The following is a 72089-nucleotide window of genomic DNA, read 5'->3' on the forward strand; positions in this document are numbered from 1 at the left end:
GTCCATTCTTTCGTCGGGGAAGTAGACAATGGAGTTCTCCGGGTCAGCGGGCTCTCGGCCCCCGGCTTGCCGAGGGCGATCTTTTTTCGGAGCGCTGGAGGTCACGCTTTTTCCTTCCTCACCCCGATATTCTCGGAGCGTGTTGGAGTAGACTTCCTCTTTGACGGATCGGCGATGCGGTGTAGAGTTCCCTCTTCATCTGCTATGGACGAGATCGTTCCAAAGCAGAATACGGATTCGGGTCGGAGGGCGATCTTGCTGTAGAAGGTGACGGCCATTGAGCTAGCTTGGATCGGCGACACACCCCCTACCTGGCGCGCCAGCTGTCGGTGTTTTGGGTCCAACCTCACACACGGGGTTGCCCCTCAAGGTGTTTTAGGAGTAGGACGGTGTCGCCGACTGTAGCTAAATGGTTCGTGCCTGATGCACGAGGAACAATGGACAATGTTTACAGGTTCGGGCCGCTTGGAAATGCGTAATACCCTACGTCCTGGTGAGTATGCTTTGCGTATGGAAAACAAGGTTGCTCTCTAAAGCGTAGAGATTTGAGGTGGATGGCTGAATAGTAATGGGGTCGATCGTTCTGAAGGGGTGCCCCCTAGGCCTTATATATCCGACCGTGAGGCAATACATGTGGATATGCACCTAAAAGATAGTGAACCGTTTTTGTCTATCTTCCTATGATTCTGCCGACTTATCCTCGCCTGGTTACGTCGTTCAGGGCTCCAGCGCGGGAAAGTTGGATCTTCCGTTGTGGTCGCTTGCTCAATGCTGTGGGGCCGTCCGGGTTTGCGCCCACCCGGCCTTATGTCGATCTGCTTCACTAGTCATTTCTCCCAGGCCCATGAAGGAGTGACCTCACGATTTATTGGGCTCTTGGGCCTTTCGTGAGGTCTTTTATCCTTCTAGTGGACCCGGGGGATATCTGTCCCCCACAGTAGTATTTAAAGAAGAGCCATGCATGTAATTTCTTTTGTTTGAATAATATTTTCAACTTAAATTCCTTTTTTGCATGTGTGACATTTATTCTCCGTAATATTTTTCCATGTATCTGACTTATAAGTCATTTTCATAAACTAATGCCAAAGATGAATCCATGTTTCTTACTTGGAAACCCTGAACAAACACCACTAGCACGAGGCGCTCGCATTGGCGTCGCTCATCGACGACGAGAAGAAACTTGGCGACTGCCAGTTCGACCTCTAGAAGCAGTCCTACGTGGCCCATGCGCCGCTATGTATGGCAAGCTCCGACGCAGCCACCGCTTGGACGCGGTCCAGAGCGGCTGCACCGCGCTGTCGATCGCTAAACACGGGGACCTCATGGTCGTTGCCAATGTCGACGACTCTCGGGTTGTTCTGGGCACCCAACCGACGACGGCGCCATCACGCCGTCCAGCTCATCATCCACCTGAAGCCCAACCTGCCACGTAAGTCGCTACTGACCAGCCATGAATTCTTGTGCGCTAGGATGATGGCCACTGTTGCTGTTGTGTGAGTGTTCTCGAACAAGATGTATGTAGAGGAGTAGCACATCAGGTGGTGCAACGACCAGGTGTACTACCTCGCTGATGAGCCTAGGGTGCACTTCATTTGGTAGCCCAACCAAGAGTCATCGGTACACACCATGTCGCGCGCGTTCGACGACAACTATATCAAGGATTGTGGCGTCATCTCGGCGCCGTAGGTGAGCAGAGGAGGACCGACAACAATGACAACTCGCCATCGTCGGGGTAGCTTTTGTGCTGGTCTGCCTTTAATTCTCTTCGCAAACACACACTTGCATTTTTTGTTTAAGCAAGCGTGTATGGTGATGCGTGCCTGATGACTAATGATGTACGATGGAACTTCTACCGGCAGGTGTTGCTCGTGTTCTTCAATGATGAGACCATGCAAATCATGATATATATCGAAGTCTGCATGACACTGATGGTTGCAATACAGTAGTGAAACAACTAAATTAAAATAACAAAATTTATGTATGGCTAGGATCACAAATAGATTATGAAATATTTTTTTATAACAATATAAGACACATTTTGTATAAAAATTATCATGGTATTATACGTTCCCGTTGCAACGCACGGGTACTCACCTAGTTATGTAATATGTGTCTATAATTTATATAGTCTATTTGTGTTGGTAAATTCCTAAAACCTATTATTTTAATAATGATAAAACAACAAATTTATCTGTGTGAGCTCGGATCGCGGACCGTCGGGCTGACCTGACCTGCGGGTCGTCGGGTCAAGCCACAAGCGGCTTGTACTGAGGTTTTGTTTATGTCTAAATATAGAAATGGGTACCCATTATTTGATATCTAATGGATATTTATTTTACTAGAGTACGTATATGTGTTAAATATTTTATTTATGGGTCTTTTGTTAGGCAAAAACTTTTACTCATGGATAAATGGATATTAGAACGTTCGATGCTCATTTATACCTTTGAACCCGTAGGTATAAAATAACTGACATAAATTTAGTCTAAAAGTATGAACTTAGTCTTCAATCATCTATTTTTTTAACTATTTAACAACCTTTTGAGCGATAATGTAATAGAAGGTTTAACAACTACTATTTAATAACCATTTATGAAACTTTTAATGTCTTATGTGATGTTATCTTAATGTTGCTACTTTATTCAATTATCTATAGTATTCTTAATAAATGGTTGAATGATGCTAGAAATTTTGTACAGTAACTAGATGAATAAATTCATATCCATAAGTGAATATATGTGATCCAGAAAAACTTTTTTTTTATCATTTCAACGGAGCGGCGGATTGAACAGGTTTACAGGCGCGCTCCCGCACGCATGCCCCAACCCTTTTTTGACAAGCTCAGCGTCCACCACTAAACGTAAGATGGCGGCGGAGACCAAACCGGCTGCGGCCATCGGGGTTGCCGGCGAGATGGAGGTGGAGGCATACCGCCGCCTATTCCCGGTGGCCTTCCTGGAGCGCCACCTGGGTGAGTCCGTCCGCATCGATGCCCGCCGCCTGAGAGAGGCCCGCACCACCACCGTCGCCCTCGGCGCCGTGTCCTCCGCGCATGGTTCCGCTCTCGTCCGCGTTGGCGACACCGTAATACGCCATCTTTCCTCCGCCGCTTTGCCCGTCTTGCTTGTCTCGCGTTCTTCAACTGTTCGACGAATTGTCTTTGCAGGCCATGCTCGCGTCGGTCAAGCTCGAGGTGATGTCGCCCTCGGCCGAGTACCCAGACGAAGGATCCGTCTGTTCGTGTTCCCCTTACCCTGCTGCTTTCTATTGCATTTGTTTTTTTCTCTTATTGATTTACGTATGTGTGTTTTGCGTAGCTGTTGAGTTCCACATGCCGCCCATCTGCTCCCCGCTGGTTAGGCCAGGCCGATCTGCGGAGGTGGCACCAGTCATCTCCAAGGCCCTTGAAGACGTTTTGATGAGGTTTTTGTCTCTCCGTTGACTCCAGTTCTTTAGTTGAATGAACAGATAAATGAATGCATAATCGAATCTCTTCCATAGAAGAGGGGAGAGTTCATCAGGATCAAATTTAATCTATCTCTACCGAAGTCCTGACTGTTCATTGTCACTATGGGCTAGACGACTATTTATACTTAGGACCTGTTTTGGTACACATGGCTAGTTATTAGTTGGGGCTAAAAACTAGCCCAAATAAACTATGGTTGGCAAACAACTAATTAAATAATTGGCTAAGAAATTAGCCCACCTATTAGCTCTCCTGTTTTGGATGCACTAGAAGTAATTTGAGCTAAAAATTAGCTAGCTAACAATTAGCCATGGTGCCCAGACATTGTTAGCCCGAAGACCCGGCGCTGTACGCCGTCATGGTCCGGCAAATGAGATCGCGCTTGGAACTACTTGCAAAACGCACACGATCACGATTGGACAGAGAGTGGAGAACTATTTTTGGTTCTGCACAAAAACCTGCAACTTCTCTGTTCTTCCTTTTATACTTACTGAAGAGGTAATTGATTGTTACAATAATCCAGCCGCTAAGCACGCAATTGACGCGTCCATCCCCATGTCCACGCTAAGTAGCTGGCTCACTAATCTACCACTACTACATGCATGGCTCACTTGAACAACCGGATTGGCAACCAGGTGACGCGACTGAAAATGCAGGCTGACAGGAACATAGACTGAAAGTTTTGAAACAAATACAACAACATGATGAAGAGCTGCAGTGCAAAGCTTTAAGTAACAACTCTCCTCCTAAACCTTGCGCAGAAGCTTGAGATTGACGAGGCCGATTCTTGTGCGGAGGTCACAGAAATGTTCCCGCGGCAGGGCTTTCGTCAAGATGTCTGGCAACTGTCCAGTTGTGCTGATCGGAACCACACGGTTCCTCCCTTCTTCGATGCATTCATGTATGAAATGAAATCTAGTGTCTATATGTTTACTGCGATTGTGGAAGACATGATTCTTACTGAGCTAGATGGCAGATTGGTTGCCCACGTTGATCTTCACAGCGTCTTCCTTCCCTCCTCTCAGTTCTGCTAGCAGACGCGAGATCCGCATTCCTTGGCAAGCATCCGTTGTTGCAGCAATATACTCTGCCTCACATGAAGGCAAAGAAATAACCTTCTGCTTTTGATATTGCCAGTTGATGCCATTGTTGTTGAGGAAGTAGATTACGCCTGTGGTGCTCTTGCGGGTGTCGATGTCCCCTGCAAGATCGCTGTCACTGAACCCAACAACATGTGCGTTCAGCTTCTTCCTCGAGTAAAAACAGCCGTAGTCTAGTGTCCTTGCAATATACTGGAGCACTCTTTTCACGGCCGCCAGATGCTCAGTCGTTGGCTTCTCCATGAACTGTATGACTATGACATACCCCATAGAGTAAGCTAAATCGGGCTTGGAGTTTACCAAATAATAAAGAGAGCCGACAATACTCCGGTATGCCGTTTCGTTGACTGCTGGTGCAGAGCTCATCTTGTTTAATTTCAGACGTGGCTCCATGGGAATGCAACTGACATTGCATCCCTCCAGACCGACGTTTTGAAGGATCTTCGTTGCATAGCACTTCGGCCAAGACAGATCCCATCGGCCATTTGAGTCACCTCCAATCCGAGGTAGTAGTGTAGCTAGTCCAAGATCGCTCGTGTGAAACATGCTCTTCATTTGCATCTTGAACTCGTTGATGTGGGCTGAATCCCCTCCACTGATCACTAGGTCATCCACATAAACGCCCACAAGCAGACGTTGCTTGTCTTCTCCATGCATGTACACGGCATGCTCAGAGTCATTGTGCCGGAAGCCAAGACGCAACAAGGAGTTGTCAAGCTTGGCATACCAGGCACATGGTGCTTGTCGAAGCTCGTACAGTGCCTTGATCAAGTGTTGCAATTTGCTTTCGTGCCCCTTAAGAATAAACCCGGGGGTTACTTGACGAAGACCCGTTCTTGCAGCTCGTCGTTGAGGAAGGCCAATTTAACATCCATGTGATGAACAAACCAGCCTTCGTTTGCAACATATGCGAGTAGAAGCCACACTGATTCTAGGCATGCCGCCATCGCGAAGACTTCGTCGAAATCGATGCCTTGATGTTGAACGTAGCCTTTCGTGACTAGACGGGCCTTGTGCTTGACGATGAAACCGACTGCATCCTTCTTCATATTGAAGACCCATTTGAGCCCAATGGCTCGAGTCCTCGGTGGGGGGTCGATCAGCTCCCATGCCGCGTTTGCCTCGATTGCTGTCATTTTGTCGAGCATGGCGTGGTGCCAACACTCATGTTGCTGTGCCTCAACAAATGTGGATGGCTCTACGCCTGTCGGCGTTTCGAACCCGGGGGGTCCCTGGACCGACGAGTAAATTATCGCCGCGTGCCCCAGCCCAGATGGGTCGGCACGAGACAGAGCACGAAGGGGGGAAGAAGCCGGAGGGAGACGGGCGTGAGAGGTGAAATCCCGCGGCCTTCGTGTTTGTCCCGCGCCCAGGTCGGGTGCGCTTGCAGTAGGGGGTTACAAGCGTCCACGCGGGAGGGAGCGAGCGGCCTCACGCGAGCGCCGTCCCGTCCTTCCCCGCGCGGCCAACCCTCGTAAGAGGGCCCTGGATCTTACTTTTATAGGCGTAAGGAAAGGATCCAGGTGTACAATGGGGGTGTAGCAGTGTGCTAACGTGTCTAGCGGAGGAGAGCTAGCGCCCTAAGTACATGCCATCGTGGCAGGCGGAGAGGTTTTGGCACCCGGTTCGTGTGATGTCGTGGCCGTCGGAGGAGCGCCGGAGCCTGGCGGAAGGACAACTGTCGGGGCTGTCCAGTCCTTGCTGACGTCCTCTTGCTTCCGTAAGGGGGCTGAGAGCCGCCGTCGTCATAGAGTGCGGGGCGCCATCATTACTCGTATAGTGGAGCGAGCCATATGGGACGCCGGTCTTGTTCCTCGTAGCCTGAGTCAGCTTGGGGCAGGGTAATGATGGCGCCTCCTGTTGACGTGGTCGGTCTGTGCCCTGGGTTGGGCGAGGTGGAGGCTCCTACGAGGTCGAGGTCGAGTCTGTCTTCCAAGGCCGAGGTCGAGTCCGAGCCCCTGGGTCGGGCGAGGCGGAGACCGTCGGCTGATGCCAGGCTGAGTCCGAGCCCTGGGGTCGAGCGAAGCGGAGTTCGTCGTCTTCCGGGGCTGAGCCCGAGTCCGAGCCCTGGGGTCGGGCGAAGCGGAGTTCGTCGTCTTCCGGGGCTGAGCCCGAGTCCGAGCCCTGGGGTCGGGCGAAGCGGAGTTTCCCATGGCGCCTGGGGCCGGGCCTGGCTGCCGTCAGCCTCACTCTGTCGTGTGGCACAATAGTCGGAGCGGCGCAGGCGGCGCTGTCCTCTTGTCAGACTGGTCAGTGGAGCGGCGAAGTGACTACGGTCACTTCGGCTCTGTCAACTGGAGGACGCGCGTCAGGATAAAGGTGTCAGGCCACCTTTGCATTAAATGCTCCTGTGATTTGGTCGGTTGGCGTGGCGATTTGGCCAAGGTTGCTTCTTGGTGAAGACTAGGCCTCGGGCGAGCCGAAGGTGCGTTCGTCGCCGTAGGGGGTCCTCGGGCGAGACGTAAACCCTTCGGGGTCGGCTGCCCTTGCCCGAGGCTGGGCTCGGGCGAGGCGCGATCGCGTCCCTTGAATGGACCGATCCTTGACTTAATCGCACCCATCAGGCCTTTGCAGCTTCGTGCTGATGGGGGTTACCAGCTGAGATTTAGGAGCCTTGAGGGTACCCCTAATTATGGTCCCCGACAGTAGCCCCCGAGCCTCGAAGGAGTGTTAATACTCGCTTGGAGGCTTTTGTCGCACTTTTTTGCAAGGGGACCAGCCTTTCCTGGTTGCGTTTTGTTCCAGTGGGTGCGCGCGAGCGCACCCGCCGGGTGTAGCCCCCGAGGCCTCGGAGGAGTGGTTTGACTCCTTCGAGGTCTTAGTGCGTTTCGCAACACTCCGGCTGGTCTGGTTGTTCCCTCATGCGAGCTGGCCGTAGCCCGGGTGCACGGTCGGGTCCCAAGTTCTCGAGCTGGTATGTTGACGCTGTCAACGGTTTGGCCGGAGCCGGGTTTGCGAGAGCAGCCCCCGAGCCTCTGCACAGGGCGAGAGGACGGTCAAGGACAGACTCAACTTTTTTACATACGCCCCTGCGTCGCCTTTCCGCAAGGAGGAGGGGGGGAAAGCGCCATGTTGCCCTTGGAGGGCGCCGAACATGGTGTCTCCAGCGAGCTGCTGACGGGTAATCCGAGTGGACGCTCGTGCCCCATTTGTTAGGGGTCGGCTAGAGGCCCGGAGGCGCGCTCCAAAAGTATCTGCGGGTGATCTGCCGGACCCGGTCCCCTTTTGACGGGGTCCGAGGGCTCGATGCCTCCCTCTGATGGGATTCCGTTACAAGATCGTTCCCGCTGGTCTCGGAAATGTCCTAGGGTACCTCGGGAGCGTAGCCCGAGCATTGGTTATGTATCGAACGTACCCAGGGTCATCCCTCGCTCTGTGTCTGAGGCGGCTGTGAACCCTTCGAGGGCCAGCCTACGAACCCCTGATCAGTAGTGGGCGCGGAGCCCGAGTGGCCTGAGGCGGCCGTTGAACCCTTCCGAGGGGCCGGCCTTCGAACCTCTGACCAGTAGTGGGCGTGGAGCCCAAGCGCTCTGAGGCGGCTGTTAAACCCCTCCGAGGGGCCAGCCTTTGAACCTCTGATCAGTAGGGAGGCTCGGGGCCTGTTTCCTTCACGGAGAAGGATCCTTTTCGGGGTATCCCCCTTTCCCGGTCCCTGTTGTAAGAGAGAGAAAGAGGAAAAGGAAAATGATACGAAATCGAATGACGTGACGTACCTTTTTTGACGCGGTCATTATGGCGAAGGCGAAGCGTCGCTCGCTTCTCCTGCCAGAGGCGCCGCCTGTCCCGCCGCGGAGTTAATGCGACGGGGCAAGTGGTTCGCGGGGCAGCCGTTGCGCGTGCGCGGGCCGTTCGAGGAACGGAACACGGGCGCGTCGTCTTCACGCCGTGAGAGAGGGTTCTCTCGCTGTCCCACGAGGTGACGTGAGCTTGGCTGACGACGTGACCGCTGCTTCTGCCCGCCTGCCACCGCCGTTACTGCCGGCCCATTTATGGCCGCATCGACCGTCGCGCCTTCTCCCGCGGCTGACTGGCCCGTGATCGATGCGCCTGGCTGGCACTGTTGGGTCATACGCAGGGTTGCCTCGAGTCGCGGTACTGGTTCCGCAGTCGAGGAGGCGCAGTAGTGGTGCGAGTGGCAGTTGCTCGCACGTAGCAACTGGCGCGCCGGTTGCGTGACGTGTGGGCCTGGGCCTCCATGCTGGGCGCGTTGGAGTCGAAGGGGTGCGCCCACTTGGCGCGGTTGCATGCCGACTGCATGGCTGTCCGCCCTTTCACCCGCCGGTCTGGGCGAAAGTGGAGGAATGCTCGTAACCGCTGGGCAGTTGCATGCACCGCGCGCGACGGTTTGGCTTCTTCTGCTCTGGGCCAGCCTGCATGACGCGTGGGACCCAGCCCCCGTGCCGTAGGGGGAGGACCTTGGAGCGTGTTGGAGAAGACTCAGCCCGCGACGGCTGGGGACGCAAGTAGGGAGAGTTGCCTTTAAAAGGAGGGTGACCCCCTTGAAAGGCGACCATGTCTTCGCGCTCCCTTATGCATCGTGTCTTTCCACCTTCCGAGCCCCCGGATGGGGAACACCAGCAATCCTTCCGCCTTGTTGTTGGAGGAACGCAACTTCGTGGAAGTTGGTACCTTTCAGCCATCGTTCGGGGAGGGGAGTGCGCCGAGTTGGGGTCGGTCCCTGCGCGGGCGGCGGCCCGCTCCTTCCCTCAGTGATCGGGGGGAAGGGCGTTCGCCGTTCGTGACGCTGGCAGTTGCCACGTGCCCGGCTCTCCGACCCGAGTGGCTTCGGAGCCGCTTCCGGCGCCGCCTTCCGCCACGGCAGCCGGAAGAGGTTTCTCCGCCGACGAGATAGCCGGCCCCGCCCACGGACTGACCTCCAACTCTACGGCCTTCTGCCCGTCCTTGCCTCTCGAGTGAGGGCATGGGCGAGGGCCTTATGGCAGCAGCATCCGCCCTGAGGTCATCGCTGCTGCTGTTCGGCCCCCCGGAGCAGAAGTCGTCGTCGTCGCCGCTGCTGGAGCGGGCGACGGCGAGCCGTCCGTCGGCCTTCTGTTGCTCCGCAGCCCCCCCTATCGTGTGGGGTTGTTCGTACCTGCGGAGACGGAACCGGAGTTCCGTTTGTAATGGCACCTTGAATGCCGGTGTTTTGTTCATTGCGGCTGTCGGGGCCTGAACATGTATGTATTTTTGGCGCAGAGCCGTGGTTTTTTCCTCATTTCGAGCACTAAGACTCGCCTGTCGGCTATCTGAACCACTTCACCAAGCGTGAGTTGCCTCGTGCAAAGGTGACGAGTGAGGTATCCGTATCCCGGAGGCGTAGGAGTCCCTCGACTCGGTCGGCCTTGCTGTCCGAGGCTTCTCTTGCTTAGTCAAATGAACCCTCGGCTGCTCTTCGATGAGCCGAAGCCGAAGGTAGCGGTGTGAGCACGGACAGAGGCTGAGTTGGCTCGAAAAGAAGACTTGGTCGGCCGGAGCCTGGCCGGGTCGTCCACTGGCGAGACCGACGCCGAAGTTGAATTGCCGAGGCCACAAACCGAGCCGATGTCCTCGGGGGACAGCTGGCTGAGGCTTCGGGGTGACCGGCCGAGCCGTCTGCTCGAGCCGGATTCCTGGAGAAGACCCTGGCGGCGATGGCCCGGGCGTGGTGCTGATGCCGTCCTTCGGGGTGGAGATCCTCCGACCGCGTCGCCGTCCGAGGCTAGGTCGGACCTCACCGAAGGTGTAGTTGACGCCGAGGGTGATGCTGCTCCCTTCAATTGTCAAGATCCGAGCCTGCAGGATCGGATTATCTTGTAGTGTGTGTTTTCTGTGGCCGCCGAGGCCCAAACACACCATCGTCGTGTTGTAAAGCTGCATTTCTTTTCCCTTTGTTTCGAGTATCTGGACTTATTTGTCGGTAACAGAATTGTTTGTGCGAGCGAGAGTTACTTTTCACGGAAGGTGATGAGTGAGGTATCCGTATCCCGGAGGCGTAGGAATCCCTCGGCTCGGTCGGCCTTGCCGCTTACGCGCACTCTTACTCGTCCATAGGGTTCTGTCACCGACACAGTCGAGAAGGCCCGAAAAATCGTTTCGGCAGAGGAGCTTTCGAGCGTGAAGACTTGTTCGGTCCGCGGAATCACCTATCCGAGCGCGAGTTACTTATCGCAGAAGGTGATGAGTGAGGTATCCATATCCCGGAGGCGTAGGAATCCCTCGGCTCGGTCAGCCTTGGCTGCTTACGTGTACTCCGTTGTTTTCAGGATCCACTTTCGAAGTAGTCGAAAAGCACGAAAGACACTCTGGCAGAAAAGAAATTTTTCCGAGGAAAATTTTGACGCAGAGGGGGTTCCCCCCTTTTAGCCCCCGAGGGAGGGTCGGGCTTTGCCGAGGCAAGGCTGACCCTTCCTTGATAACTAAACTTTGCGTGGGAACGAGACATACGAACAACTTGAAAGCATCTTAAGGGTAGAAGCGACGTAGCTGTTGGATGTTCCAAGCGTTGCTGTAGACCTCGCCTTGACTGTTGGCCAGCTTGTATGTTCCGGGCTTCAGAACCTTGGCGACGACGAACGGCCCTTCCCAGGGAGGCGTGAGCTTGTGCCGCCCTCGGGCGTCTTGTCGCAGCCGAAGCACCAGGTCGCCCACGTGGAGGTCTCGGGACCGAACCCCTCGGGCGTGGTAGCGTCGCAGGGACTGCTGGTACCGCGCCGAGTGTAGTAAGGCCATGTCCCGAGCCTCTTCCAGTTGGTCCAGTGAGTCTTCTTGATTAGCTTGATTGCTTTGGTCGGCGTAGGCCCTCGTCCTCGGGGAACCGTATTCTAAGTCTGTGGGCAAGATGGCCTCGGCCCCATAGACTAGAAAGAACGGTGTGAAGCCCGTGGCTCGGCTCGGCGTTGTCCTCAGACTCCAGACCACCGAGGGGAGTTCCTTCATCCACCGCTTGCCGAATTTGTTGAGGTCGTTGTAGATCCGAGGCTTGAGTCCTTGTAGAATCATGCCGTTGGCACGTTCTACCTGCCCATTCGTCATGGGGTGGGCCACGGCGGCCCAGTCCACCTGGATGTGGTGATCCTCGCAGAAGTCCAGGAACTTTTTGCCGGTGAACTGGGTGCCGTTGTCGGTGATGATGGAGTTCGGGACCCCACAACGATGGATGATGTTGGTGAAGAACGCCACCGCCTGTTCGGACCTGATGCTGTTTAGGGGTCGGACCTCGATCCACTTGGAGAATTTGTCGATGGCGACCAACAGGTGCGTGTAGCCCCCGGGTGCTTTCTGCAAGGGGCCGACTAGGTCCAGACCCCACACAGCAAACGGCCAGGTGATGGGTATGGTCTGCAGGGCCTGAGCAGGCAGGTGGGTCTGCCTTGCGTAGAACTGACACCCTTCGCAGGTGCGGACAATTCTAGTGGCGTCGGCCACCGCCGTCGGCCAGTAGAAACCTTGTCGGAAGGCGTTTCCAACAAGGGCTCGAGGTGCTGCGTGATGGCCGCAAGCCCCCGAGTGTATCTCTTGTAGGAGCTCCTGGCCTTCGGTGATGGAAATGCATCGCTAGAGGATGCCTGAGGGGTTGCGGTGGTAGAGCTCCTTCCCGTCTCCCAGCAAGACAAACGACTTGGCGCGCCGCGCCAACCGCCGAGCTTCGGCTCGGTCGAGGGGTAGCTCTCCTCGGTGGAGATATTGCAGGTACGGAGTCTGCCAGTTTCGATTAGGCGTGACCCCGCTCCGCTCCCCCTCGATGCGCAATGCCTCACCCTCGGGGGCCGAGGGTGTCTCGGGCCGAGCCGAGGGTGCCTCGGCGCCTCAGGCCGAGCCGAGGGTGCCTCGGGCTCGGGCATGTCGTCGGTCTTGACGGAGGGTTGGTGCAGGTCTCGGGAGAAGACGTCCGGGGGAACCGTTGTTCGCCCCGAGGCTATTTTAGCCAGCTCGTCCGCAGTCTCGTTGTAGCGTCGGGCGATGTGGTTGAGCTTGAGCCCGTAGAACTTGTCTTCCAGGCGCCGAACCTCATCGCAGTAGGCTTCCATCTTCGGGTCGCGGCAGTGGGAGTTCTTCATGACTTGGTCGATGACGAGCTGCGAGTCACCGCGAGCGTCGAGGCGTCGGACCCCTAGCTCGATGGCGATGCGCAACCCGTTGACCAGAGCCTCGTACTCAGCCACATTGTTGGACGCCGGGAAATGGAGGCGTAACACATAGCGTAGGTGCTTCCCGAGAGGTGAGATGAAGAGCAGGCCTGCGCCTGCTCCTGTCTTCATCAGCGACCCGTCGAAGAACATGGTCCAGAGTTCCGGTTGGATCGGAGCTGTTGGGAGCTGGGTGTCGACCCATTCAGCCACGAAGTCCGCCAAGACCTGGGACTTGATGGCCTTCCGAGGGGCGAACGAGATCGTTTCGCCCATGATTTCCCCACTTTGCAATTCTACCCGAGGCCTCTCGGCACTGGATGATCTCCCCTAGGGGGAAGGATGATACCACAGTTACCGGATGAGACTCGAAGTAGTGTCGCAACTTCCGCCGCGTCAGGATCACCGCGTACAACAGCTTCTGAATTTGTGGGTAGCAGATCTTGGTCTCGGACAGTACCTCACTGATGAAGTAGACTGGCCTTTGGACGGGCAATGCATGCCCCTCTTCTCGTCTCTCGACCACAATCGCGGCGCTAACCACCTGAGTGGTCGCGGCGACGTAGATCAAGAGGGCTTCTCCGGCAGCGGGGGCACCAAGATGGGCGCGTTCGTGAGGAGCGCCTTCAGGTTCCCGAGGGCTTCCTCGGCCTCAGGGGTCCAAGTGAAGCACTCGGCCTTCCTTAAGAGGCGGTACAGAGGCAGGCCTCTTTCGCCGAGGCGCGAGATGAAACGCCTCAGAGCCGCGAGACATCCCGTGACTCTCTGTACGCCTTTCAAGTCCTTGATGGGCCCCATGCTGGTGATGGCCGCGATCTTCTCCGGGTTGACCTCGATGCCCCGCTCGGAGACGATGAACCCCAAGAGCATGCCTCGGGGAACCCCGAAGACACACTTCTCGGGATTGAGCTTCACGCCTTTCGCCTTGAGACATCGAATGTCACTTCAAGGTCGGAAAGGAGGTCAGAGGCTTTCCTCGTCTTGACTACGATGTCATCGACGTAGGCCTCGACCGTTCGGCCAATGTGTTCGCCGAACACATGGTTCATGCACCGTTGGTACGTAGCACCCGCATTCCTCAAACCGAACGACATGGTAACATAGCAGTACATGCCGAAGGGTGTGATGAAAGAAGTCGCGAGCTGGTCGGACTCTTTCATCCTTATTTGGTGATACCCCGAGTAGGCATCGAGGAAAGACAGGGTTTCGCACCCAACAGTGGAATCCACGATTTGATCAATGCGAGGCAGAGGGTAGGGAACTTTCGGACATGCTTTGTTTAAACCAGTGTAGTCTACACACATCCGCCATTTCCCTCCTTTCTTTCTCGCAAGCACAGGGTTGGGAAGCCATTCGGGATGGAATACCTCTTTGATGAACCCTGCCGTCATTAGCTTGTGGATCTCCTCGCCTATGGCTCTGCGCTTTTCTTCGTCGAATCAGCGCAGAGGCTGCTTCACGGGTCGGGCTCCAGCTCGGATATCCAGCGAGTGCTCGGCGATATCCCTCGGTATGCCGGGCATGTCCGAGGGACTCCACGCGAAAACGTCGGCGTTCGCGCGGAGAAAGTCGACGAGCACTGCTTCCTATTTGGGATCGAGCTCGGAGCCGATCCGGATTTGCTTGGAGGCGTCGTTGCTGGGGTCGAGAGGGACGGATTTAACCGTCTCTGCTGGCTCGAAGTTGTCGGCGTGGCGCTTTACGTCTGGCGCCTCCTTAGAGAGCCTCTCCAGGTCAGCGATGAGGGCCTCGGATTCGGCGAGGGCCTCGGCGTACTCCACGCACTCCACGTCGCATTCGTACGCGTGTCGGTACGTGGGGCCGACGGTGATGACCCCGTTGGGGCCCAGCATCTTGAGCTTGAGGTAGGTGTAGTTGGGGACGACCATGAACTTTGCGTAGCATGGCCTCCCCAGTACTGCGTGGTAGGTTCCTCGGAACCCGACCACCTCGAACGTGAGGGTCTCCCTTCGGAAGTTGGAGGGCGTTCCAAAGCAGACGGGAAGATCGAGTTGTCCGAGGGGCTGGACGCGCTTCCCGGGGATGATCTCGTGGAAAGGCGCAGCGCCTGCCCGGACCGAGGACAGATCAACACGCAGGAGCCCGAGGGTCTCGGCATAGATGATGTTGAGGCTGCTGCCTCCGTCCATGAGGACCTTGGTGAGCCTGACGTCGCCGATGACGGGGTCGACAACGAGCGGGTATTTTCCCGGGCTCGGCACGCGATCGGGGTGGTCGGCTTGGTCGAAGGTGATGGGCTTGTCGGACCAGTCTAGGTAGACTGGCGCCGCCACCTTTACCGAACAGACCTCCCGGCGCTCTTGCTTGCGGTGCCGAGCCGGGGCGTTCGCCACTTGCCCACCGTAGATCATGAAGCAGTCGCGGACCTCGGGGAACTCTCCTGCCTGGTGATCTTTCTTCTTATCGTCGTCGCGAGCCTTGCCACCCTCCGCGGGCGACCCGACCTTGTGAAAGTGGCGCCGAAGCATGGCGCACTCCTCAAGGGTGTGCTTGACGGGCCCCTGATGATAGGGGCACGGTTCCTTGAGCATCTTGTCGAAGAGGTTGGCACCTCCGGGAGGTTTCCGAGGGTTCTTGTACTCGGCGACGGCGACAAGGTCCGCGTCGGCGGCGTCGCGTTTCGCTTGCGACTTCTTCTTGCCTTTCTTCTTGGCGCCGCGCTGAGTTGACGCCTCGGGGACATCTTCCGGTGGGCGGCCCTGGGGCTGCTTGTCCTTCCGGAAGATAGCCTCAACCGCCTCCTGGCCAGAGGCGAACTTGGTGGCGATGTCCATCAGCTTGCTCGCCCTGGTGGGGGTCTTGCGACCCAGCTTGCTCACCAGGTCGCGGCAGGTGGTGCCGGCGAGGAACGCGCCGATGACATCTGAATCGGTGATGTTGGGCAGCTCGGTGCGCTGCTTCGAGAATCGTCGGATGTAGTCCCGGAGAGACTCTCCCGGCTGCTGGCGGCAGCTTCGGAGATCCCAGGAGTTTCCAGGGCGCACGTACGTGCCCTGGAAATTGCCGGCGAAGGCTTGGACCAGGTCGTCCCAGTTGGAGATCTGCCCCGGAGGCAGGTGCTCCAGCCAGGCCCGAGCGGTATCGGAGAGGAACAGGGGGAGGTTGCGGATGATGAGGTTGTCATCGTCCGTTCCACCCAGTTGGCAGGCCAGTCGGTAGTCCGCGAGCCACAGTTCCGGTCTCGTCTCCCCCGAGTACTTTGTGATAGTAGTCGGGGTTCGGAACCGGGTCGGGAACGGCGCCCGTCGTATGGCGCGGCTGAAAGCCTGCGGATCGGGTGGTTCGGGCGAGGGGCTCCGATCCTCCCCGCTGTCGTAGCGTCCCCCACGCCCGGGGGTGGTAGCCTCGGCGCACCCTCTCGTCGAGGTGGGCCCGACGGTTGCGGCGATGGTACTCGTTGCCGAGGCGACTCGGGGCCGCAGGCGCTGTGTTGCACGTGCGCTCGGTGTGGACCGAGGCTTCCCGCATGAATCGGGAAGTCGCAGCGCGATGTTCCGAGGGGTACCCCTGCCTTCGGGAGGCGGAGCTTTCGGCCCGTCGGACCGCGGCGTCCTCCAGGAGGTTCTTGAGCTCTCCCTGGATACGCCGCCCCTCGGTGGTTGATGGCTCCGGCATCGCGCGGAGAAGCATTGCCGCTGCAGCCAGGTTCTGGCCGACCCCACTGGAAACCGGTGGCGGCCTTACCCTGACATCGTCGGCGATGCAGTGCTGGATACCCTGGGGTAGATGACGCACTTCTCCGGCCGGAGGTTGGCCCGCCCATTCCTGCCCGATGTCCCGGCGGATCGGCTCAAATGTTCCTGCTCCCTCGTCGAGCGTGGCCTGCATCTCGCGGATTTGCTCGAGCTGTGGGTCATGACCCCCCGCCGGGACGGGGATCACAGCTAGCTCCCGAAGGATGTCAACGCGAGGCACAGGCTTAGGGAGATCTCCGTTCTCCGGCATACCAAGATGGTTGCCTTCGTTGGGACCCCCTAGATCGACGTGGAAACATTCACGACTTGGGCCGCAGTCCTCGTCGCCGAGGCTGCGGCTACCGTCGGAACAGTCGGAAAGGCAGTAGTCGCACGCGGTCATAAAGTCCCGCATGGCACTGGGGTTACCAAGTCCGGAGAAATCCCAACAAAAGTCGGACTCGTCTTCTTCCTCGGACCCCGAGGGCCCGTAGGTCGAGGCAACCGTCAGCCGGTCCCAGGGTGACCGCATACGATACCCCAGAGGGTTTGGACTCGCCTCTACTAGAGCGTCCACCAAAGCGAAGTCGCTTGGCGGGTCGAGGCTGAATCCAAAAGGCGTGAGATGGGAATCGGTTGGTACCTCTTGGTCGACAGGCGGTGACGAAGTCACATCAGGAGCTGACTGCACCGTCGTCTCAGGTACGAGGGTGACGCCCAGCAAGTCCTTCGCGAGCGTGCTGGCGTCGTCCGTTCGCTCGGGGTTGGCGTGTTGCGGGGAGACGACGCTCGTCTTCGTCTCAGACGCGAGATCGATGCCCGACGTGCCCCCCGTTGGGGCGCCGGCGCCGTCGACTCGCTCGACAGCCGACGAGGTGCCGCCTCCTGCTTGGCCTTGGTTGCCCCGCCTCCTCCTCCGTCGGCGGGGGGACGGGGCGAGCTCGAATGTTGTTCTTCCACCACGTGGGGAAGACGTCGTCGATTCCGCCGCCGGCAGGCGGGCTGTCGGCCGCCATTGTCGCTGTCGCGCGGCGGGGGAAGGAGTATCATGTCGTAGCTGCCGTCGAGGGACATGAACTCAAGACTCCCGAAACGGAGCACCGTCCCGGGCTGGAAAGGTTGTTGGAGACTGCCCATCTGGAGCTTGACGGGAAGCTGTTCGTCAACACGCAGCAGGCCCCTACCTGGCGCGCCAACTGTCGGCGTTTCGAACCCGGGGGGTCCCTGGACCGACGAGTAAATTATCGCCGCGTGCCCCAGCCCAGATGGGTCGGCGCGAGACGGAGCGCGAAGGGGGGAAGAAGCCGGAGGGAGACGGGCGTGAGAGGTGAAATCCCGCGGCCTTCGTGTTTGTCCCGCGCCCAGGTCGGGTGCGCTTGCAGTAGGGGGTTACAAGCGTCCACGCGGGAGGGAGCGAGCGGCCTCACGCGAGCGCCGTCCCGTCCTTCCCCGCGCGGCCAACCCTCGTAAGAGGGCCCTGGATCTTCCTTTTATAGGCGTAAGGAAAGGATCCAGGTGTACAATGGGGGTGTAGCAGTGTGCTAACGTGTCTAGCGGAGGAGAGCTAGCGCCCTAAGTACATGCCATCGTGGCAGCCGGAGAGGTTTTGGCACCCGGTTCGTGTGATGTCGTGGCCGTCGGAGGAGCGCCGGAGCCTGGCGGAAGGACAGCTGTGGGGCTGTCGAGTCCTTGCTGACGTCCTCTTGCTTCCGTAAGGGGGCTGAGAGCCGCCGTCGTCATAGAGTGTGCGGGGCGCCATCATTACTCGTATAGTGGAGCGAGCCAGATGGGACGCCGGTCTTGTTCCCCGTAGCCTGAGTCAGCTTGGGGCAGGGTAATGATGGCGCCTCCTGTTGACGTGGTCGGTCCGTGCCCTGGGTTGGGCGAGGTGGAGGCTCCTCCGAGGTCGAGGTCGAGTCTGTCTTCCAAGGCCGAGGTCGAGTCCGAGCCCCTGGGTCGGGCGAGGCGGAGACCGTCGGCTGATGCCAGGTGTTAGACTAACCCGTCTAGGGTTTGGGGTCTTCCCCGTGTAATGTCCATCTCACCCCTCTGTAATGGGCCTGGCCCAGTTTACTCAGCCTATTAATATATCGCCCAACCCCCGTTAGGGTTTGGGGTTCACATTCCAACATGGTATCAGACTAGGTTTAGGGTTTTTTTTTTCCTGCAACCGCTGCAGCCGCTGGGAGCTCTCCTCCCCTGCAGCCGCCACCCCTACAGCCGCCGGCCCCCAGCCAGCCGCCAGCCCCCATCCCGCCGGCCCATCTCCCTCAAACGCCCGCGCTGCCAGCAGGCCCGGCATCCCCTGCCTGCCGCGCCGCCGCGCGCCGTGCTCCCCCAGGCGCGCCGCCGTCCGCGCCTCCAGCCGTCAGGGCCGCGCGCCGGCCGGACCCGACGCCCCCCCCAGCCGCCGCGCCGGCCGGACCCTCCAGCCGCCGCGTCAGGAAGCCGCCCAGCCTGGGCCGCGCGCTAGGAAGCCGCCCAGCCAGGGCCGCGCGCCGTCCGCGCTTCGGCCGGACCGTCGGTCCTGCAACCGCCGCGCCAGGAAGCCGCCCAAGGCCGACTTCGCCGATCTCGCGCGCCCGGCCGCCTCTGGCCCGCGCCCAGACGCGACTCCGCGCCTTCTCCCTCTGCTCCCACCGGACCGCGCACCTGCGCCGTCTCCTCCAACCGCCGGTGCCGCGCGCGGCTTGTGTCCTTCCGCGCCAGCGCCGCCGGATCCGCCCCGGCTCGCTTCTTCCCCTTCTCCGTCGGCCGGCGTCCAGCCGGCCTCCTCCCCTCGCTCCCGTCATCCGCTGGTCCCCAGCCGACCTTCTCTCTGCCGCGAGCACTCCCCGCTGCAGCCTCCTCTTCACTTGCCGTCAGTCGCTGTCGGCCCCAACTCCTAGCCAAGCCGCCCGACTCGATCCTTCTGGCAGCGTGCGCCCTTCTGGACGGCCCTCCTCACTTCTCGCGCCGCTGCGCTTCCCCTACCAGTGTTTTCCCCACACCGATTCCATGACGTCACCCCCGCTGTACATGAGCTTTACCTCGCCCGTCGCTCCTGTGACTGTGCGTGCCCTCCTCCACAACGACCAGCTCATCCGGGGCATGTTCGTGTCCCTCGATCCAGTCTGGAACCCTATTCTCCGGGACTGCGTTGAGATCCACCCTCAGGCGGGCCGCCACGTGCCTGGACCGCTTGTCTTCCCATGTGCTGCGATCGCCTCCCTAGCGGTTGAGCCCGTGTCATCTCCCTCCCCACCTAGCGCCTCTATCGGGGCACCTTCTTTAGCCCTCTCCGCTCACACCGTACCTTCGCCACCAACACCTCCCCCTCCCACCACCGATTGGGTGGTTGACTCCGGGGCCTCCTTCCACACTACCCCCACAACTAGTTCGTTACTCCACTCCCATCCACCACACCCCTCACATCCTTCCTCCATAGTCGTTGGGAACGGTTCCACCCTCCCGGTCACCTCAGTAGGTGCATCGGTTCTTCCAGGACCATTCTGCCTTAACGATGTCCTTGTTGCTCCTGGACTGACTCATCCCCTCCTCTCGGTTCGTCGCTTCACTAGTGACAACCAGTGCTCTATGGAGTTCGACCCCTGGGGTCTCACCATACGCCACCTTCCCACACATGCTGTGCTCGGTCGCTGTGACAGCTCCGGCCCCCTCTATTCCCTTCACTTGCCCACCACTCCCCACACCGGAGTAGCCTCATCTCCTGCCCTTACTACTACCACCACATCATATGCTCTTGCTACTACCACCACCTCCTCCGCCATTTGGCACCGTCGCCTTGGGCACCCTGGACCTGACGTCATGTCCCAGCTTGCCGGCCACTCTGACATATCCTATACTCGGGGCTCTTCTACGCACCTCTGTCATGCTTGTCAGCTTGGCCGTCACTCCCGTTTTCCCTTTTCCACCTCCACGTCCAGGGCTGTTCAGGCCTTTGATCTTGTCCACTGTGATCTCTGGACGTCTCCTGTCCTTAGCCTCTCCGGCTACAAATACTACCTGGTCATTCTAGACGACTACTCTCATTTCCTTTGGACTTTCCCCCTTCGGCTGAAGTCCGACACGTTCACCACCCTCACTCACTTCTTCGCCTGGGTATCCACCCAGTTCCGGCGCCCGGTTCGTGCCCTGCAGTGCGACAATGGCCGCGAGTTCGACAACAACGCCTCCCGTTCATTCTTCCTCACTCACGGTGTCCAGCTGCGTCTCTCGTGCCCCTACACCTCTGCTCAGAACGGCCGGGCCGAGCGCATGATCCGCACCACCACCAATATGATCCGCTGTCTTCTCTTTCAGGCGTCTCTCCCTGCAACCTACTGGGCAGAGGCCCTTCATACGGCCACGCATCTCCTCAACCGTCTTCCCTCGAAGGCGGTGAGCCACCCTACACCTCACTTCGCCCTGTACGGCACAGCCCCTTCCTACGACCACCTGCGCGTGTTTGGCTGTGCCTGCTACCCTAACACTTCCGCTACCGCCCCTAACAAGCTCTCTCCTCGCTCCACTCGCTGCCTCTTCCTCGGCTACTCCCCTGACCACAAGGGGTATCGGTGTCTGGACCTCACCTCCCACCGCATCATCATCTCTCGTCACGTCGTCTTCGACGAAGATGTGTTTCCCCTTGCAGGCTCCACCACACCCACCGATCTCGACTCACTCCTCGAGTCCGATCCGGTTCCCCCCCACCCCCGGCGCCACGCCTTGCGCCGTTACCTGCTCCTCGTGCAGCCACGACGCCACCGCTCGCGCCCATCCCAGCGCCACGTGCGGCGCCGTCGACCCCGCCTGCGCCTCGCGCGGCCACGACGATCATGCCTGCGTCATGCGCGGCCCCCTCGATCCTGCCTGCGCCACGCGCGGCCCCGTCGACCCCGCCTGCGCCACGCGCGGCCCCGTCGACCACGCCTGCGCCACGCGCGGCCCCGCCGATCCTTCCTACGCCACGCGCGGCCCCGTCGACCCCGGCTCGCTTCGCCAACCCCACGCTCGTCTACCACCGCCGCGGCCACGCCACCACCTCGGCGCCCCCCGACTCAGGCCCGTCGACGAGCGCGGCCCGCTTCGCCGACCCTGCCGTCGTCTATCACCGCCGCGAGCCGGCCACTACCGCCGCTCTCGACGTTCCGGCGGTTCGCTCCGAGTCGTCCGTATACCACCCAGTCGCCATCCACCGCGACCCCGGGCACGTCCACCCAATGGTGACTCGGCGCGCCGCTGGCGTTCTTCGCCCCGTCGACCGGCTGATCCTGGCTGCTGCTACGTCCAGCACTCCACCCGACGCTTCCCCGGTGCCCTCCTCCGTTCGCACTGCCCTCGCCGACCCACATTGGCGTCGTGCTATGGAGGAGGAGTACGCGGCCCTCTTGGCCAACCACACCTGGGACCTGGTGCCACGTCCACCAGGCACCAACGTGGTCACCGGCAAGTGGCTCTTTCGCCACAAGCTGACCTCGGACGGCTCCCTCGACCGCTACAAGGCCCGTTGGGTCCTTCGGGGCTTCACCCAGCGCCCCGGAGTGGACTACGACGAGACCTTCAGCCCCGTCGTCAAGTTCGCCACTGTTCGCGCCGTCCTCTCCCTCGCCCTCTCCCGCGACTGGGCGATCCATCAGCTCGACGTCAAGAATGCCTTCCTCCATGGCACTCTGACGGAGACTGTCTACTGTAGCCAGCCCACCGGCTTCGTCGACGCTGACCGTCCGGATCTGGTCTGCCGGCTGAATCGGTCCCTGTACGGCCTCAAGCAGGCACCACGGGCCTGGTACAGTCGCTTCGCCTCCTACCTGGCCTCCATCGGCTTCGTCGAGGCCAAGTCGGACACGTCCCTGTTCATCTACCGGCGCGGCGACGACACCGTCTACCTCCTGCTCTACGTCGACGACATTGTGCTCACGGCATCCACCGCCGACCTCCTACACCGCACGATCATCGCCCTCCAGCGGGAGTTCGCGATGAAGGACCTGGGGCCCCTACACCACTTCCTCGGCATCACCGCCGAGCGCCGGCCTCAGGGTCTCTTCCTCCACCAGCGCCAGTACGCCATCGACATCCTGGAGCGGGCTGGCATGTCTGACTGCAAGCCCTGCTCCACGCCTGTCGACACTCAGGCGAAACTATCTGAGGACGACGGGCCTCCGGTCGCCGACGCGACGTCCTACCGGAGCCTGACCGGCGCGCTCTAGTACCTCACCTTCTCCAGGCCCGACATCGCATACGCCGTCCAGCAGGTGTGCCTGCATATGCACACTCCGCGGGAGCCCCATCTCACCGCGCTCAAGCGGATTCTGCGCTACCTCCGCGGCTCCCTCGACTACGGCCTCCTTCTCCGTCCATCCCCGACGTCGGAGCTCATGGTCTACACCGACGCTGACTGGGCTGGCTGTCCCGACACGTGCCGGTCCACCTCCGGTTACGCCGTGTTCCTGGGCGCCAACCTCATCTCTTGGGCCGCCAAGCGACAGCCCGTCGTCTCTCGCTCCAGCGCTGAGGCCGAGTACCGTGCCGTGGCCAACGGTGTGGCAGAGGCCTCCTGGCTGCGCCAGCTCCTCTACGAGCTCCACAGTCCCCTCCAGCGCGCCACCCTCGTCTACTGCGACAACGTCAGCGCGGTCTACCTCTCCACCAACCCCGTGCAACATCAGCGCACGAAGCACGTGGAGATCGACCTGCACTTCGTTCGCGAGCGTGTCGCTGCCGGTGACGTTCGTGTTCTCAGCGTCCCCACCACGCTGCAGTTCGCCGACATCTTCACCAAGGGGTTACCATCGAGTGTATTTTTAGACTTTCGATCCAGTCTCAACATCTGTACAGGATAGAGTTGTGACTGCGGGGGGGGGGGGGGTGTTAGACTAACCCGTCTAGGGTTTGGGGTCTTCCCCGTGTAATGTCCATCTCACCCCTCTGTAATGGGCCTGGCCCAGTTTACTCAGCCTATTAATATATCGCCCAACCCCCGTTAGGGTTTGGGGTTCACATTCCAACACCAGGGCTGAGTCCGAGCCCTGGGGTCGGGCGAAGCGGAGTTCGTCGTCTTCCGGGGCTGAGCCCGAGTCCGAGACCTGGGGTCGGGCGAAGCGGAGTTCGTCGTCTTCCGGGGCTGAGCCCGAGTCCGAGCCCTGGGGTCGGGCAAAGCGGAGTTTCCCATGGCGCCTGGGGTCGGGCCTGGCTGCCGTCAGCCTCACTCTGTCGTGTGGCACAGCAGTCGGAGCGGCGCAGGCGGCGCTGTCCTCTTGTCAGACTGGTCAGTGGAGCGGCGAAGTGACTACGGTCACTTCGGCTCTGTCAACTGGAGGACGCGCGTCAGGATAAAGGTGGCAGGCCACCTTTGCATTAAATGCTCCTGTGATTTGGTCGGTTGGCGTGGCGATTTGGCCAAGGTTGCTTCTTGGTGAAGACTGGGCCTCGGGCGAGCCGAAGGTGCGTTCGTCGCCGTAGGGGTCCTCGGGCGAGACGTAAACCCTTCGGGGTCGGCTGCCCTTGCCCGAGGCTGGGCTCGGGCGAGGCGCGATCGCGTCCCTTGAATGGACTGATCCTTGACTTAATCGCACCCATCAGGCCTTTGCAGCTTCGTGCTGATAGGGGTTACCAGCTGAGATTTAGGAGCCTTGAGGGTACCCCTAATTATGGTCCCCGACAACGCCATTGGCCATAAGGAGCCGACTCGTCATCTCTTGCTGCGCTAGACCTGGATGCATTGAGGGATTGAGAACGTCGTCGATCCTGCGAAATTGAAGTGGTGCATAATCATGATCAACATCAAGATCTACTTCATCGACTTTAGGGGCGTGGTGAAGTCCAGCGCTCATCCGACTGCTTGCGTTGAGGTGACTGGTGTTCGTTGCACGCTCTCGTGTTCCATGGGTGGCGGGGAGAGCGTCAGTGTTCTCGTCGTCGTAGTGTACCCTCTTTCAACTGTAGGTGACGACACCGTGGTGACAGTGACCTCCCGCGACAGCCCATCCCCGACATCCTCGGTGTCGAAGTCGTCCGTCGTGTCCTCGAGTTCACCACTCCATCTCCACTATAGACTCATAAAAAATGACGTCTTGGCTAATGTGGACTCACCGTGTCACTGGGTTGAAGAGTCGTTACGCCTTGGAGTCAGCTTCATAGCCGACGAAGATGGTGGGTCGGCTCTGGTCATCCAGTTTCTTCAGGTTGGGGGTCATCAGCTTCATATGTGCAACACAGTCGAATGTGCGCTGGTATTGTTCTCCATGTGAGTTCCTAGTCCAAAGCTGATAGAGAGTCTTGCCCCCGTGCTTCTCGATGAGGTCCGATAGAGGAGGTACACGACCGTCATCACTGCTTTGCCCTAGAACACGCCAGGGAGTCACTTCGCCTTGAGAATGCACCGTGTAGTGCCCACCATCGTCTGGTTTCTCCGCTCGACAACTCCATTCTGTTGAGGCGAGTAAGGAGCTGTGAGTTGGCGATCCACTTTGATGTTGGCACATTATTCTTCAAACTTGTTGGACAAGAACTCTCCTCTGTCCGTGCGGAGGGCATGAACCCGCTTGCCTGGCTTGCGTTCCACCATCGACTAGATGCGCTTGATGGCTGCGAAGGCACCATCCTTACAGGGAAGCAACACAATCCACTTATACCTTGAGTAATCATCAACGAGAAGCAGAAAGTATCGATTTCCACTTGGAGTTGGTGGCAAGATGGGGCCACAGATGTCACCATTGAGCAACTTAAGCACTTCTGGACTGAGACTGGGTGCGCTCAGGAAGTGGAGTTTGTCTGTGCTTGCCTGCAAGACAAGCATCACATGTTTGCTTTACTTGGTTGAGTAGTGGCATCCTTCAGACCAGCTCCTCTCGACCCATCTTTAGCGCTTCAAAATTGACATGCCCGAAATGGGCGTGCCACAGCCAGGCACCATATGGTGTGTGCGCCGCCAGACACATTGGACATGCGATGTTGGTGTCAAGCATGTAGATTTTCTATGGAGACGATCTCTATGGAGAGCGTGCTGATGTCAAGAAGAGTTTCTATGGAGATGACAAGTTGTTTGTACCTAGGACGAGTGACGCAAAGATATTTTGCCACAACTTTGTCTTCGAGCTCCGAATCTCCAAGTATGGCCAGACGCTGAACAAGGTTCTCCAGTCGAAGTGTAGAGTCTTCGATCTGCTCGTTCTCCCGAAGCACTATCTGCTCATACTCGACTCGCAGACTCTGTGCCATCGACTTCCTCACCCGTTTGTCGCCGATGCGCATTGTCTTGATTGCCTTCATGCCTCCTTGGTCGTCAACTTCGTTCCAAGGGTGGGGACCATCTCGGGGGAACCATTGAGCAGATCGCCTCCAACGCAGTCTGATCATTATGGAAGTCGTTGTCGTCGTTGAATTTGATGATGTCCCATAGATGATGGGCCTAGAGCTTCAGCTTCATCAATAATGACTAGTTGTCGTAACTGGCCTTCATCAACTGCAGTCAGTTGTCGGAGCCGTCGGTTTCCCTGATGATGTGTTCCATGACGACCTCCCTCTGATGGTACGGACCGCGAGCGGCGAGCATCGTGGGTCCGTGATCGACGCGGCGGAGATCGGCTTGGGAACACTCCGCTACCCTTTTCGGAGGATTCGACCTTCTCCTTCCCTGCTGGCGACACCATGGTAGCACACTCTCTTCTTCAACCTCGCTCCGATGCCAATTGTTAGCTCGATGTCCCGACGTTGTTCGTTGGCGGCGTGGTCCGGCGAACGAGATCGCACTTGGAACTACTTGTGAAACGCACACGATCACAATTGGACATAGAGTGGAGAATGATTTTTGGTGTTGCGCAAAACCTGCAGCTTTTCTGTTCTTCCTTTTATACTTACTGAAGAGTGAAATGATCATTATAGTAATCCAGCCGCTAAGTGTGCAATTGAGGCGTCCATCCCCATATCCACACTATGTAGCCGGCTAACAAATCTACCACCACTACTACATGCATGGCTCACCTGAACAACGGATCGGCAACCAGGTGGCGCGACTGAAAATGCAGACTGACAGAAACACGAACTGAAAGTTCTGAAACAAATACGACAACAGGATGAAGAGCTGCAGCGCAATGCTTTAAGCAACAAACATGCCCTTAGGCCTTATTGTGGAGACTGGAGAGGACAAACTAATCATGTGGAAGGCATTATGTAGTGATACACTGATACACAGCGGACCATAACTACAGATCTATTTTCTATGGATCACAAACAATGCCTAAACGACCTTAATTCTCTGATTATTTGATGGCATGGTGGAAAATTGGAAATACTGCAACGATTTTGTCTTCAATAATGCCACTTCAAGTGTCACTGGTGTTTCGGACAGTTGAAGAGGAGAGAGCCATTTGGTGTTCAGCCATGGCTCGGCCGCTTGGGGCCTCTAGGTCCTCATATAGTTTCAGTTTTTTCTGGCTTAATGGTCGCTTGGTAGTTGTGTTCTTTATATTTTGGGGCATGATTTCTGTTGTAAAGTAGTGGCTCCATGGATTTTTGTCTATGTTATCTGTGGTGTTGTGTGGGTTTTACACACATGGTACTTACTCTTAATGAAATGACAGTATGACACAGCTCCCTGCATCGTTTACCATGGACCATCTCCTGTAAATCAAAATAACAGCAGGTTTTCGTACTTTCCTGACATCTTCCATCTGCTTATGCGTAATTCTCTTTTGAGGATAAAGTGACACATGCTCAACATTTTGTACTAGTAGACATAACTACAGATGTTGAAATTAATAATCGAAGTTCATTTGGATTCTGAAGTTAAAGATGTCTAGTGGAAAATAATAGAGGGTGTAGAAACTAGAAATCACTGGTTTGCATCAGGTGTGCATGCAAATCCTGTACTTATTGTTCTGTTTGTAGGTTATTGTCTGTTGAATTTGGTACCACCATTGCATGATTTCGTTACTTCGGCCATACCTTTTTCTGTATCACTCCTACAATCTAATGAATGGCACATAGTGACACTGACATAATTTTGTTCTGTCCTCTTATTCAGTTCCAGAATGCTAAATTTGAAGGACCTCTGTTTGATAACTGGGAAGGCTTCTTGGCTAGCATACCTGGTAATATATCTTGGTTCACTCATTGATAGCTTTAGTGTGTGGACCATAAGGAACAATGCCCTTGAGGCCTTGACAAGAAATCACTGTTAGTTATTACAAGGGCTCCACTTTTTACTTCTACAGACAAATAATATAAGTTGAATAATATGAGAAAGCGAACCAAGGATTCAAGCACCCAGGTTTTCATTGAGTCAAAACTGGTATACCTTGAAAGATCAGGTGACTTGGATAGCATGATTTGTAGTTGAGAATGTACCCTTTACACATTCTATGACTATACTGTCAATGCTAGGATTCTAATATGCCTTGTGATGTTTTGAAAATTTACGTGACAGCCAAATTCATGCTTGTGACTTTCCTCAAGCAGCTCTTGCTTAGTCGTCTTAGTTGCAAACCATTTGTGATTATTTTCTTTATTTAGAAGTTAGCCCACCTTCATTTGATGTCTTTTTTTCAGTCATAGCATTTCCTGATTACCTTCCTAAACCTTCTCTGTATTACCATCTTAGTATTTCTTTGTACTTCAGTTAAGTGCTAATCCTGTAATTTATGGTTTATTAATAGCATCCCCAAAATTTAAAATGATCCAAGCATTAGTTTTCAGAAGCCATTTGAAACCCCTGCTCCTTAAGTTGTAGGCCTTTATGCCTTAGGGATTGGAAGGAACTAGACAAACTTTGTGTAACTTCAGGCAATGTCTAGCTTGGAATTACTGAATAACCCTCAGCCCCACCCAACATAAGTTGAGTTTAACTATTTTCTTCTTAAGCCCCTGTCCTCTTTCAGTAGGTTCACATGATAGTACCAAATAGGATGTTTTCTCAGCACTGAATGTGCATATGTGATAAGGGTACAGTTTTGCACAATTGCATTTTAATCATGCAAAGTTGAATCTCTGATGCTTCAAAATTTTACCACCTGGAAAATACCATTCTAATAAGTAAATTAGGAGACATGCCAATCCAAAGTAGGCTCTTTATTTAGTCTACCACCCCAGAACTTCACAATTTTTTGTTGGCATTTGTGCTTGTCGCCTTGTCCCTTCTCTGTTTTTTCACAAACCGGCAGGAGAGCTGCCTATCATCATTATATTAAGAGGGAATAAAAGATAGGAATACAGAACCAAGTCCCAAATTAAAAGGGAAAAAAAAGAAAAGGAAGGATACATTTGACCATCATGGTCAAAACTCAAAAGAGAATGTAGTGTGCTTGTCCCCAAACCTTGAACCCTAATACCTGCAACCACAAAAGACCCAGATATTAAAAAAGGATTGCACCTAGGTGCTGCCAGCTTCATTGGGGTCGATAATCTAATCATTAAGCCTTGTCACCAGTAGTCTCAGGTTTACTTAAAGCTTTGTACCTTGCTACTCCCTCCTTTCCAAATTATAAGACATTTTGGCTTTTCTAGATACATAGCTTTTGGTATGCACTTAGATACACACTATGTCTAGATTAGAGATGGCAATGGGTAAATACCCATTAGGTATTACTATCCCATATCTATACCCACGATAACAAAATAATCTCGTCGGGGTTACCCATATCCACTGGTGGGTATGAATTTCCCCACATGTCCATACTCATGTGGGTACGAGTGACCCGTACCCACAAAGATTAGACATCTATCATATGCGCTAAACATCATTCAACAAATATAATGAACTGTAAAAAAATGCCAACTACTAAACATCAAATTTAAATAAACCATGTGCCATAATTAAGCATCACACCATTTGAATTCTAACAGTATAGACACATGTGGCTGCAAAAATCAAACTGCATGGATATGATTGTGCTCATATCTATAGAAATAATATCTAATTACATAGTTGCACAAGAAACAACTATAAAATCTGCTTGGAAACTATACTTACACAATTGATTAAACGAGAATACAGCCAGGATGAGCAGCAGTATGACTGTCTGTGGATTGTGCCTGATTGTCTGTGGACTTCTAGAGTAGAAAGAGATTATATAGCTAGAGTTCCATTTGTTTTGGGCTGAGCCAAGTGCTCAAGTTTATGTTTTTGGCTAAGTTTATATTGGGTATTTTATACCCACGGTTAACGGGTATGGGTGAGGGTGGAACGTTCTAATACCCGTTTACCTATTGGGTGAAGGTTTTTGCTCAATAAGAGACCCATGGGTAAAATATTTAGTTCATATACATACCCTAATGGAGTAAATACCCATCGAGTATCGGGTCGTGGGTACCCATTGCCATCTCTAGTCTAGATACGTAGTAAAATAAATGTATCCAGAAATGCCAAAACATCTTATAATTTGAAACAGAGGGTGTATTACTTTACTTTAGGATTTCAAGTGGTCTTATTGATTGGCAGCAGTAGAGGGCAGAGAGGGGAAATGAGGGTTGTGCAGTAGTGGAGTGGAAAACGGTCAATAATGTTCAAGAGTGGCCAGTGAATAAATAACCCTGTTTGGCTGTGGTCTTTCCATTTTAGATTGGAAATTTTCAATTCTAATATTCTGAAAATAGGTCTAGTTTTTCCTTATAAACAACTTGAGACGTTCTGGTTCCTGAATAAGTTTTCAGAAGAGCTTTGTATTTTGATCTTTTCTGGATGTTGAACTTTTGCAGGATATCTATTGTTTGAATGCTGATGGGTCTCTGTTTGATGCTGCACTTATTTCAGCAGTGGCTGCCTTTACACATTGTACGTTCCTTTATTTCACTGTACATATGAACATGATATCCTCCCACTATCCCATTTTGTGCAATATGGAAATATACAATGTTGCTTTATTTCCATCATGAAGTATGCAGTAGCAGTCACATTACTAGTATATATTTTTTATGTGAAACTTTAATGAAACCAACGAAAACAAACAAATCTCTCAACCTCAGTCTACAGGAATATAGAACATACAAATTATTGAGAAAAGAGTTAACCCATAAAGTTTGAGACTAAAATGATACATATGTTCATATGGCGACCCTTCCTTTCCCGCCTGACCCCTCCTCTCCCCTGGACCTCTCCTCTACCCCCGACGCCTCTTCACCTACCTCCACTAGCTCCACGCCGGTGACCATTCCGATCCCTGCGGCCAATCATGTCTCTTCTTCCCCGGCGTCGGCGGGGCGCTCTGCGTGCGGTGGTCGTTCCAAGGCGCAACGGTGGTGTGAAGACGGCGCGGCGGGCGTGGGTGCTGTCCCGCCTTCGGGTCGGCTCTCCTATAAGGAAGCGCTGGTGCCCTCACAGCCCTCTGATTCTCATTTCGTGGGAGGGGGTGCTGGTGGTGGCTGGGTGACTGTCCAGAGTCGTCGTGGCCGCCGCTTGGCTTGCTGCCCTCCCCGGCCGGAGCCTAGACCTGTCCCGGTTGATCTGCGGGGCAGATGTTTCAACTGCTTCTCTGCTGATCACCGGGCGGTGAGGTGTTCGAACCGTGTTCGGTGCTTCTTCTGCAGGCGCCCGGGGCACCGTGTGAGCGAGTGCCCGCGTAGGCAGACGAACCTGGTCGCTCCTGTGCGCAGACTGGTGTGGCGGCCAATCTCCAAGGAGGCCCCGACGGTCGCTGGTGCGGACCATGCCATGGCGGGTGGCTCGGCGCTTGGTGGTTCGGATGCCGCGATCAGCGGGAAGCGGTGTACCCGCCGTGGGCAGCGAAAGCACAGGGCCGGGTTTGGTCGTGGACTTGGCGGTGATCCTTTGCTTCTGCCTTCGGGGAATTTGTTGCCCACGGCTCTGGACGGTCCTCGTCCTGTGAGGTTTATTGGGCGTTCCAGGATGATCGACCGTGCTGAGTTGGAACTTCGCCATGCCCTGATCGTCAGTGTTGTTGGGTAGGAAGGAACTGGTTGCGCCACGGAGGTTAGAGAGGCGCTCGCTTCATGGTTTGGCCTTGACGCTGATGCGCTCCGCCTACGTCGTGCTGCGCCAACCTCCTTTCTTGTCCTCTTCCCTTCAGAGGAGCTGGCTGTGCGGGTGATTAGTGAAGGATCGTCGCTCCTTGTCCCTCCACTGAGGTTGTATGTTAAGAGATGGACTAGGCAGCCTTTTGCTTCGGGAGGCAGTGTCTTGTCTTCCCTCATTGACGTCGAGCTCCGTGGTATCCCTGCTCACCTTTGGGGACTGGAGACAGCGGAGGTTTTGCTTGGTCCATACTGCCTGATTTAGGGCCTGCACCCGGATTCTATCGGCGGGGAGGACTTGTCAGTCATCAGGTTGAGAGCATGGTGCCGCTCTCCCGTGGGGTTGCCGGAGGTGTTGGACCTGCATGCTGTGGAGCCGGCGGTCCTCGATGAAGATAGGGTTTGGATTCCACGTTCGTTGGTGTTCCCTGTGATAGTGAAGATTATTGGATCGGAGGGTGTCCTTGAGGAGCAGCTACCGCCACCTCCACCGGATCCCTCTGATGATGAGCCGGAGCAGGGTCGTCGGGCTCGGCGGGTGCGGAGGCTGGGTGATCAGGCCTCATTGCCTCGGACTTCGGTACACTCGCGGCTGGGCCCTCGTTTTCATTCCTCGTCGACGCGTGATGGACCCTCTGATGATGTTGCGTTGATGGCTTCTGGTGATTCGGATTGCCCTTTAACTCCAGTGGATGTTTTGGTGGCGCCTGTCTCCTCGGATTCGTTGGCAGGACCAGTTGATGCCCCTACCCTCCCGTGTGTTGCAGTTCAGGAGCTGGTGGCGCCTGGTGTTCTGGCCTTGTATGATGATGTGGTACTCGATTATTCTCCGGATGGTGCCACTGCTGTTTTGGCTGCTGGTTTGAGGGAGGATTCGATTTTGGCAGTGAGTTGTGTTGACAATGTTTCTTCTGCTAGATGGAATTTGAAGCCACCTGTTTTCAAGGTCTACTCCAGGAGGTTGAGACCATCTAATTTGGATGATCAGGATGGCACATTGGTTCAGTCGTCTCTTGATAATTCTATGGTAATTTCTTCGCCCTTGTGCGAGTTCCAGTGTTTGGTCACTAAACCGGTGGATGCCTTGCTGCCAACTCCATGGTTTCCCAAGAGAAAGAAGAAGCCTCTACCCAGTAATTTTATACCAAGGCGGAGCAGGAGGGTGGCCAAATTTCCTCCAGAACTCGGTTCTGAGACTGCTGCCCAGGTCTGCAGACATCTGGGTTTCTGTGATGACAATGAAATTATTTCTGTCCAGGATGCCGGGAAATATGCGAAGCTATTTGTTTCTGGGCTCTCTAGCGTTCATATTGCTGCTTTAGCAGCGCTGTTTGGCTGGACGGTGCCGCTGAACGGACCTGTTTAGGTGCGGTTGGGATGGTTTGCTGGTGGTGTTTGATTGTTGTTTAGATGGATTCAAGCTGCTTTTTAATCTAGAATGTGAGAGGGTTGAATGATCGTGTGAAGAGAGATTATGTTAAATCTTTGGTGGTTGATATTAGACCTTCGATTATTTTCCTGCAGGAAACCAAACTTTGTTCTATTTCAGATTTTGATATTGTCTCAATTTTGGGGTCTGGTTTCAGTAATTTTGTTTATAGCCCAGCGATTGGTACCAGAGGAGGGGTGTTAATATCCTGGCGTGATGGAGTTTTTTCATCTTTGGCTTCAGTTATCAAGCAGTTTTCGGTTTCAGTTAAATTGCAAGAGAAAAATGGTTCTTGCTGGTGGTTCACTGGAGTGTATGGTCCTCACCAGGACAATCTTAAATCCTCCTTTCTTCATGAATTAAGAGAAATCAGAGATACCTGTATGGGACCATAGATCATTGGGGGCGATTTTAATCTGATTTTCAGGGAGGAAGATAAGAACAATTCCAATATTAACAGGGCTATGCTGGGGGACTTCCGTAGGCTTATTAATTCCTTGGATCTGAAAGAGATTCCTTTGAAGGGAAGGAGGTATACTTGGTCCAACCAGAGGGATGCTCCAACTCTTGTTAAGTTGGACCATGTTTTTTGCACTAGCTGTTGGGAAGATCTAATTCCGGACGCTTCTCTTCATAGTAATGCTACCACATCTTCAAATCATTGTCCTTTGACCCTCAATGTCAGAGATGGGCTGCATGGGGAAAAGACGGTTTCACTTTGAGAGTTTTTGGCCCAAAATTCTTGGTTTTCTGGAGGTGGTGGGTGCGTCTTGGAGCATGCCAATTAGGAGCTCCTGCCCGTTGGAGCAAGTGTCATTGAAGCTTAAAAGGTTAGCTCGCGTATTGTAGTCCTGGGGGCATAAAGAAGTGGGTAATGTGAGGATGCAGCTAGGGCTTGTCAGAGAAGTGTTACATAGGATGGAAATGGCACAGGATATCAGAATTTTGTCCAGTGGGGAAGTTTGGTTGCTAAACATGTTGAAGCAACGTTGCCTTAGTCTTGCGTCTCTTGAAAGGACTGTTGCTCAGTTGAGATCGCGGATCCACTATCTAAAGGAGGGTGATGCTAACACTAAGTTCTTTCATTTACAGGCATGTTATCGAAAGAAAAAGAATTTCATTTCCAAACTTGAGGAAGATGGAAGAATGGCTACCAATCATGAGGACATGCAACAAATTCTTGAAGAGTATTTTTGCAATCTGTTGGGGGCTGATTTGCAGAGGCATTTTACTATTGATTTGAGTAATTGTCATAGGGCTGCGATGGATCTAAGTGCTTTGGAGCAGCCTTTTTCGGAGAAAGAGGTTAGGGACACCATTGCTTGTCTCCCTTCTGATAAGGCTCCTGGGCCTGATGGTTTTACAGGAAAATTTTACAAGACATGCTGGGACATCATTAAAGTCGACATAATGGCTGCTCTTAACTCCCTTTACCATGGAAATGCCAATAAGTTTGATTTGCTGAACTCAGCGTATCTCATTCTTCTCCCGAAGAGAGAGGATGCTTCTTCAGCTGGTGATTTTCGGCCAATTAGCTTGATTCATAGTTTTGCTAAGTTGGTCACTAAGATCCCCGCTAATCGGTTGGGGCCATATCTTCATGACCTGGTGGCAGCTAACCAGAGTGCATTTATTAGAGGAAGGTCAATCCACGACAATTTCATGCTAGTGCAACAATCGATTAAGTTCCTTCATAAGAGGAGGATCTCTAGTTTACTGCTGAAACTGGATATTTCCAAGGCTTTCAACTCAGTCTCGTGGGTGTTTTTGTTGGAAGTTTTGTCACATTTGGGCTTTGGACCTGTTTGCCGTAATCTGATCTCCAACTTGTTATTCACTTCTTCTACTCAGGTGCTCCTGAATGGCTCGCCTGGTAATCATATTTTTCATCGGAGAGGTCTTCGCCAGGGAGATCCTCTTTCTCCCATGTTATTTGTGTTGGTTATGGATGTTCTTAGCAGCATGTTCAGGGCTGCTGAAAATAGAGGTTTGTTGCAGAGCCTTGGGGGAGCTGATGTCCGCAGTAGAGTCTCCATCTATGCGGATGATGTGGTCCTTTTCATAAAGCCAATTGTAGCAGATCTAAATTGTGCTAAGATGATACTAAACTGTTTTGGTTCAACAACCAATATGCTCAAGAGCAGTGCTATTCCAATTAGATGTGATGATCAGCTGGTGCTTGCTGGCTGCAGTGTGTTGCATTGCAGCCCCGCTTCGTTTCCTTGCAGGTATCTGGGGCTGCCCATCTCTGATAAAAAATTGAGGAAGTGTGACCTTAAGTTATGGATTGAGAAGATTGTAGACCGTCTGCCTAACTGGAAGGCTCGGCTGCTCAACCTGGCTGGGCGGACTGCGCTGGTGAAGTTTGTTCTATCGGCCATTCCCCTATCTTCTTATTGCAATCAATGTCCCTCAGTGGGTTATTAAATCAATTGATAAAATTCGGCGAGGATTTCTTTGGAGAGGAAGAAAGGAGGTTAATGGTGGTAGCTGTCTTGTTCCATGGGAAGTTGTCACGGGGCCTCTGAAGTTTGGCGGGCTTGGAATCCCTAACCTTAAATTCAAAAGCTAGGCATTGCAGGCAAAATGGTTATGGTTGGAAAAGACGGATCTAAGCAGACCTTGGCATGGGCTATTCCTCCCAGTGCAGTGACAGGTTAGACAGTTTTTTTGACTTGTCGGTTTTTACCATTTTAGGGAATGGGGCTACTACTCTCTTCTGGTCGGATAAATGGATTCATGGGAAAACTATCTAGGACATTGCCCCTGAGGTGGTGGGTATGGTTGGCCGCAAGGCGTATTCTTCCAGAACGGTGGCACATGCTCTGGATAATTGGCATTGGGTCAGTGATATTCGTGGTCCTCTTTCCTTGAGAGGGTTGCAGCAATATCTGTTGTTATGGGATACTTTGGGAGAAGTTTTGCTTTCTCAAGATGCTGACAAACATGTTTGGATGCACTCTTCTTTTGGGTTGTTCTCCTCGAAGTCTTGCTATAAGGCTTTTTTCATGGGATCCATTTCATTTGAGCCATGGAAACGTTTGTGGAAATCCTGGGCTCCCCCAAAATGCAAGTTCTTCCTCTGGTTGGCGATAAGGAATAAGTGTTGGACTGCTGATAGACTAAGAAGGAGAGGGCTGCAACACCCGGTTGTTTGTGTTCTATGTGATCAAGAGCAGGAAACAGTGCAACATCTTCTGTGTACTTGCAGTTTTGCCAGGCAATTTTGGCATGCTATCCTTTTTCCCTTGAGTCTAGGGGCTCTCATTCCTGCTGTTGATGAAATCTCCTTTGCTGAATGGTGGAGGAAGGTGCTTAAGAAGGTGCACAAAAACAGAAAGAAAGGCTTCAACAGCCTCATTATTTTGGGTCATGGTGCTTATGGCTGACTAGAAACAAAGCTGTTTTCGATGGTGTAAACCCTTTTCTGAGCTCTATTAAAAGTTTGTTTCTGAATGAGTTAAGTTGCTGGGATAGGGCTGGGGCTAAGCAGCTAGCAAGTTTTGGCCTTCCTGCTATTATGAGTAGGGTCTAGATTGTGGTCAAGTGTTCGGTTTGCCCTATGGGCATTATACTTTGGTCCCTGCGCGTTCGAGAAAAAAAAATGATACATATCGTTCTTTAGTTCTGACATATTTCCTTTGTTAGTTTTCAGTTGAGAAAATCTGCTATATGGAGATAGTTGCTTCCTACTATGTTTCTAGCCATTTGCCAAGTTTATGCTCGAAAGATTTAAATACAGGATATTTAATTATTTATGTTGAAGCTTTTGAACCAACTTCTCCTGAGTTACAATGGTTAGACCATTGAAGTCCTTAATGTCATTCAAAATGCGAAAAATATATGGTTTAAACTTTATGTGCTTGAGGGCCTGGATTTTCATGTGAATTGATGAGTTATGCATAACTTGATCTGGTTTCCAGGAGCATGCGATCGTCAAGAACATTCTGTTTTAATTTAGAGAGTACTCTCTTCTCCCTGTCTAGCTAAGCCTCTTCTAGTGGCTGAAGCTGGTCTTGACTCTTGACCTCTGAATTTGAACTGATGCCTAGCTGCCACCATCTATGCTTCAGCGCTTCCTTTTGGTACCATCATGCACTTGGCTTGTTCTTTCAGAACTAAGTGCTAAAACTCTTTTGTATTGTGTTTTGTTGGCCAAAGCATCCACTTGAGCAATTTGTGTTTTGTTATATTTGCAATCTTTAGGTTGGTAGCCAAATTACCAATTCTGCTGTGCTCACCTCTATTGCTCTTCAAATAAGTTCGGTTCATACATGTCCATTTTTGTCTTCCGTTCCAGTGCCTATGTGGTACTATCTGTTGCCTGTTGGTACCTTTCTTATTTCGCACTGATCACTACAAATTTTATGTGATTTTTGCAGTGGAGATTCCTTTAGTTTCTGTTGGTGACGATGGTAAATTATTTACTGTTGGAGGCAATGACGGAAAAAACAAATTTGAATTGGTAAACAGAGAAAAGAGGAAACTGACACTTGGCGACATTCCATTGTCCCTTACATGTGCACTTCATAAAGGATCTATACTAACGGACCCAACTTCTGAAGAAGAATCAATTATAGAGACCTATGTGACTGTTGTCGTTGATTCTTCAGACCGCCTAGTGTCATTACAAAAAGTTGGAGGCACAGTGACATCCATGGCAACTATTAAGGTTAGTTAATCTGAGCTTAGTAGAATGATTAGCTATGGGAATATTTCATTTATACTGTTCTGCCATTGGTCAATGCAGTGCTTTTGAATGTTGCCGCAGTGCCATAGCAGGGAATAGGCTTCTTATGTTTCATTCTAACTATAAGTTGTTTGGCTTTTCTAGATTCATAGTTTTTATTATGTATCTAGAAATAGGGCATATTTAGGTGTATGCAAAAGCTATGTACCTAGAAAAAATAAAATGACTTACAATTTGGTATGGAGTATTCAATAAGATATTATCCTTGCATATACTAACTGTGGTTAGTGGACTGATAAGACTTTAAATTTACAAAGTCCATGCTAACTGTGTCAAGAGTGTTTAATAAAAACATATTCTCATAAAAAAGGAGTATTAAATAAGAAATCTATTATCCGTGTACTAAAATTTGATTTGATTTTATTTTTGGAGAATTTACTCCATCTTTCTTATGTTGAATCACCACGTGGTATATGCATTCCTCCAAATATAATGCACATTTGAACTAAATTGATGCTAGTTTTATGTCATACTCTCGTGCAGGAGTGCATTAGCTTGGCGAAAGAAAGGAGGCTGAGGCTAAGAGAAATTCTGATAGACTCTGTCAAAGCCATGGAAGTCGACCATACTGAATAATTCTGCAAATACATTCAGTTAATCTAACCGGATTATTTCTTGATGGTTCTCTGTGCCTCGGCTGCACTGATTGTAACAGCATTTTTGTTGGGTTAGTCCAAGTATGTAGCTATTTGTACTCCGCACATGATTTTTGACTTAAGTAGCCAGACAATTTTATCTGATGAGCATGTCTGCAATGCACCATTTCTCGCAAGTTGCTATCTTGTAACACCCTAATTCACATTTTGCAGTATTTTAATTTATTTTTCAAGATTTCATTAGAACTAATGCATAATTATGAGAGGAGGAAAATATATTTTATAAATTACATCTAACCTAACATAGGGTATAAAGTTTTTTTTATTCATGCCAGACCTAAGTGTTTATTGTTACAACACTTGAACTCTAATTTGGTTTTAAAATCCTCTTTTAAAAATCCTAAAACTCCTGTTGGGCCAAATCACTTCTTTTTGGAAAAAGTCCACCATACGTACCTGAACTACCAACATAGTCTGATTTATGTGATGAGCTCATACACATGGCGTAGCATTCTGATGAAAGGCCTCCAGTTGCTAAAGGAAGGAATAATCTGGAGAATTGGAGATGGCAGCCAAGTGAAAAATATGGTCTGATCCATGGCATCCCAGAGGGGAGACTAGAAATGGTTCTCTTTTAAATAAATTGTCTGATCTAATTGATCCGTTTACAGGAATTTGGGATTCTCGATTAGTCCAGGACACTTCCTTGAAGGAGGACGCTGACAACATCCTTGCTATTCCCATCTTTGAGGGCATGGGGATCCAAAATGAATGTTCTCAATTAAATCTGCTTATGCGATGGCAATTAGCCAGACTTTATCTCTAACCTTATCTCCGTCGATATGCCTAGAGTGGAGTAATATTATTCGAATGTGTTTCCATAAATAAACATAGTCTGATTCACCTCCTTAAATTTTAAAACCAAATATTTTATCTTATAAATATTTTCAAAACCGTTCTTATTACCTCTCTGTCTTGGTTTAGTGTTCTTTGCCATTTTTTAGTTAAAAACTAGATATATATATTTGATAAAGTTTCTAAACCGTAGAAAATGTCTCTATGCTATTAAAAACCCAGAAGAAATTTTGGAGATAGGATGGAATGTACCAGACCCAAATAAAATATTTAAAACTCATGTAAATGTGTTTACATGCCTAAAAAATAGATCTAGCTTTAGAAAAATGAAAACAATATCTAAAAAAGAAAATTCAAAAAGCATTGTAATTGTCATATAAATGTGTTTTAAAATACATAACAAACATGTAAGCTGCAAATAACATGAATGCAATAATGTTGAATGTATTTATGCTACTTTTTTTATGATGGTCATGCATTATGTTTTTATTGATATAAGTTTTTAAAACATGTTTATATATCAACCAAAATGTTTTGCGAACTTTTCTAGATTTTTTTTTATATTTCCCATTTTTATAGCTATAACTAGTTTTAAAGTATCTAGAGATATTTTCATAAGCTCTAAATATTTGTTTTCATTTAGGGTATCCAACCCAATTTATCTTTATTTTTTGGAATTTTTAAAAACTTAAAGATATTTTCTATGGTTTAAAATTTTTATAAAATATCTACAGATATTTTTTGACTTAAAAAGGATAAAAAAAATACCTTCAAAACCACTCAATTAATGTAAAAATGTAATTTGAATGACTTTTAACTTAGACTTGTTCTAGCCTAACCCTTCCCTCTTTTTGCTTGGGCTGAAGCCCTACCCTCTAATCCATGTCTCCCCATTTTCCTGTTTGGCTAGGTTGCCTCCACCCACCTAGGTTGAGTTTAACCTATACACCTTGTCGTCCTCTGTAGGGGATAGATATCTCCAGGTCCTCACGAACATAGAAACATGTCATAGCCGTCTGATGGGTCCCCCGATGACTTGCCTTGCGAGACGGGTCATCGGGCCACAGCTAGGCTGGGTGAGCTCGACCCAGGAGGACGGAGACCGGACGTCCGAGTTATGAGCGGACTGAAGCGTTGATATCTTGGGCGAAGAGGTTGCGCACACCTAAAGGGCTAAACACTCGGCGTTAACTCGGTTGAAGAATCGATTGAACTCCAAATAAGCAGGATACATGCCGTGATAAAGGAGGAATTAGGTAAAATAGATAGTGATTACAGCTTGTAAGGGGATAACCCTCTGGTCGCCTATATAAGACCGAGGGGGTACCCCTACAAAAAGAGCTGACACCATCTCCCATCAACCACATCTTAGCACCACCTCAAAGCTTATTAGCCTTCTCATAGCAAACATGAGTAGGGATGAAAACGGTCGGAAACGGTATTTATTCGGTAATCAGTTTTTTCTTTGATTGCGAATAAATAGGATATAGAATATACAATACAAATTTGTATTCTTGTTTTTAACATCCAGCTTGTTAAGATTCATAAAAGGTAAACCTCAAATTCATCCTACATTTTCTCAAATAATAGATATAAACTTCGGTATAGATTCGGAAATAAATTCGGTAATTTTTTCAACGTTTTGTGTTGTAGAGAGCAAATAATACATAAAACAACTTATATAAAATTTTATGCATATTTGTACTAATTTGCTTGATAACATAAGAAAAGACCAACATCAAATTTTATACATATCTATTTTAAAATATTAAATTTGTTCTAACAGTTCGGATTACCACTTTCATCCCTAAACATGAGCTACTAGATCGGCGGGGTAACTCATTTCCACCACTCGCAGCTCATTTGTAATCTATATACCTCAGTGCAATTCCAATACACAACCTCAATAGGAAGTAGGGTGTTACACATTCTAGCGGCCCGAACCTGTATAAATCCTTGTGCAAATCCGACGTGCTCCTGTACGTATCATCGAGTCACAGTCAACGACGTCGTCCTACTCAAATGCATCACATGGGGAACCCCGTGATGCGCAGTTGGGTCATAAACACCGACAACTGGCGTGCCAAGTAGGGGGTGCGACATTGATCCACGACGACTCCATGGCTATCATCTTCAACATCCCGGTCACCTTCAATGCTGGGGAGATCTTTCGCTTCGGATCCTCAAGATTGAATGACTTTTAACTTAGACTTAACAAGGATAAAAAATACAATAAAAACCACTCAATTAAAGGCAAAAATGTAATTTGAATGACTTTTTAACTTAGACTTTGTCAGTACCTCAAGATTGGGGTACCCTCTACTGCTGGGTCAAGGCGGACCCCCTGGGACTACCCTTAGTCACCATGTTAATCGTGGTCCGTCTTAGCCCAGTGGCCGGGTCTGCCAAGTAAGGCCACTGGCCTCGAATGAAGGACAACACCTATAATCAGCACTCTCGAACCCAAGCGGAGGGGGTCCGGGTTCGCCACGTGTCTTGAAGACGAGGGCCCTCGGAACCTGCACCTGGGGGCCAGACCCTCGGGAACGGCTCCGGCCCTCATGGTGGACCACCCAGACCTCTGGCCTAAGGGGGTACGATGCTGCCACGTGCTGGACAACACTGAAGGAGACGAGACCTCCCCCGAGCTCAATCCGGACCCCAAGCCAAGGGCAGTTCGAACCTGTCATAAGGAAGGGCGGTCCCAGTCACTACTCCCCACACAAGACAAGGACCGGTGTTGCTACGTGTTCTACGACATGTGACATAAGCCATCGGGGAAAGCCTAACGTCAACCTCTAAGTGTGAAGCACCTCTGCATTAACTGGGGATGAGACATATACCTGCTCGCCCCAGTGGTAGGTGGTGCATCCGTAGTACGCAGGCCACACAGTAACTCGCACGTTACCGAGGCATGACCATTGACTCCCTGTGCTGCATGAGCTGCTGTCATTATGACTCTAATTATAGCCCACACGTTACCGAGGCAAAAGGAGATAGGCGAAGAAGACAGGCCGCCGCCGCCTAAGCACCCCTACGAGTGGTAGCGCATCAGCCTACGCCGCAACCTACACCTGCGCCCTGCTCCAATTAGACGGGGCAAGGGCACGAAAAGCCAAGAGATCTACTCGAAGACCAAGAGAAGATATTCATCCACCCCAAGCCACCACTTCGCCTTCGACATACCTAGCATTAGATTTACTAGGCTAAAACTCCGTCCACCGCAAGCCACCACTTCGGCTTTGACATACCTAACACTTTATCTTCAATTGGTTCCACAAGTGGTTTCATTCCACAATTGGTATCATTTACATGTCTTCTCCAGATTTTGATTAGACTATATTTCATATCTTATGCTTCCCATGTTGCTCAAACTAGGCATAGGGGGAGTTAGTCTAATCAAATAATATCTTGTTCCTCTCTTTCTCATGTGCTTTTCCTAAAGTAGAGGATCTCTGACAGGGAGAGTATATCTTCATCTATGACAATGGGGAGAATATTCTTTCAAAGGGGGAGAACACTCATTTAGGGGAGTAATTTTTAGAGGGCAAGACTTATTCACTTCCTATATGCTTTTGATGTCTTCCTTTTTGGTGTTTGATTCCAAAGGGGAGAAGTTTTAGGGACCAAAGCAATCCAAGAAGTAGGTGGATTATGGAGTTAGGGGGAGGCTTAAGTCCATAATCTCACCTTGTGGGGACATTCATGCATCCTAGCAAGTAGATTGAATATTGTCATTAAAATGTTTGTTATATTTGCTTGCTTTGGTTCCATTGTCATCAATCACCAAAAGGGGGAGATTGTAAGGAAAACGAACCCCGACCCATTTGGCTAAGTGATTTTGGTGTTTGATGATCAACATAACTAGTGGACTAATGTGGTTGCTAGTGTTTTTGTTTATGGTTCATAAGATGCAAAGAGGATTGGACTGAGCCTCTAAGGATGCAACACCTCAAAAGAAGACTTAAAAGATGTGTAGAAGTCCAAGACTCAAGAACAAAAGAAGCCAAAGAAAAAGCGAAGAAATCAAAGAAGTGGGTAGTCAACCAACGCTCTGGTGGCGCACCGGACAGTGAACAGTACCTGTCCGGTGTGTGACCGAACAGTCTGAGCAGAGAGGCGCGCAGCCAGGGACTCTCGGGCACTGTATCACCGGACTGTCCTATGTGCATCAAACAGTCCGCCAACGGTCGGATTCAATGGTCTACTGCTACAGACCTCAACGGTCGGCTGACGTGGCCAGGGCACCGGACTGTCCGGTGCGCTCGATGACAGAAGCAACAACTTTTCTGTCCAACGGCTATAATTGAGGGAAGGCTATTTATTCCCCTCCAACCAGCCATTTGAAGGTGTGGGAGCCCAAGCAACATACCAAGACATATTGTAGACATTTCCAAGTACTCAAACACCTAAGTGCTTAATAGAATCACTCGATGATTAGCGTAGGTGCTTTGTGAAGTGCTTAGGTTAGTTAGACCACTTATGCGCTTGCTTTAGGTGAATCCTAGTTAGTTGAGTGAGTTTATAAAAATCACACATCCCCTCGGCTCTTGCTCGAGCCATTGTAATTGTACTGGGTGGGGCGAGAGTCTTGCGAGACCGTGACAACTGAGTTTGTGTCACGGCTGCCACCGTGTACCGGAGGGAAGGAGGCCCACGATGTTTCGATCAGAAGCTTGATAGTCGAGATAGTGGAGAGCGTCCGAGAGGAGCCAAAAGCGGAGCACCATTTGCGCGTGGAGAAGGCCTATGGCTCTCTACGGAATTACTCGACCGAGGTGCTTGGCCCACGCGTGGGCTACCCTTTGTGTAGGGGCACCAATGAGGATTAGTCAAAACATTGCGTGGTTCTGGATACCTTGTTAAAAATACTGGCGTCATCCACGAGAGTTTGATTTCTTTACTTGCACTTTACCTTCCGCATTTACATTAAGTACTTAAGTTTCAATCTCTCCTTTCTAGTTGGATTATTTATGATTGAAACTTAGGCTTTGCGGTAGAGATAGCAACACATAGACAAAACCTAGTTTGCACATTCTAGATTGTTTATTTGCATAGGTTTTGCTCTAGTGATTTAATTGTGGCCTTGTTTAGAGAAAGGTTTTAGAAGTCCTAATTCACCCCCTCTTAGGTGTCACTGTTTCCTACATAGCACTCTGGCTTCTATTCATCCAAAGTCTACTAAAATAACAAAACATGTAAAAGATACAACAAGCTTTGAGATGTAAAATGGAAATTTCGACCGAGTTTTTCCCACAAATTGGTAGGTTGAAACACATGCACATAAAACAACCTCAACAAATATGATAATTATTTAATTAATCACAACACGTTCCCAACATGATGACATAAAATTCCCAACCTAGCAAGTACAACAAGTACAAAACCATGGATATGAATATTAGTTATATGGCTTATTGAAAAGTAGTTTAATGTGTGAACATGTGGGCTTTCGAAGAAACATCTACTCATGTCGTTCTCGTATGTCGCAATCATCCAATATCTAACAATCAAAAGAATGTAGGTTGAGTAATAGTTCTCAACAAGCACAACTCAAAGCGAGAACACCAAAACAAGTCATAAATGAACAAATACAAACCAATTCGATAATAATGATTTGTAGTTTTCTGTCAGAGATGGATAATTGAGAGCACCTAGAGGGGGGTGAATAGGTGATCCTGCAAAAAACTTGCTCCAAACAACACAAAGTTGGTCTATAATATGAGTTAGAGTAAACTAACCAAGTTCAGATGAGAAGAGGAGAGAAATAAAGACTCTTCACTTGATTGCTCTCTTGAGATGTGTATTAAACTAGGAGCAATATGTAAGTGAAGTTTAATCTCAAAGGAAGACAGAAATCACAGTAAAGTAAAGTGGACAAGAGACACGATGATTTTTCCGATGGTTTGGCTAAAGCCTAATCCACGTTGTGGTGACCTTCTTCGGTCAAGTATTGCACTCAACCCCTCTCAAGTGATCCAAAGATCAAACTTGAGTGCCACAATATTCTTCCTTATATCAAACCCGTTTGTGAGAAATCTCCACAAGTTTGGAGTCCCTCACAGCCTTACACAAATGATCACAATCGATCTTAGAGTAAGAGAGGGAGTAAGAACACACACATAAGTACACAACACAACAACAACATGCACGAAAGAAAAGACAAGAGCACAACAACAAAATGACAGAGTGACGACTTAGAAATGCGCTCAAATCTCTCTTGAATCACATAATAGTGTGGTCGTGAAGTCTCGGAGTTGCAGTGTTCACTTGTGATACTTTGGTACTGAGTAGAGGCACCATGGGTCCCTTTTATAGCCCTAAGGGGCCTAAGAGTCGTTGCTCCTTCCTGAGAAAAGTTGCCAAACATCTGCTCAGCGCTGACGCACTAGACCAGGTCCCATAGCCCCTAGTCACGCGATCTATTTGGGTGCCTTCCATTCTGGGATGGCACCGGACCGGTCTGGTGCACCACCAGACCGTCCAGTGACGTCAGTCGACCGTTGGATGATTGGTGCTCCTGGAGATGCTCGTTGGAGAAGTGGTCTAGACTACACCCGACCATGAACAGTAGAGGTCCAATGATTTATAAAGAAAAATCTCGAGACCTCCAAGTTCGGCTGGGTCACACGAACAGTCTGGTTCACCATCAGACCGGTCCGGTGCTCCGAGACCAGACCGAGCTATGACCCTTTTTGGCCTATCTTCTCCAAACTTTTTCGGCTTTTCTTGAGGGGTTCCCGAGCACTTAGATGAACATTGTTAGCAACTAAAACAATTGACTAAGTGAAGGAACCATACCCTTTTCACTTCATTTCAAAAAGATTTGCAATGTAGGCAAACTCAAGCCCAAAAAGTGCTTTTATCTACAAAATGTGTTAGAGCCCAAACACAAGCACTAGAAACATTATAAAGAACCTATGCAACATATTTAAAAGTACAAACCTCACTTTTATACCATTTTACACAAAGTTGCACATTTGGGTCCATGTTTGAGCTCTTTTGGACGTGATATCTTCAATTTGCTTCCTTCTACACCTGTGCTTATACTCATACAAAGAGTGATGGTCCAAACTGATGTGTTGGGAAATTAATCACCAAAACAACTAGAAATGGCAAAACACCTAAAGCAACTCAAAATTACTAACTTAACCAAATATGAGCCATCAAGTTGCAAATTGAACTCCAAATTAAACATCAATTAAATAAGTATATGATTTGACATATTTGGATCATTTTGCCACCACTCGTTTTGAATTTTGCAATCAAACTCATTTTCTCACTTCTATGTCAAAAGTCTTTAGTTTTGCAACTCAAACCATTTTTAGAGACTAGTTTTGATCATACCAAGAACTCCCCCTTTTCCCATAAGAAATATTTCTCCCCCATAAGAGAATAGATTTGAAATAAGAGAGCTTCTCTTTACAATCAAGAGGTTTTTGATCAAAAAGACAAGTTTAGAACTCAAAAACTTTTAAAAACTCTAAGTGGTGGTTTATCCAGTTGCTTTGGCCTTAATTTCTCCCCATTTGGCATTAAGCACCAAAATGGAGAAACTAGTGGTCTTTAACCTCATTGCCTCACCAAAATAGCAAATTAAGAGAAAAAAAGCAATGAAACACGAAGGGCAACTTGGAACAGAGTACAATGATACCTTTATGTAGTGGAAGCCTTTTTCTTTGTCCAAGTCCACCTTTTTCCATTCAATCCACCTTTGAGACTACATCAACACAACTCAGGCAAACATATTAGCCTCAAAGGGTCAAGCTGTAGTATATACTTCCCCTAAATATATGCATCAATGCACGAGGACTTTGTGAAGTCCGGGATGACATTTTACAACTTGAGCACCAAAATAAGCAATAAGTACAATAAAGGTTAAGAACATGCTAAAATTATAAGGACACATGTATGCTATAAATCAATACAAGTTCCACGAATCTAAGACATTAAGCTCACTACGCAGCTCACAAAACCTTCTTTCATCTAAAGGCTTGGTGAAGATATCAGCTAGCTGGTGATCGGTGCTAACATGGCAAATATCGATATCTCCCCTTTGTTGGTGGTCTCTCAAAAAGTGATGGCGGGTGTCTATGTGCTTTTTTGTGGATGTGTTCAACATGATTATCCACCAATAGGATTACACTCTCATTATTACATACAAGTGGGACTTTGCTTAGATTGTAGCCAAAGTCCTAGAGGGTTTGCCTCATCCAAAGTAGTTACGCGCAACACTAGCATGTGGCAACAAACTCGGCCTCAGGGTGGATAAGGCAACATAATTTTGTTTCTTCTAACTCCAAGACACCAGGGCCAGAAACTGACAAGTCCCTATTGTGCTCTTCCTATCAACCTTGCACCTGACAAAATCGTAGTCTGAGTATCCAATCAAGTCAAAGGTAGACCCCTTAGGATACTAGGGCCCGAAGTGAGGCATATGAACTAAATATCAAAGTATTCGCTTCACGACCACTAGGTGACATTCCATGGGCTGGATTGAAATCTAGCACATATGCAAACAGAAAGCATAATATCTGATCTACTTGCACATAAATAAAGCAAGGATCCTATCATAGACCGATATATCTTTTGATCTATGGGCTTACCTCCCGCGTTGAGGTCCAAGTGTCAGTTTGTTCCCATCAGCGTCTTGATGGGCTTTGCGTCCTTCATCCCAAACTTCTTGAGAAGATCTTGCGTACACTTTGTTTGGGAGATGAAGATGCCTTCCTTGAGTTGTTTTACTTGGAATCCTAGAAAGTATGTCAGCTCGCCCATCATAGACATTTCAAACTTTTGAATCATCACCCTGCTAATCTCCTCACAAGACTTCTGTTTAGTAGAATAAAATATTATGTCATCGTATATTTGGCATATAAACAAGTCACCATCACATGTCTTAGTGAAAAGAATAGGATCGACTTTCCCGACCTTGAAAGCATTACAAATAAGAAAATCTTTAAGGCATTCATACCACTTGGGGCTTGCTTAAGTCCATAGAGCGCCTTAGAGAGCTTATACATATGTTTGAGGTACCTGTCATCCTCGAAGCTAGGGGATTGCTCCACGTACACCTCCTCCTTGATTGACCAGTTGTGGAAAGCGCGCTTCACGTCCATTTGATTGACCCGTGAGCAACATAGGTTAATAAAATTCAAATAGACTCTAACCTAGCTACAGGAGCGAAAACCTCCACAAAATCCAAACCTGCGACTTGGGCATAACATTTTGCCACAAGTTTGGCTTTATTTCTTGTCACCACACCATACTCATCTTTCTTGTTGCGGAAAACCCACTTGGTTCCCACAACGTTTTGCTTTGGATATGGCACCAAGCTCCAGACTTCATTTCTCTTGAAGTTGTTGAGCTCTTCCTGCATGGCCATCACCTAATCCAGATCCTGCAAGGCTTCTTCTACCCTGAAAGGCTCGATAGAAGAAACAAGGGAGTAGTGCTCACAAAAATTAGCAATACGTGAACGAGTAGTTACTCCCTTGCTGATGTCACCCAGGATTTGGTCCACCGGATGATCCCTTTGTATGGTGGCGCAGATTGGAGCTGGAGGTGCCTGTGGTACTTCTTCCTCCTCCTTGTCTTCTTGTTCATGCGCTCCCCCTTGATCCATGTCATCGTCTTGAGGTACCTATTCCTCATCTTGACTTGGGGTTACACCATTGTTGAGGAAGAAGGTTGATCTTGTTCCTTTTGTTGTTTCTGTGGTCACATCACCAATCTCCATAGTCCTCATTGTGGTCATTGGAACCTCATTTTCATCTATACCATCAAGATCAACGTGCTCTCTTGGAGAGCCATTAGTTTCATCAAATACAACATCACAAGTGACTTCAACTAGTCCAGAGGATTTGTTGAAGACTTTATATGCTTTTGTATTTGAACCATAACCAAGTAAAAACACTTCAACGGTTTTGGGAGCAAACTTTGAATGCCTACATCTCTTAACCAAAATGTAGCATTTGCTCCCAAATACACAAAATAGGAAACATTTGGTTTATTACCGGTTCATATTGAAGGAAACAAGTGACGCCTAAGAGGGGGGGGGGGGTGAATTAGGACTTCTAAAACTTTCTCTAAATTAGGCCACAAATAAATCCCTAGAGCAAAACCTATGCAAATAAACAATCTAGAATGTGCAAAGTAGGTTTTGTCTAAGTGTTGCTATCTCTACCGCAAAGGCTAAGTTTCAATCTAAACAATCTATCTAGAAAGAGAAGATTGAAACTTAAATAATTAATATAAATGCGAAAGTTAAAGAGCAAGATAGAGATGCAAACTCTCGTGGATGACACTGGTATTTTTACCGAGGTATCCGGAACCACGCAAGGTTCCGACTAATCCTTGTTGGTGCCCCTACGCAAAGGGAAGTCCACGCGAGGACCAATCACCTTGGTCGAGTAACTCTGTAGAGAGCCGCGAGCCTTCTCCACGCGCAAGTGGTGCTCCGCTTTTGGTTCCTCTCGGACGCTCCCCGTCGTCTCCACTAACGAGCTTCCGGTCGAAACACTGCGGGCCTTTTTCCCTCCGGTACACGGTGGCGGCCATGACACAAACTCGGTTGTCACGGTCTCGGAAGACTCTTGCCCCACTCGGTACAATTACAACAGCTCACATAAGAGCCGAAGGGTTGTGTGCTTTTTCTAAACTCACTCAACTAACTAGGATTCACCCAGAGCAAGCGCTAGAGCGGTCTAACTAACCTAAGCACTTCGCAAAGCACCTACGCTAATCACCGAGTGATTCTATTAAGCACTTAGGTGTATGAGCACTTGGGAATGTCTATACTATGCCTTGGTATGTTGGTTGGGCTTCCACACCTTGAAATGGCTGGTTGGGGTGTATTTATAGCCCCCAACACAAAACTAGCTGTTGGAGAAAAGTTGTTGCTCTCTGCGGCACACTAGATAGTCCAGTGGGGTCACCAGACAGTCCGGTGCCCCTGTCCAGTGCGCTTAGCCGTTGTACTGACAACACAGGTGACCGTTGGCGCTGCAGGCTTTTACACCGGACAGTTCGCGTGTCACACCGGACAGTCCGGTGGCTTCTCTCCACCAGTGCCACCTGGAACTAGCCATTGGGCTACTGTTCCCAGGTGCACCAGACAGTCCGGCGTGTGGCACCAGACACTCCGGTGCTCTCAGCTAGACATTCCGCCGTGGCAACACTGTTCTTTGTTTCTTGGACTCCGCTTAATACTTGTTGATCTTCACTTGTGATCTTCATAATGTCTTCTTTTGATGTGTTTCTTTCCTCAATGCCTTAGTCCAAGTAACTTTAGCATCCTGTGAACAACAATCATAAACACTAGCAAACACATTAGTCCACAGATTATGTTGATCATCAAACACCAAAACCTATTGAGCCAAATGGCCCGGGGTCCATTTTCCTTCCAATCTCCTCCTTTTTGGTGATTGATGATAACACAACCAAAGCAAGCAAATATAACAAACATTTGAATGAAAATATGCAATCTACTTGCTAGGATGCATGAGTGTCCCCACAATGTGATATTATGGACTTAAGCCTCCCCCTAACTCCATAATTCACTTACTTCCTATTTTAGACCAAAGAGCCAAAACCACTTGAAGGATCAAAATTTTAAATTGGTAGTGTTTGATGTTTGATAACATTTCATTGCTTTGGTCCCTACAACTTCTCCCCCTTTGGCATCAACCACCGAAAAGGAAGACATTAAAAGCATATAGGAAGCAAATATGACTTGCCCTCATAAAATATTTATCAAGGATATCGATTGAAACAGTAAAAATTATTACTCCTCCTAAATGAGTGTTCTCTTTTAGAAAGAATTTTCTCCTCCTTTAGAGACAAAGAAATACCCCCTGTCAGAGATCTTCTACTTAGGAAAAAGCATGTGAGAAATAGAGGTGCAAGACATGATTTGAATAGACTAACTTCCCTTATGCATAGTTAACAAAATATGATTTAACAATATATGCATTTATAGCAACATGTGAAGTATATGATCTATAATAAAGTCTAATCAAATATTGGAGAAGACATGTAAATGTTACCAAATATAGTCTCAAAGATACCAATTGAAAGTCAATTGCGGACCAATTGAAGACCAATGGCAGGCTTGTGAGACATAAGAATTCTTGTAGATTTGCAGTGGAAGCTTATTGTCTATCTTTGGGGACTCTATTTTCCTTTCAATGAGACTACTACATATAAAAGACTTGAAAACATGTATTAGTCTCAAAGACTTAGATTATAGAGTAATCTTCCCCTGAAAGTGTGCATACAAGTTTTGAATACTTGTAGGAGACATGCACTTTGATTTGATATCAAGAGGGGCAAATTGTCTATAATCCGAGCTTTGACACATATAAGTTAAATGGGATCCATAAGTCAGAACTAAATAGCGTGTAAAAGGATGAAGAAGCCACATTCCTTTTAATATTAGAGCTTTTTTCCCGACAACAAACTTGTGGATATAAGATAATAAGATATCTCTTTAGCAATAAATATGTTGAAATCCTGGTGGATGAAGAGGTTTTGGCCAACCCTTAGGTCATATTTTCAAGCTATTTATATAGTAGTTTATTATTTTATTTTTATTTGAGATTTTATTTAGTTATTATGAAAAAACCTATCGTGGTACTACATTTCTATGTGTGATAACATGTCAAACATGAAAGCCTATATGACAATGTAACATATCCTCAATGGTGGGTCACGCGTGCTAACAAAGACAATATTTAAAAAAATACATCATATGTCTATGACATATGTGCATTGTCATGCAATATCATCATAACTATTATGTTGAGAAGGTTATCATGATTTATTCTTATGATTATTCCTATATTGTCATAACAAATTGTCACAACACATGATGCTAGTTGCTAGAGTATATTATGACAGTTTTAATGACAGAGGTAAAATTTTCGTCATTATACCGAGCCATCTTGTGAAAATTGTCATAATCAAGGTAATCTAATGACAAATTACTCTACTGTCATTGACTATTTGTCATAGAAGGCTATAAGTGTTGTAGGGAGGTTCTCGGGTCGCTCTGTTGTGATAGATTTTCAGACGAGTGATTCCAGTACTTCTTTTTGCCTGAAACCGTAGTGGGTCTTCTCAAGCTAGTGGAACTTTGTAAAGGCCTCGTATTGTACCCTCGCCAACTCACCTCAGAAATATTTAAGGGTCCGTACAACCTGAGGCAAAAAAAAGGAACACGACTTGTGGGTAAAGATGTGCAACCTGTGCAGAGTGTAAAACTAGTATATCAGTCGTGCTCACAGGATTGAGCGGCCTGGGCCTTTAGCATGATTAAATGATGCAAATAAACTTAACCTGTCATGAATTTCAATGTGGGAATATTTCAGTATGATCTATTATTTAATTAGGATAGTATTTACTTATACTTAGTGATTGCTAATAAAATGTTGACCAAAACAATTACAAGCAATGCTCAGCCTTAACCATCTTCCTTGGTAAGCCTTACACTACACTTTTACCCACACTTGCTGAGCGATGACCGTATGGGAGCTCATCCTTGCTATAATCACACCAGGTCAAGAACAGATACCACTAGAGGAGGACTATTACGATGAGATCTAGGCATCGCCTCCCAATCAACTGTGCTGATGGAGATAGTTATTTTAGTTCAATTTTATTTTATTATCAGTTATTTTGTAAGACATTCTCATTATGTAATAAAGATTATGATATTTGCCTCTATACACTAAGTCATTGTATGTGTGGAACTTGATCTTGGGGCACATATGAGATGCATCTGGATTTGTACTTGAATCCAGGTGAGACATATTTCTTCCCAAATTTTATCCATAGTAGCCGGTGGTATAGGACCGAACCCCAAAACATGAAGCTCAGATGGTCGGGCATTGTTATGATGGGTATCTATATGAGGGTGGTCTATGGTGCATGGTAGTGGGAACCCTTCTACTTCCTTGTACGCCGGGTGGTACTCCATCCTAGGTGCTGGAATGCTTTAGCTTTGATGGGCCAAAGGTGGGGGATAGTGCTCCTATGGTGCAGAGTATGACTTCGTGTTGTAAACATGGTGCCATTCTCTGTACTAGACATCAAACAATCCTTGATGTCTCACTGGACGGTCCGGTAGGGTACCGGACGGTACGCGGTGGGCTACCGGATGGTCCGGTATAGAGTTGGACGATCCTAGATTATACTCACATGGTCTGGTCGTGCCTAGATACGTTGTTGCATCCATTATGTGTTATGGAGGCAGCGACTGGCCTAGGGATGAGTTCACCGATATATTATATAATGGCTGGGACTGTACAGGTGAAAGTTTCCTTTGCCTGAGAACATGGTCTGGATCTCGCCTAGAGGGGGGTGAATAGGTGAATAAAAATAACACTTAAAAACTAGAGTTTCTTATTCTACTCAAAGACTGGATCACAGATGAATGAAAGACATTTCGAATAGATCGCAATGGAATTGAAGTTCCTGTCTCAAAATACCCTACACTTCAAAGACAGCTTGTACCACAGATAAGTATTGAAGTGCAAGTATAAAAAGCAATTGAGACAGAGAAACAACACGCAGTAGAGAGCAGAGCACACAGACACAAGGATTTATTCCGAGGTTCGGCCAAGCCTGAAATGCTTGCCTAGTCTTTGTTGGAAATAGCCACACCTTGGCTTGGAGTCTATTTCAACCCCTTCCTCGGTTTGCTCATATCTCTCAATGTGACAGATAGAGCCTTCCACTATATTTATGACAGTTACAACGATGTTGCGACTGCTTATAGTCTTCTTGACAGCACTTCGGCAGAGTAACAACACACTTAAGATCTTGCTCTCGCTCTCAGCAGCCCTTCCCCTCTCTCTAAAGGCTTATAATTTCGCCTCTACACAAAATAGAGAGATACACAAGAGAGGGAGAGAAGAATTTGATCACTTGATGTATGAACCTAGGGGTCCTTTTATAGCCCAAATGAGCCCCTAGCCATTGCCCCTTTCCTTGTGAAGAAGATCTCAAATTCCTTCTGTCTGCGGTCTATTTCCTTCTATGGCTGAGCTGACCATTGAAGCCTTCGACCGCCTGGCACGGCACAAGCATGGCTCACCCGAGGCCAATGGCTTGTCAGAGGCCATGGCTCGTTAGAGACCACGATTCGCCCGAGGCCACATCTCGCCCAAGGCCAATCGCCCGACGCCATGACTCGCCCGAGGCCATAACTTGCCTGAGGCCACCACTCGCCCGAGGTAGCCACGTCGTGCCCGAGGCAGTCACGTCTTGCCCCGAGGCCAACCTTAGCAGGAGACACAGTCACAAATTCGCCCGAGACCATCCTCGGCGGGACATGCAGTCCCGATTCAATCAAGGCCAACCTTAGCGGGAGATGCGGTTCCAATTCACCAGAGCACAATCATGACTTGCCTGAGCGCAATCCTCTCCCGAGTGCATCTCCGACTCACCTGAGCCAGACATGATTCGGCCGAGAGCATCTCCGACTTGCCCGAGCCAGACACTATTCGCATGAACGCATCTCTGACTCGACCGAGGGTGTCTCGGGTGACTGCCCGGAGAGGCCCAGACAGAGCCAAATTGTCCAACTCTTCTCCACTTGATTTCAACTCTTGGGAGGATCTTCCTATGGCTTAGACAAACATATTTATAGTATAACTCAATTGACTAAGTCCTAGAAGATTACCTCTTCTCCCATCTTTTTTGTTTCACCTCAAACAGAGCTTCATATGACACTTTCTCTATAGACAAGGTTAGAGAGAAAACCAAAGTGTCGTATGCGTAGTAGAAGGTGTATGCAGCATAATTGAACACTCAAACATGCACACTTAACCTTCTTCACCGTTTTGCTCCTTTTGGCTTGTTTGAGGTCGATGTTGGACTCCAAAACTCCTAGTCTTCATGACTAGATCTAGATTGCCATCTATGAGCTCGAACACCCTGCATAGGTCACACAGAACATACCAAACACAGGAACAACCCAAATTCAGGGTCAACGTAAATTGAGCTCTTTTGGGTTGCTTCGAGGTTCTGGCTTTGACACTACTCCTTCTAGTGACCTTGTTCTATGTCTTGAGCTTGATCTTAAGTCTTATGACTTACACCACATAACCGTAGTGTTATTTCGTTGGCTGTAAGTCATGTCCTAAGATAGTGATTCTCTATGCACCATATCTTTTCTCAACTTGATCAATCCTTTACTTTGCAAGTCTTCTTCTTCACCTCTAGCTTTGGGTTCCTCGGCCTCCTAGACCTTCTCACGTGCATTCGGTACCTCGAAGCTCTTCTTGCCACCATCCTTGGCTTTACCAGTTGTCTCCAAGATATGCACACCAAGTTTCACATAAGCAATATTCTTCTTCACTTGTGATGTCCACAACCATAATCAACTCAGCCTTTGGACCATTACTCTTGAACACTTGTGTTGAACTTTACAAGTTTTATACTAAGCACATGTCCAACACTTAACACACATGTCAGTCCTTTAATTGTGTTGTCATCCAAACCACCAAAACCCACAAGAGAGCTATCAATCTCCCCCTTTTTGGAGATTCATGGCAACACAGTTAAAGCTTACACAACATTAAGATTTAAAGCACAACTTTGAATTCTAAGCTATGGAATGCTCCCCTAAATGCGTGCTTACATGACAAATCTCAACTTTGGCCTCATATGCCAAACAACACATACTTAGGCTAAGTGAGAAGCGTTACTACAACTTAGCATCCATGGGGTGCAAAGTGTCAAGAATCAAACCATGATGCGCATGGCACAAAAATGCACAAAATCAGAGTTAAACACCAACTAAATAGATATATCATAGGGATATCAACCTACCACTATTCACCATCAAGATACCAATTTAAAGCACCATAAATACAAGAAACACATGGATATCTACTAGAAGATAAACAACTAGCACGATTGATACCAATTGATTGATCTACACACCAACACCAGATGATATCTATACTAAAACATCGATTAACAACAGAAGCACCATTTATGCATTATCACCATATAATACAACAATAAGCATGTGATAAACACTATCAACAACTAAAGCATTCTCCCCTTAAGATCAAAAGGAACTCAAGGAAACCCCACCTTAACCAAGGTGAGCTCATCCTCATTACAAGGTTGAGCTTTGAGCCCTTTAGCACACAAAAATCTTCACCCTAAAGATAAGCTTTCCTCTCAGGTCGAGGTAAGCTTTAATGCACAAATTCTCCCCCTTTTACATCAAACACCAAAACCATATTCAAACAAGAACATAGGATGATGTCAAGGGGCAGCAGGGTATGAAGTAGGGAAAATGCAACACACTAACATTACTCCCTCTTACACATTAAATATATGCAACACAAGCATTAGAGGGAAATTAAGGTACAAATACTCAATATAAAAAGTCAATACCTCCTTTTGTACCTTTACCATGTGATGGTGTCCTTTCCATCTAGGTTGACAGAGTTCCCTTTGTCATCAATTTAAGATTTACACCTTGAAAGCGTTATCTCCTAGGAGCTCCTCCACACTTGTGCCTAATCTTTTATCCTGATCTTTTCTTGTTACTAAGACACCAAACTTAGAACAAGTTATTACATTGTGGCACAAGAGGAAACTTCTATTCTATTGATCACCGAAGATACCAATTAGAGCACACTACCAAGGCTACCAATTGAAAGATCATCACTAACATAGCTCCATGATGTTTAAAGAAAAGCATCTAGGATCACCAACTATCATAGAGAACGAGCAATCTTTAAATACGCAATTACTTACTACTTTAGATACCAATTACTTGACTTGCAGAGGTACCCAAGTCTTGATTGCTCCATATCTTGCCCATCTTCCCTTTTCCATCTTGAGACTATGTAGGATCACTCAAGAAACAGGTAATCTCAAAAGACACAAGTTATGTATGCTCCCCCTAAAGTTGTGCATCAAGTCTTTGAATGACTTGCACCCTGCACATTCTAGCATCCTCAGAACTAGAGGGGATCACAACATACCTTGGTAGGCATAATATATCAATTGCATCACAAAAAGATACCAATTGAAAAAGTGACATAATACAACTTATGCTTAGTGGAAACAAAGAATGCTTCAGGAAATATAACACTTTAAAAGCAACCTAGGCACGTTACACACATGATGATCATTGCAACACATATACCAATTGAAAAGGGCAAGATCATACATATAAAGGACAACATCTTAACACACCATGATTAAGAAGAAATTTTATTAGGTACACCAAATGAAAGGAATTAACATATTAAAGCATAAAGCACTTAATCCAAGATACTACCAATTGAAAGGCAAGAAAAACAACTATGATCATAATCAATGGAACTTCAAGATTTTCAAAGAATTACATAGTTCCCTACTCCATACCTTTGCCTTTGACCTGAATACCATGATATCTACTCTTTTAGGTAGTGTGGAGAGGACAAAAAACTTGAGAAATGAGACAGCAATATTTCTTGTTCTCCTCGATTTTGGTCGAACGTGGAGCAATATCACTTGTTTAGGGACGACAGCTTCGTCGTGGCGAGCTCCGTCGCGGCGAGCATGTGTGCGTAAGCCACTGGCGTCTCCATGGCCGGTGGCTTCGCGCCGGCTTTTGGACCTCGTCTCCGATGGCCGGAGGTTCGACATGTCGCTCAGATTCAGTGTTGTTGTCACTAATTGAGGGCTCCTTTTGCTCATGCGCCTCCTTCCTTAAGATTACCTTGACATAGCTCAAAGGGGGTGTATTAGAGACACAATGTGGATTTCTTGTTTGGTATACACAGAGTACCTAGACAAAGAAATCATATGAACATGGACTAAACAAAACTATCATGCTTGCACATAAGTTAATATCAATTAATGCATAATCATAAAAAATAGCACAACATGATTTACACAAAAAGATACAGGTTTAGCCATATACACCAAGAGAGCTAACCATGACAGATAGATATATCAAATGAAATGCTACCAATTTGAAAGATTCAAGAGATATGAACTATAAAGCACACAACCATGATTGAACAAGCATGAAAGATATGGATTGCAAGAATACCAATTGAAAGACAGTATGCAACATAAGAAATCTTAAATGCATAATTACTCCAAGGACAGGTTAAGCAAGACAAGCCAACTTAAGAGCAATACCAATTAAACATAATGTACTTAAGATAAAAGGTTACCGTCTGTGCCCCCCTCGGAACGGCGGTGTCCGCCCTCGGTGCGCTCTAGCTAGACGCGTGGCTAAGCCCCCGAGCCAGGTGACTTCACCCACGCGCTGGGATACTGTCTACCATGCAGCCTCCACCTGATTGGCCATAATCTTAGGAGAGTCTCCTCCATGCTCATGACTACTTCGGCTGCAAGACCTCAACATCTTCTTTAACTCGATATGAACATGTGATTAGTATTACATAATAGTTCACCTTTGGGTCAATAAATAGACAATAAAATTGACAGCTTAAGTATCGAGTTTGAATTAACCATCTTAAGCTCTCCCAAGGTCTCCAGCCCATCTCGGGGCACCTGCATGGTCTAGGTGGCATAGTTTGGTACGCATCTCAGGATGGGTCCATAGAGATCATTTAAAAGTGCTTTGGGTACCTAAATAGCATTTGTGCTAGGTCTAGGTGAACCAGTTATGAGCCTAATTGAAAGGGAAATGGGTTTAACCATTTCCTATAATCAATTTTGGTGTTTGACGTCCATCACAAACCACGTGGACTAACGAGTTTGCCTAGTTGTCATTTATCTCAGGTGCATAAAGTTCAACATAAACCAACAAAGAATATAAGTTGGGAACTCTACTAAGTTTGGAGAAAAAGACAAGTAGAGGTGCTGCCAGTGGCGCACCGGACACTGTCCTGTGTGCAGCGGACACTGTCCGGTGCCTAGGCCAAGCACCTCCCGAACTGGCCACTCTCGGGTTTCTCAGGTACGCGCTCCACTAAAATTCACCGGACTATCCGGTGTGTACCGGACATGTCTGGTGAGCCAACGGAGCAACGATCAGATGCACTAATGGTTGAGTGCAAAAGTGAACAATGCACAGTCAGAAGTCAGAGCAGCGATGTCGGGACACACCAAACATGTCCGATGTGCCACCGGACTGTTCGGTGCAGCTAGAAGACAAAAGACTTCAACCGTCAACTGCTCTGAACCCCAACGGGCAGCTGACGTGGCACGCACCAAACACTGAATAGTGCCATGTCCGGTGCACCACCAGACTGTCTGGTGTGTCATTGACAGCCAACGGCTAGAAAGTATTGAAGTCATCCAAGTTTTCTGAACTCAACATTCAATACAAGAGCAAAAGACTACACTCTAAGACACAATCAATAGATCAAATCCTCTCCAAGCCTCCAAATCAACTCAATTGCTTAGTGACTTGAGAGAGGGTGTTTTGTGTTCTTTTGTTGCTCTTGTTGCTTGGATTGCTTTTTTCCTTCTCATTCTTATTCTCTAAGTGTTTTGTAAAGCTAGCAAGAGACACCTAAGTGTGTGGTGATCCTTGCGGGGTCTTAGTGACCCAAGTGATTAAGGAGAAGCCTCGACCGGTCTGTGTGACCGATTGAGAGAGGGAAAGGGTTGAAATAGACCCAGCCTTTGTGGCCTCCTTAACGGGGACTAGGTTCTTTGGAACCGAACCTTGGTAAACAAATCGCCGTGTCCATTTGTGTTGATCTCCATTCGATTTGTTTATCCCCTCTCCTCTATCTAAAAAGTTCCCTACATATTGATTTGAGTTGGCTTCCAAAGTTATCCGCATTGATTGAGCAACTCTTGGCAAGGAGAACTATCTTCCGCACTCCAAACTATTTCTAACACTAACCACGGGGCATAGTGCGTGTTCAAAGTTTGTAAATTTCAGGTTTCGCCTATTCACCCCCCTCTAGGCGACTTTCAATTGGTATCAGAGCTCGGTGCTTCATTAAGAGTCTAACAACTCGAAGTGATTTCGGGAGATCACGCCAAGAGGGAGATTGTCACCAGCGACAAGGCCGAAGGCTCGGGAAGGAAGAACAATGAACGGACTCCGTCAAGAGAGTCCGGCGACAAGTACAAGGAGGAATCTGCTTCCTCCATCAAGTCACATAAGAAGGGTGACAAGAAGAAAAAGAAAATGAAGAAGGTGGTCTACTACGAGACCGACTCTTCATCACCTTCCAAATCCGGCACCGAGTCTACAACTTCGAAGCGCCAGGAGTGCAAGAAGTATAGTAAGATGCCTCTACGCTATCCTCGTGGTACTGAGAGCACCTAGAGGGGGGGGGGTGAATAGGTGATCCTGTAAAAACTTAAACTTATAGCCACAAAACTTGATTAGGCGTTAGCACAATTATGGCCAAGTGGCTAGAGAGGAGTCAAAACACAATAACCACAAGAAATCAATCACAGAGATGACACGGTGGTTATCCCGTGGTTCGGCCAAGTACAAAACTTGCCTACTCCATGTTGTGGCGTCCCAACGGACGAGAGTTGCACTCAACTCCTCTCAAGTGATCCAATGATCAACTTGAATACCACAGTGTTCTTGCTTTTCTTTTCTCAATCCCGTTTGCGAGGAATCTCCACAACTTGGAGCCTCTCGCCCTTACAAAAGATGTTCACAGAGAATCACAGAGCAAGGGAGGGATTAGCAACTCACACACGACACAAAGATCACAGCGAATACGCACACACAAGACCCAGACTTGAGCTCAAAAGACTAGCACACTAGAACGGAGCTCAAATCACTAGAATGTCGAACAAGTGCGCGAGATTGATGTGTGAGTGATCAAGAGTGCTCAAGGAATGCTTGGTTATCTCCTCCATGCGCCTAGGGGTCCCTTTTATAGCCCCAAGGCAGCTAGGAGCCGTTGAGAGCACATCTGGAAGGCTATCCTTGCCTTCTGTCGTCGGGTGCACCGGACAGTCCGGTGCACACCGGACACTGTCCGGTGCCCGATTTCTTTCCTTAACAGGCGCAGCCGACCGTTGCCGACCACTGCAGATCTGGCGCACCGGACAGTCCGGTGCACACCGGACAGTCCGGTGCTTCCTTCCGACCGTTGGCTCGGCCACGTGTCGCGCGGCGATCGCGCGGCCGACCGTTGGCCCGGCCGACCGTTGGCTCACCGGACAGTCCGGTGTACACCGGACAGTCCGGTGAATTTTAGCCGAAGTCGCCGGAGAAAAGCCCGAGAGCGGCCTCTTCGGCCGAGGCAACCTGGCGCACCGGACACTGTCCGGTGCCCCACCGGACACTGTCCGGTGCACCACCGGACAGTCCGGTGCCCCAGACCGAAACAGCCCCTTGGCTGCACACAGCCAAGTCTTCTCTTCTCTTCTTCTTTCTGTTTCTAACACTTAGACAAATATATTAGTACTCAAAGCCAATGTACTAAGACTTAGAAACATACCTTTGTTGAAGATTTGCACTTTGTTCATCCTTGGGCATATTTTCACATTTAAGCACTTGTGTTTGCACTCAATCACCAAAATACTTAGAAATGGCCCAAAGGCACATTTCCCTTTCAATCTCCCCCTTTTTGGTGATTTATGCCAACACAACATAAAGCAAGTGGAACAAGTGCAAAACTACTTCAAATAAAAACTAACTTTGAGTTTTATTCAATTTTGGCATATATGGATCATCCTTTGCCACCACTTGGTTTGTTTTTGCAAATCAAACTCAAATCTCTATCTCTAAGTCAAACACACATGTTGAAGTATAAAGAGAGTCATTTCAAAAGAGATTGATCAAAGATTTCAAAAACTCCCCCTATTTCCCATAGTCAAAACTTTTCCCCACAAGAAGCCACCTTTTGTTAATAAAAGACAATAAAAGCTTTTGACACAACAAAAACTCTATTCTACTATTTTCAAAATATCTCAAGTGGTAGCTGATCCATTTATTGCTTTGGCCTTTATTTTCTCCCCCTTTGGCATCAAGCACCAAAACGGGATCAATCTTGGCCCTTTTAACCCCATTGCCTCACCAAAGTCTTCAATTAAAAGCAAATGGCAATAAGATTTCATGAGATGAACTTGGAATTAGTTACCCTCTCATCGGAGTGCAGTGGAAGTCTTTCATGGTCCAAGTCCACCATTTCCCTTTCAATCCTCCTTCGAGACTAAAACATCAAACTCAAGCACATGGTTAGTCTCAAAGGGTCAAGTTGTAACACATCTCCCCCTAAATATGTGCATTACTTTGCAACGGACTGGTGAGGTCCAGGGAGTGTTTGTACAACTTGAGCACCATAATAAGCAACAAAATGCAAAAAGGAACATGATCAAAAGCATAACTACATGTATGCTACTATTCAATCCAGGTTCCGCGAATCTAAGACATTTAGCTCACTACGCAACCTGCAAAAGGTCTTCTCATCTAGAGGCTTGGTAAAGATATCGGCTAGCTGGTTCTCGGTGCTAACATGAAACACTTCGATATCTCCCTTTTGCTGGTGGTCTCTCAAAAAGTGATGCCGGATGTCTATGTGCTTTGTGCGGCTGTGTTCAACAGGATTTTCCGCCATGCGGATAGCACTCTCATTATCACATAGGAGTGGGACTTTGCTCAGATTGTAGCCAAAGTCCCTGAGGGTTTGCCTCATCCAAAGTAGTTGCGCGCAACACTGTCCTGCGGCAACATACTCGGCCTCAGCGGTGGATAGGGCAACGGAGGTTTGTTTCTTAGAGTTCCATGACACCAGGGACCTTCCTAAGAATTGGCACGTCCCCGATGTACTCTTCCTATCGACCTTACATCCAGCATAGTCGGAGTCTGAGTATCCAACTAAGTCAAAGGTAGACCCCTTTGGATACCAGAGCCCGAAGCAAGGCGTAGCAACCAAATATCTAAGAATTCGCTTCACCGCCACTAAGTGACACTCCTTAGGATCGGATTGAAATCTAGCACACATGCATACGCTAAGCATAATGTCCGGTCTACTAGCACATAAATAAAGCAAAGAACCTATCATTGACCGGTATGCTTTTTGATCAACGGACTTACCTCCTTTGTTGAGGTCGGTGTGTCCGTCGGTTCCCATCGGCGTCTTTGCGGGCTTGGCATCCTTCATCCCAAACCGCTTTAGCAGATCTTGCGTGTACTTCGTTTGGGAGATGAAGGTGCCGTCCTTGAGTTGCTTCACTTGGAACCCAAGGAAGTAGTTCAACTCGCCCATCATTGACATCTCGAATTTCTGCGTCATCACCCTGCTAAACTCTTCACAAGACTTTTGGTTAGTAGAACCAAATATTATGTCATCGACATAAATTTGGCACACAAACAAATCACCATTACAAGTCTTAGTAAAAAGAGTTGGATCGGCTTTCCCAACCTTGAAAGCATTAGCAATTAAGAAATCTCTAAGGCATTCATACCATGCTCTTGGGGCTTGCTTAAGTCCATAGAGCGCCTTAGAGAGCTTACACACATGGTCGGGGTACCGTTCATCCTCAAAGCCAGGGGGTTGCTCCACGTACACCTCCTCCTTGATTGGCCCATTGAGGAAAGCGCTCTTCACATCCATTTGGTACAACCTGAAAGAATGGTGAGCGGCATATGCTAGCAAAATACGAATGGACTCTAGCCTAGCCACAGGAGCAAAAGTCTCCTCAAAGTCCAAACCTGCGACTTGGGCATAACCTTTTGCCACAAGTCGAGCCTTGTTCCTCGTCACCACCCCGTGCTCGTCCTGTTTGTTGCGGAACACCCACTTGGTTCCCACAACATTTTGCTTCGGACGAGGCACCAGTGTCCAAACTTCATTGCGCTTGAAGTTGTTTAGCTCCTCTTGCATGGCCAACACCCAGTCCGGATCTAGCAAGGCCTCTTCTACCCTGAAAGGATCAATAGAAGAGACAAAAGAGTAATGTTCACAAAAATTAACTAATCGAGACCGAGTAGTTACTCCCTTGCTAATGTCACCCAGAATTTGGTCGACGGGATGATCCCTTTGGATCGTCGCTCGAACTTGGGTTGGAGGTGCCGGTTGCGCTTCTTCCTCCATCACGTTATCATCTTGTGCTCCCCCTTGATCACACGCCTCCTTTTGATGAACCTGTTCATCGTCTTGAGTCGGGGGATGCACCATAATTGAGGAAGAGGGTTGATCTTGATCATCTTGTTCCTGTGGCCGCACTTCTCCAGTCGCCATGGTTCGTATAGCGGCTGTCGGAACATCTTCTTCATCTACATCATCACAATCAACCTCTTGCTCTCTTGGAGAGCCATTAGTCTCATCAAATACAACGTCGCTAGAGACTTCAACCAAACCCGATGATTTGTTGAAGACTCTATACGCCTTTGTATTTGAGTCATAACCTAATAAAAACCCTTCTACAGCTTTGGGAGCAAACTTAGAATTTCTATCCTTCTTCACTAGAATGTAGCATTTACTCCCAAATACACGAAAGTACGATACATTGGGTTTGTTACCGGTTAGAAGCTCATACGACGTCTTCTTGAGGAGGCGATGAAGGTAGACCCTGTTGATGGCGTGGCAAGCCGTGTTCACGGCTTCCGACCAAAAATGCTCGGGGGTCTTGAACTCTCCTAGCATCGTCCTCGCCATATCGATGAGCGTCCTGTTCTTCCTCTCTACCACACCATTTTGCTGTGGTGTGTAGGGAGCGGAGAACTCGTGCTTGATCCCTTCTTCTTCAAGGAACTCCTCCACTTGAAGGTTCTTGAACTCAGATCCGTTGTCGCTCCTTATCTTCTTCACTTTGAGCTCAAACTCATTTTGAGCTCTCCTGAGGAAGCGTTTGAGGGTCCCTTGGGTTTCGGACTTTTCCTGCAAAAAGAACACCCAAGTGAAGCGGGAAAAGTCATCAACAATAACTAGACCATACTTACTCCCTCCTATGCTTAGATAGGCGACGGGTCCGAAGAGGTCCATATGCAGCAGCTCCAGGGGTCTTGAAGTGGTCATCACGTTCTTGCCGTGATGCGCTCCTCCCACTTGTTTACCTGCTTGACAAGCTGCACAAGGTCTATCTTTTTCGAAATGCACGTTAGTCAAACCTATCACGTGTTCTCCCTTTAGAAGCTTTTGAAGGTTCTTCATCCCCACATGTGCTAAGCGGCGATGCCACAACCAGCCCATGCTAGTCTTAGCTATTAAGCATGCATCTAGACCGGCCTCTTCTTTTGCAAAATCAACTAAATAAAGTTTGCCGTCTAATACACCCTTAAAAGCTAGTGAACCATCACTTCTTCTAAAGACAGACACATCTACATTTGTAAATAGACAATTATACCCCATATGACATAATTGACTCACAGATAGCAGATTATATCCAAGAGACTCAACTAAAAACACATTAGATATGGAGTGCTCATTAGAAATTGCAATTTTACCTAAACCTTTTACCTTGCCTTGATTCCCATCACCGAATATAATTGAATCTTGGGAATCTTTATTCTTGACGTAGGAGGTGAACATCTTCTTCTCCCCCGTCATATGGTTTGTGCATCCGCTGTCGATAATCCAGCTTGAACCCCCGGATGCATAAACCTGCAAGGCAAATTTAGGCTTGGGACTTAGGTACCCAACTCTTGTTGGGTCCTACAAGGTTAGTCACAATTTCCTTAGGGACCCAAATGCAAGTTTTATCACCTTTGCATTTTGCCCCTAACTTCCTAGCAATTACTTTTCTATCCTTTCTACAAATTGCAAATGAAGTATTCAAAGCACAATAAATTGTAGAAGGTTCATTCACTACTTTCCTAGGAGCATGAATAACATTCTTTCTAGGCACATGATGAATAGCATTTCTCCTAGACATATTTCTACCATGCATAACATGAGAACTAGAAGCAGTCATAGCATAAGAGTCATAAGCATGTGAATCAAACACATCATGACCTCTAAAAGCATTTCTAGAATATCTCCTATCATAGTACATAAAAGCATGGTTCTTTTGCACATTACTAGCCATAGGGGCCTTCCCTTTCTCCTTGGCGAGAATGGGAGCCTTATGGCTTGTTAAGTTCTTAGCTTCTCTCTTGAAGCCAAGTCCATCCTTAATTGAGGGGTGTCTACCAATTGTGTAGGCATCCCTTGCAAATTTTAGCTTATCAAAATCATTCTTGCTAGTCTTAAGTTGAGCATTAAGACTAGCCAGTTCATCATTAAGCTTGGAAATTGAAACTAGGTGTTCACTACAAGCATCAATGTCAAAATCTTTACACCTAGTACAAATTTCAACATGTTCTACACAAGAATTGGATTTATTTGCTACTTCTAATTTAGCATTTAAATCATTGTTGACACCTTTCAAAGTAGAAATGGTTTCATGACAAGTAGATAGTTCAAAAGAAAGCATTTCATTTCTTTTAACTTCTAAAGTATAGGATTTTTGTGCCTCAACAAATTTATCATGCTCTTCATACAACAAATCCTCTTGCTTTTCTAAAAGTATATTCTTTTCATTCAAGGCATCAATTAATTCATTAATTTTGTCTATCTTAGATCTATCTAAGCCCTTGAACAAACATGAATAATCTACTTCATCCTCATCACTAGATTCGTCCTCACTTGAAGAAGCATAGGTAGAGTTGCGAGTACATACCTTCTTCTCCCTTGCCATAAGGCATGTGTGACGCTCGTTGGGGAAGAGGGTTGATTTGTTGAAGGCGGTGGCGGCGAGTCCTTCATTGTCGGAGTCGGACGAGGAGCAATTCGAGTCCCACTCCTTGCCTAGATGCGCCTCGCCCTTTGCCTTCTTGTAATGCTTCTTCTTTTCCCTCTTGTTTCCCTTTTCCTGGTCACTATCATTATCGGGACAGTTAGCAATAAAATGACCAAGCTTACCGCATTTGAAGCATGATCGCTTCCCCTTGGTCTTAGTCTTGCTCGGCTGTCCATTGCGACCCTTTAGCACCGTCTTGAATCTCTTGATAATGAGGGCCATTTCTTCTTCATTAAGACCGGCCGCCTCAATTTGCGCCACCTTGCTGGGTAGCGCCTCCTTGTTCCCTGTGGCTTTGAGAGCAAAAGGTTGCGGCTCGTTGATCGGTCCATTCAAGGCGTCGTCCACATACCTTGCCTCCTTGATCATCATTCGCCCGCTGACGAATTTTCCTAGGACTTCTTCGGGCGACATTTTGGTGTACCTGGGATTCTCACGAATATTATTCACCAAATGAGGATCAAGAACGGTAAAGGACCTGAGCATTAGTCGGACGACGTCGTGGTCCGTCCATCGCGTGCTTCCGTAGCTCCTTATTTTGTTGATAAGGGTCTTGAGCCGGTTGTATGTCTGAGTTGGCTCCTCGCCCCTTATCATCGCGAACCGTCCAAGCTCGCCCTCCACCAACTCCATTTTGGTGAGCAAGGTAGCGTCATTTCCCTCATGAGAGATCTTGAGGGTATCCCAGATTTGCTTGGCGTTATCCAAGCCACTCACTTTTGTCGGGGACCATAATTAGGGGTACCCTCAAGACGCCTAATTCTCAGCTGGTAACCCCCATCAGCATAAAGCTGCAAAGGCCTGATGGGCACGATTAAGTCAGGGATCAGTCCACACGAGTGACTCGATCACGCTTCACCCGAGCCTAGCCTCGGCCGAAGGCAGCCGACCTCGAGAGACTTCCGTCTCGCCCGAGGCCCCCTTTTATGGCGGACACATCACCGGCTTGCCCAAGGCCTTGGCTTCGCTCAGAAGCAACCTTGACTAAATCACCACACCGACTGACCAAATTGCAGGGGCATTTAACGCAAAGGTGGCCTGACACCTCTATCCTGACACGCGCCCCCGACAGAGCCGAGGTGACCGCCGTCACTCCACCGCTCCACTGGCCAGTCTGACAGAAGGACAGCGCCGCCTGCGCCACTCCGACTGCAGTGCCACTCGACAGAGTGAGTCTGACAGGCAATTAGGCCTTGCCAAAGGCGCCACGGCGAACTCCGCTCCGCCCGACCCCAGGGCTCGGACTCGGGCTAAGACCCGGAAGACGGCGAACTCCGCTCCGCCCGACCCTAGGGCTCGGACTCGGGCTAAGACCCGGAAGACGGCGAACTCCGCTCCGCCCGACCCCAGGGCTCGGACTCGGGCTAAGACCCGGAAGACGGCGAACTACGCTCCGCCCGACCCCAGGGCTCGGACTCGGGCTAAGACCCGGAAGACGGCGAACTCCGCTCCGCCCGACCCCAGGGCTCGGACTCGGGCTAAGACCCGGAAGACGGCGAACTCCGCTCCGCCCGACCCTAGGGCTCGGACTCAGGCTAAGACCCGGAAGACGACGAAACTCCGCCTCGCCCGACCCCAGGGCTCGGACTCCGCCCTGGCCTCGGCCGGACGACTTCCGCCTCGCCCGACCCCCTGGCTCGGGCTCGGCCATGGCAACTGAAGGCAAGACTCAACCTCGGCTTCGGAGGAAACCCCACGTCGCCCTGCCTAGAGCACAGACCGCCACGTCAACAGGAAACGTCATCATCACCCTACCCCGAATCGACTCGGGTCACGGAGAACAAGACCGGCGTCTCGTCCGGCCAGCTCCGCCAGAGGGGCAATGATGGCGCTCCACGAGCTCTATGATGACGGCGGCCCCCAGCTCTCTTACGGCAGCAGGACAACGTCAGCAGGGACTCGACCGCTCCAACAGCTGTCCCTCCATCAGGCTCCGCCGCACCACCGATAGCCACGACATCACGCCAGCAGGATGCCCAGATCTCTCCGGCTGCCACATCGGCATGTACCTAGGGCACTAGCTCTCCCTCCGCTAGACACGTAGCACTCTGCTACATCCCCATTGTACACCTGGGTCCTCTCCTTACGACTATAAAAGGAAGGACCAGGGCCTTCTCAGAGAAGGTTGGCCGCGCGGGACCGAGGACGGGACAGGCGCTCTCTTGGGGCCGCTCGCTTCCCTCACCCGCGTGGACGCTTGTAACCCCCCTACTGCAAGCGCACCTGACCTGGGCGCGGGACGAACACGAAGGCCGCGGGACTTCCACCTCTCTCACGCTCGGCTCCGGCCGCCTCGCCTCTCCCCCCTCCGCGCTCGCCCACGCGCTCGACCCATCTGGGCTGGGGCACGCAGCACACTCACTCGTCGGCTTAGGGACCCCCCTGTCTCGAAACGCCGACAGTTGGCGCGCCAGGTAGGGGCCTGCTGCGTGCTGACGAATAGCTCCCCGTCAAGCTCCAGATGGGCAGTCTCCAGCAACCTCTCCGGCCCGGGACGGTGCTTCGTTTCGGGGCTCTCGAGTTCATGTCCTTCGACGGCAGCTACGACATGATACTTCTTCCACCGCCGTGCGACCACGACAATGGCGGCCGACAACCCGCCCGCCGGCGGCGGAATCGACGACGTCTACCCCGCGTGGTGGAAAAGCAACATTCGGGCTCGCTCCGTTCTCTCCCCCGCCAACGGAGGAGGAGGCGGGGCCGTCAAGGCCAGACGGGAGGCCGCGCTTCGCCGGCCGTCAAGCGAATCGACGCCCCCGACGCCCCGACGGAAGGCACGCCGGACATCGACCTCGCGTTCAAGACGGAGGCAAGCGCCGTCCCCCCGCGGCACGATGACCCCGAGCAAGAAGACGACGCCGGCGCGCTCGCGGAAAGCCTGCAGGACGTCGCCCTCGAACCAGAGATGACGGCGCAACCAGACCCCGATGTGACTACGTCGCTCCTCGTCGACCAAAAGGTAACGACTAACTCCCATCTTGCGTCATTTCGACTCGGCCTCAACCCGCCAAACGACCTCGTTTTGGCGGGCGCCCTCATTGAGGCGAGTGCAACCCCACTGAGGTTCTGTATGCGATCGCCTTGGGACCGACTGACGGACGTCTCGACCTACGGGCCCTCTGGGTCTGAGGAAGATGACGACCCCAGCATCGGTTGGGATTTCTCCGGACTTGGCAACCCCAGTGCCGTGCGGGACTTCATGGCCGCATGTGACTACTGTCTGTCCGACTGTTCCGATGGAAGCCGCAGCCTTGGCGACGAGAGCTGCGGCCCAAGCCGCGAATGTTTCCACATCGAGCTAGGGAATCCCACCGAAGGCAACCATCTTGGCATGCCGGAGGATGGTGATCTCCCTAGGCTGGTGCCTCGCGCCGACATCCCACGGGAGCTAGCTGTGGTCCCCGCTCCGGCGGGGGGTTACGACCCACAACTCGAGCAAGTCCGCGAGGCGCAGGCCAGGCTCAACGAGGGAACGGGAGCGCTTGAGCCGATCCGTCGGGACGTCGGACAGGCATGGGTGGGCCAACCCCTGGCCGGAGAAATACGTCATCTGCCCCAAGGTCTCCAGCACCGCGTCGCCAACGACGTCAGGATCAGGCCGCCGCCCGCATCCAGCGGGGTCGGTCAGAACCTGGCAACCGCAGCAATGCTCATCCGCGCGATGCCGGAGCCGTCAACCACCGAGGGTCGGCGGATCCAGGGAGAACTCAAGAATCTCCTGGAAGGCGCCGCGGCCCGGCGGGCCAAGAGCACTGCATCCCGAAGGCAAGGATATCCCTCAGAACCTCATGCCGCGACTTCCCGATTCATGCGGGAAGCCTCGGTCTACACCGGGCGCACGCGCAACACCGCGCCTGCGGCCCCGGGCCACCTCGGCAACGAGCACCATCGACGCGACCGTCGGGCTCACCTCGACGAAAGGGTGCGCCGAGGCTATCACCCCAGGCGTGGGGGACGTTACGACAGCGGGGAGGATCGGAGTCCTTCGCCCGAACCACCCGGTCCGCAGGCTTTCAGTCGGGCCATCCGACGGGCGCCATTCCCGACCCGGTTCCGACCCCCGACTACTATCGTAAAGTACTCGGGGGAAACGAGACCGGAGCTGTGGCTCGCGGACTACCGCCTTGCCTGCCAACTGGGTGGAACGGACGACGACAACCTCATCATCCGCAACCTCCCCCTGTTCCTCTCCGACACTGCTCGTGCCTGGTTGGAGCACCTGCCTCCGGGGCAGATTTCCAACTGGGACGACTTGGTCCAAGCCTTCGCTGGCAATTTCCAGGGCACATACGTGCGCCCCGGGAATTCCTGGGACCTTCGAAGCTGCCGGCAACAGCAGGGGGAGTCGCTCCGGGACTACATCCGGCGATTCTCGAAGCAGCGCACCGAGCTGCCCAACATCACCGACTCGGATGTCATCGGCGCGTTCCTCGCCTGCACCACTTGCCGCGACCTGGTGAGCAAGCTGGGTCGCAAAACCCCCACCAGGGCGAGCGAGCTGATGGACATCGCCACCAAGTTCGCCTCCGGCCAGGAGGCGGTCGAGGCTATCTTCCGAAAGGACAAGCAGCCCCAGGGCCGCCCGTCGGAAGAAGCTCCCGAGACGTCTGCTCCGCGCGGCGCCAAGAAGAAAGGCAAGAAGAAGTCGCAATCGAAACGCGACGCCGCAGACGCGGACCTTGTCGCCGCCGCCGAGTATAAGAACCCTCGGAAGCCCCCCGGAGGTGCAAACCTCTTCGACAAGATGCTCAAGGAGCCGTGCCCCTACCATCAGGGGCCCGTCAAGCACACCCTCGAGGAGTGTGTTATGCTTCGGCGTCATTTCCACAGGGCCGGGCCACCCGCCGAGGGTGGCAGGGCCCGCGACGACGACAAGAACGAAGATCACCAAGCAGGAGAATTCCCCGAGGTCCGCGACTGCTTCATGATCTACGGAGGGCATGCGGCGAATGCCTCGGCTCGGCACCGCAAGCAAGAGCGCCGGGAGGTCTGCTCGGTGAAGGTGGCGGCGCCAGTCTACCTAGACTGGTCCGACAAGCCCATCACTTTCGACCGAGCCGACCACCCCGACCATGTGCCGAGCCCGGGGAAATACCCGCTCGTCGTCGACCCCGTTGTCGGCGATGTCAGGCTCACCAAGGTCCTGATGGACGGGGGCAGCTGCCTCAACATCATCTACGCCGAGACCCTCAAGCTCCTGCGTGTCGATCCGTCCACCGTCCGAGCAGGCGCTGCGCCCTTCCACGGGATCATCCCTGGGAAGCGCGTCCAGCCCCTCGGGCGACTCGACCTCCCAGTCTGCTTCGGGACACCCTCCAACTTCCGAAGGGAGACCCTGACGTTCGAAGTGGTCGGGTTCCGAGGAACCTACCACGCCGTGTTAGGGAGGCCATGCTACGCGAAGTTCATGGCCGTCCCCAACTACACCTACCTGAAGCTCAAGATGCCGGG

The 72089-nt window shown here is 50.0% G+C and overlaps 1 protein-coding gene across 1 annotated transcript; it reads left to right on the forward strand.

Annotated features, from left to right (window-relative positions):
• The first annotated feature begins 2762 nt into the window (after window positions 1–2762).
• LOC100282327 (exosome complex exonuclease RRP43) lies at window positions 2763–38324 on the forward strand. Its single transcript, NM_001155239.2, has 7 exons — window positions 2763–3084; window positions 3167–3236; window positions 3318–3423; window positions 27369–27435; window positions 30038–30113; window positions 37121–37410; window positions 37972–38324. Exons 1-7 carry the CDS (start codon window positions 2866–2868, stop codon window positions 38062–38064), a joined length of 921 nt encoding a protein of 306 aa, NP_001148711.2. The 5' UTR covers window positions 2763–2865; the 3' UTR covers window positions 38065–38324.
• The last annotated feature ends 33765 nt before the right edge of the window (window positions 38325–72089 follow it).

The sequence above is a fragment of the Zea mays genome, chromosome 4 (genome assembly GCF_902167145.1).
Source record: "Zea mays cultivar B73 chromosome 4, Zm-B73-REFERENCE-NAM-5.0, whole genome shotgun sequence".
Classification (NCBI taxonomy): Eukaryota; Viridiplantae; Streptophyta; class Magnoliopsida; order Poales; family Poaceae; genus Zea; species Zea mays.

Excerpts from the sequence above, each read along its gene's own strand:
- LOC100282327 (NM_001155239.2), top strand. The coding sequence starts at position 2,866 with ATGGCGGCGGAGACCAAACCGGCTGCGGCCATCGGGGTTGCCGGCGAG. Across the intron at positions 3,085-3,166 it reads TCGTCCGCGTTGGCGACACC|GCCATGCTCGCGTCGGTCAA; the intron begins GTAATACGCCAT and ends TTGTCTTTGCAG. Across the intron at positions 3,237-3,317 it reads CCCAGACGAAGGATCCGTCT|CTGTTGAGTTCCACATGCCG; the intron begins GTTCGTGTTCCC and ends TGTTTTGCGTAG.